General features: G+C 43.3%; 2 protein-coding genes across 2 annotated transcripts in view; both read right to left on the bottom strand.

Moving 5' to 3' along the window:
• Positions 1 to 11,575: 11,575 nt before the first annotated feature.
• Positions 11,576 to 31,570, bottom strand: NRIP3 (nuclear receptor interacting protein 3). The gene is made up of 7 exons (XM_012654223.1): positions 31,329 to 31,570; positions 16,344 to 16,505; positions 15,770 to 15,852; positions 13,534 to 13,673; positions 12,495 to 12,547; positions 12,287 to 12,381; positions 11,576 to 11,983 (listed from the first exon to the last, which is right to left on the bottom strand). Exons 1-7 carry the CDS (start codon positions 31,500 to 31,502, stop codon positions 11,968 to 11,970), a joined length of 723 nt encoding a protein of 240 aa, XP_012509677.1. The 5' UTR covers positions 31,503 to 31,570; the 3' UTR covers positions 11,576 to 11,967.
• A 15,647-nt stretch (positions 31,571 to 47,217) lies between these two features.
• SCUBE2 (signal peptide, CUB domain, EGF-like 2) overlaps positions 47,218 to 67,443 on the bottom strand; it is a 64,580-nt gene continuing 44,354 nt past the window's right edge. Inside the window, exons 17-23 of the mRNA XM_012654442.1 lie at positions 57,664 to 57,834; positions 57,277 to 57,444; positions 56,406 to 56,567; positions 53,974 to 54,171; positions 52,602 to 52,754; positions 48,217 to 48,296; positions 47,218 to 47,529 (exon numbers count right to left, since the gene is read on the bottom strand). Coding sequence (XP_012509896.1) covers positions 47,377 to 47,529; positions 48,217 to 48,296; positions 52,602 to 52,754; positions 53,974 to 54,171; positions 56,406 to 56,567; positions 57,277 to 57,444; positions 57,664 to 57,834 — 1,085 coding nt within the window. The 3' untranslated portion in view covers positions 47,218 to 47,376. The remainder of the gene's footprint in view (positions 47,530 to 48,216; positions 48,297 to 52,601; positions 52,755 to 53,973; positions 54,172 to 56,405; positions 56,568 to 57,276; positions 57,445 to 57,663; positions 57,835 to 67,443) is intronic.

Raw genomic sequence — 67,443 nt, 5'->3', positions numbered from 1 at the left:
AGACTACCTGTCTCCATTCACAATAACCTAATAAACATGGAGCTTGCATATCTCTGTTTAACCCCTCTGTTTAAATGATAAACTTACCTTAGAATTTAGAAACTAACCTTTGAAAGACTTTGTAACCGTTTGCTCACGTAAATAGAATTAGTTAAAGAATCTGTAGAACCCTTCTGTAAAAGCCTTTTGAAAATCTGTTAACCTGAGAGATACTACCTGTTGTTATGTAAATTTGTTACCCCTGACAATTGTTCACTATTTTCTATAAGTTACCATGTAAGACCTCATTCAGGGCTTTTTGAGACCAACGGAGAGGTCCGAGCCCCCTGAGCTCCCCGCTTTGCCTATAATCTTTATAAACTTATAAAACTATCTTTGTCTCAGTGTATTCTTTTATTTCTTCCATTTTCCATTTCTCTCTATTATTTTCTTATCCCTTGCAACTCTACCAAAGGGACCCGGTTTTTTGCAGGGAACACTGGCCACGTTCCCCGCAGTGGGGGATGGTTAGAAAAGGAAGACGAACCTTCTCTAAATTTAAGCGTGGAAGTCAGAAGGTTAGGAAGCAAGTGATAATTTATGTATCTGGGACAAATATATCTGGGACCAAGGCTTTACCAGCTCTGCAGGCCCCCATTTCCTCTCCCTTCCAGTGATCAAATTGCTCTCTAGAGGCCCCTTTCTTTCTTATTCCTCCGCCCCATACTTTCTGATCTATCCAGCGCTAGCCAAGGCCACACCAGTCCAGGAGAACAAACTGGAGTCATGCACAGCATTGATCGGGATGATTTTCTTGGATTGTGCTTCTGCTGGTTATGGCCAGGGATACACACACAGAATTCCTTCCAGTTATTTCTGAGCACATCCTGGAAATGTCTTATATGAGTGTTCTCCTTTATTGTGTGCTAGTATGCTCCCTTCTACTCAGCCCCCTTTATATTTTCTGCTTTTTGCTGCCTGTAAAGCCACCCAAGTGCACCGTGCCATCGCTTGCTGGTAACAACAATGTATGGGACCAAAATATTATCTGTTTCTCGAACTGCTGGTGCCACTACTGCTGACAAGTTACTAGGGTCTCTAAAATAACAAAACATGGTTGGTACAGTTTAGTTAGTACCAAAGTAGGGAGAATTTTTAGTTCCTTTTAGAGGTGTGATAAATTGGTATTGTTGGTTTCCCAGTATCTTACAATACTTAGTGAAAACAGTTCCTCTTCTATGACTACTTCAAATAAATGAAATACTACATCAATCATATTCATTTTTATTTCTATCAGTGTATTATATTTAAAAAATAAAATTGTATCACTAGGATTATTAATGAAAAACAGCAGACCCTGCCCCAGCCCTCTACACTCTCAATTTCTACTTCTCAGACACAATCTTTTTTTTTTTTTAAATCTCTTAGCTATCTCTTTTGGGATTTATCTCCATATTTCTAAATAGCTTGTTCTTAATTTTTCAGTTTGGGCTATTATTTACTTCCTGCTATTGGAAATAATACATATTTATACTCTAATGCCTCTTCATAAACACATGTATTATTTCTCCATCCCTCAATATATCTGTATCATACGTTATTCATTATATTATAAAGGTATACATATGATTCATAGTTTATCCAATTAGCATAATATGATCGTATTTCCTTTCTTTTAATTGAAGGTAACAATTGCCTCTTCATGCAAACTTTCTTAAGTACCTAGCATTTAAGTATCTATAATTAATTTATCCCAAATTCTCCCCAAACAGTCAAACACATCAAGTAGTCTATTTTTTACACAGGAGACACCCTCCAGGAGTCCATCGTCCTTCACTCTGTTCTCTTAAGTGGACTGCACTGCTTTTGCCTTGGGATAATTTTATTTTTTCTTTCCCATTTTCTAATTCTCTTTGTTTTTCTAAAATATTTCCATCTTCCAGCTCTTCTTTTAAATTTTAAAATGTTATTGTGTTTTAAATTTACTAGAGTACTTTCTTATCCACCATCCCTTTTTTAAAAATTATTTTTATTAAAAATTTTAAAATTTTATTGTAAATTGGCAAGTTATAATTGTATATATTTATGGGGTACAATGTGATATGATACATATATACAATGTGGAAAGATTAAATAAAGCCAATTAACCTATCCATCACCTCAAATATTTTTTTGTGATGAGAACATCTGAAATTTACTCTTAGCAATTTTGAAATATACACTATTATTAACCATGCTGTGCAATATATTTCAAAAAACTTATTCCTCCTGCCTAACCGTAACTTTGTACTCTTCAACCAACATCTACCCATTTCCCCTAACAGCCTTGCCCTCCTGCCCTCTGGTAACTACCATTCTACTCTCTGATTCTTTGAGTTTGATTGTTTTAGACTCCATATTTAAATGGCCTCATGTGGTATTTATCTTTCTGTGCTTGACTTATTTCACTTAGCATAATGTCCTCCAAGGTGGCACTTTCTTATCAATCCTCCACCCCCCCCCTTTTTTTTTTTTGAGACAAAGTCTCACTCTTTTGCCCGGGCTAGAGTGGCGTCAGCCTAGCTCACAGCAACCTCAAACTCCTGGGCTCAAGCAATCCTTCTGCCTCAGCCTCCTGAGTAGCTGGGACTACAGGCATACGCCACCATGCCTGGCTAATTTTTTCTATATATATTTTTAGTTGTCCGATTAATTTCTATTTTTAGTAGAGACGGGGTCTAGCTCTTGCTCAGGCTGGTTTTGAACTCCTGAGCTCAAACAATCCGCCTGCCTCGGCCTCCCAGAGTGCTAGGATTATAGGCGTGAGCCACCGCACCCGGTCCCCCACCCCCTTTTTAAATAGCATTGTTTCGTTTGGGGGATGCAATATCTTATTTCTCTGACAATATTTCTAATGTTTTCTTTTGCTTCTTGAATTGTCTCTGTTGAGTTTTTCAGTCTTTGTTTCTGTCTTTTGTGCTGGAAGTTTTTCTTAAATGTCTGGATGTCCATGGCTATCCATTCATATGTAGGAGTGAGGCATTAGAAAGCTGAAAGCTCTGTGTACACAGTCAGGGCTTATTGCGTTGGTGGTATAGTGGAGAGCATAGCTGCCTTCCATAGTCAGGGTTTGTCATTAGTAGGACATACTGCAGTATTTTTTCAAACTTCTGGTTGCAAGTCCATTAAGTGGTTTGTGAAATCAACCTAATCAGTTGAAACCCACATTTTTCCCCCAAATGACAAAACAAAATAGAAAGTACTGCATCAGAATACATCACACATAGAAAGGCGATTCTTTTCTGAAACTTGTTACACACACACACACGCACACACCATATATACATATTATGCATTGGGTTGATCCCACAAAATGGGAATTTCTTATTGTGTTTTTTCAAAGAAATTTGAAAAAGTACCACTTAGGATGACCAAGGAGATCTACAACTGTCAGGACAGTTAGGTCTTTTCTCTTAGAAAGGGAAGTAAGGGAAGTAATCTTTCTTTTCCTAGAGAAACTTCTACCTGCTGGTCTGATAGTACTCATTCATTCAAATATTTGTTGAGTACTTTCTATGTGTTAAATACTATTCTAGGTAGTGGCTATATATCAGTGAACAAAACAGACAGAACTCTCTGCCCTCCTAGAACTAGCAATCTAGGGAGGGAGACAGACAATGAGTAATACAGTATTTAGGTACTGTCCTATGGTAACAGTAACAGAGGGAAAGCTGAATATGTGCACACATGCTGCTAAGAGGGTAGATGCAGTCATGGGTGTGTTGGTTACTTCATGAATGAAGTAGAAAGCAAGGTTGTCGTTGGAGGGTGAGAATGTGGAAGGAGATGTTAGAGGCTTGAAGAGAAAAGGTGTGAAATAATTTAGGACACAGCACAGCAAACCATAGCAGCCAAAACCTGTTTTTGTACAGTCCACAAGCTAAGGATAATTTTTATACTTTTCAATGGTGGGGAAAAAAAATCAAAAATGCTATATCATGACATGTAAACATTTTATGAAATACAAATTTTATTAATTTACATATTGCCTATGGCTACTTTCATGCTATATATAGAGTTGAATAGTTGCAAAAGAGACGACGACCTGCAAAGCCAAAAATATTTATCTAGCCCTTTACAGAAAAAGTTGGCTGACCCCTGATTTAGAAGAATGGGAAGGTGAATGGACTAGGAGAATATGATTGTTGGGCAGGATTAAGGCCCTGAGGGTTATGGACATGAATTTAAAGTGAGACTAGTCAGCACGGTTGCTGCAGAGGTAAAGTAAAGGTACAGAGTAGGCAAAGAGTTGGCTCTAATGAAAGTTGTGGTTTTAAGATGTGAATTTGACCCAAAAAGGGGGGGTAAATTGAATTATAAGTATATGCAAGTGAATGATTATAATGATTGGCCCTGGAATTTAAGTTGATTATGAGGGGAGGAGAGGAACTCAGAGGTTAGGGACAATGAAAAGGTGGTAGTCAAAGGAGTGTTAGAGGCCGGGCGCGGTGGCTCACGCCTGTAATCCTAGCTCTCTGGGAGGCCGAGGCGGGCGGATTGTTTGAGCTCAGGAGTTCGAAACCAGCCTGAGCAAGATCGAGACCGTGTCTCTACTAAAAATAGAAAGAAATTAATTGGACAACTAAAAATACATAGAAAAAAATTAGCCGGACATGGTGGCGCATGCCTGTAATCCCAGCTACTCGGGAGGCTGAGGCAGAAGGATTGCTTGAGCCCAGGAGTTTGAGGTTGCTGTGAGCTAGGATGACGCCACGGCACTCTAGCCCGGGCAACACAGTGAGACTCTGTCTCAAAAAAAAAAAAAGGAGTGTTAGAGTTAAGTTACTAGGAGATGTCTGGAAGATAGCTGGTGGTGGTCAGAGAGTGAGATACATGAACCTGAAGTTATGGAGGGGTTGCAGGTTTTGGTAATAAATAACAAGATCTAAGGTATGACCATGAGAGTGAATGGATGAGAAAGGTAGAGGGTAAGATCAGTGGAAAACTGGTATTCAAGGAACCTGTATGTCATAGTGTTGAAAGGATTATCTTCATGGACGTAATCAAATTGCCAAGAATTAAGTCAGTAGTGCTGGGGGAAGTGAAATGAGCCAAGGGCTAAACTTACTGAGAAATGAGAGAGAATGACCCAGGGGTTGTAGATTTTGTAGATCGTAGCAGCAATGAAGGGAGGTAAGTGATATAATTTGATGGCATGAGACTCAAAGCTGGGGAGTTTTAAGGGAAGATAGGAGACAAGTCTGGAATCAGGAATGAGGAATAAGGAGAGCATCTACCCCATCTCTAGGGCCAGTAATAGGAGGACTGTGGAAGAAAAAACCACCTTGAGAGGACTGCAGTGAAAGCAGTGACCTAAGATAACAGCCAAGTTTCAGAGTTCTGGGATCCAAGCTGGGAAAAGAGGTTTCTGACTTTAGAAGGCTGAACTTTAAATCCTCATTTTCAGTAGGATGCCTCCCCTTCCCCTCAGCTCCCCATTGTTCTTGGTGGCTCTAACTAGTTATCTTCTCCAGGAGGTGAATGAATGAATAAATTAATAAGGAGTGAGGCTCTCGGATCTAACTTACTATAATAGTCTTTCAAGTAATTATCTTGTTTGTAGCCCTCTACCCACTACTTCTTGCTTTCCAGATAACTGATGCCTCCAATTCTTAAGCATTTTCTGGGGTTCTGTGTGTGGCACAAACGTGCTTGCTTATTGCTAGTGGCATCCACCACCCCCCACCCCAGGTTTCTGCTTTCTCAGGTCATTCAGTCAGTTGTTGCTTGTTTTTGCTTTCCAGATTCAAAGATTTTGTTGACATTGCCTGAATGCTGTTATCTATTCTCCCATTTTCTTTGTCCTCATGGGTTTATATCATTTAACATTCCTTTGCTGTCATTTTAGTGGGGTTTCAGGAGGAAGTTATGATTCCAGCCCACCATTTTTAACAAGAAGTTGTCCATAAGAATTTTGTTAAGGGGTCAGGCACATTTGACTGGCTCACTCTTCCCAGGATGCTTCTCAATCCCTCAAACACAGACTCCTGATTGGCCCACCCTGCAGGCTTCTGGTATATACAAGACAGATTTGAATCCCAGTGGTGGAAACAATTTAGGCTGATTCTGAGATTTTTCTTCCCTCTAATCCTGTCCTCCCTCTTGCCCCTTACCTGCTGATGCTGAACCTTACCATTTCTAAAATTCTACTCTCCATGGGGCATACATAGCTGGAGATTCGTCTCTAGCTGCCATTCTTCAGACCTTAGAATACGTCCTCTTCATACACTCGTATGCTCCAACTAATCTTTATGAAACCTATTCACTTTAATATATTTTTTATTCCCTAATTGTTCCTATATACCACAGAGAAACTATTAAGAGCTCAGATACGTGGAGGACAGTTTCTGCAGGACTTTAAAAACAGGGTAATTGCCTCCCCATATGGTCAGCTCTAGCATCAATCAAATTCTCATATCCTTACCTATTTCCAGATAGCAAAAGGAGAATCACTTATAACTCTAGTCCCCACTGTCCCCACCCCAGTACAAGGTCATCCAGTGTATCCAAGGAGTCTAGCATCTCATCACAGAATCCCCATATTAGTCTGCTTAATGATGAAAACAGAGTTAAATTCCTATCATCCAGGATCATAGTACAGAAGATTATATGTCCCCACTCCCTCTGCCCTCCAAGTCTCTCCCCTGGCAAATACGAGTACCTCTACTAAATCAATCATACTCCCACTTCTCCTATTCAAGGCAACTGGCAGGGTTTGAGTGTTGACATTGGAATATCTGGGTTCCCTGGAAAGTTAGTTTTCCTGTATTAATTACAAATTGGGAGGCTACTCTGGCTCCAGTAAAAGCAATGTCAGATTGAAATCCCCTCTCATTATTATGGTGGCTAAAATTTGCTGGAAGAGGCATAGGTCCAGGAAAGAATGTAAAAAAGGTGTTGGAAAGAATGAATGAGGCCTGTAGCCATCAGGCTGCTAGAACCTTTGGAAAAGTCACTATCTAAAAGCAGGTAAAGATCCCGCCTTAGTCTTTCAGAACATTCCACACCTTAAATAAAAAGCTCTCTGAGAAAACAGTTGTCACAATGTCCACATGCTTGACACTATGGGAGAAAAAGCCTCAAGTAGGTCATCTGCCAGACAGGTGAGTATAAAATAAGATAGCAGCATATTATAGCCCAGGATGCACCGATAAAGGAAGCAGCAGCTGACAGAGGAGTCAGCTATGACACACAGACTAGTTTGTCTCTGCTTTCTTATTTCTTGAGAACAGTAGCCTGTAAAGACAGTAACCCTTCAAAGCTAGGTAAAAAGCTCATAATTTCAGTCCAATTTAGTGAGTCTATGTTCATAGTGATGAGTCAATAAGAAGGTACATTTGACTCGCAATGCCATTTTTTAAAATCTGTTTTTTCAGAGACAGGGTCTCACTCTGTCACCCCCAGACTGGAGTGCAATGGTGTGATCATACCTCACTGCAGCCTCGAACTTCTGGGTTCAGGCAATCCTCCCACCTGTTTCCCGAGTAGCTGGGACTACAGGTGCATGCCACCACATCCAGCTAATTTTTCTCAAACTCCTGGCCTCAAGCAGTCATCCTGCCTTGGCCTCCCAAAGCTCTAGGATTATAGGCCCACAATGCCAAGTAATAAAGATATCCCAGAATAAATGTTTTGGCATTAGAAATTACCTCGGAGGTCTCCTTATCCAACTTGCCACTCAATACAGAAATCTCTTTCATAACATTGCCAGGAAATGATCATCCCACCTTTCGCTTCCAGTGAAAGAGAATTTAGAAACAACTCACTTAATTATGCTCAATAGTTGTATCTTGATACTCTTCTGAGCCTAAGCTTTCTCTTCTGCAAAACTATGAACGATACTACTTTCTTTGCAGGGGTTAGCATAGTCCCTAGGTCACAGAAGATGCCTTCCTCCAATTGAGTCCTATCTCTACCTATTGAAAATGCTTGCCTTCTGGCACCAGAAAGAGCACTTTCTGCATGACAGCTCTGAAGACAATAATCATGTTACCACTGCCTTTTCCTGGATGCTCCACCAATTATATACATGTCTTTGTCTTACAAATGACATCTCCTATACACAAAGTCCTTAATATTTCTACATATGATGTATAATCAACTAAAACATCATCTTCACATGAATTTCTGTTAATCCAAGTTTTCTCCCACTATGCAAGTGTAGTAAATTTTTTAAAAAACAAAAGTCATGATGTATATATTTTAACTCTGTTAAAACAATTTTGATGGTTTTATTCTTTTGAGATAATTACAAATATTGAGTTTGTTGCTCATTGCTTAAGGGCCAGGTTAGGTAAACCTTTGGACATTTTTTATTCTTAGAATAAATGGACAAAAATAAGACAAAATCATTTGAGGTGGAACATCAGTGTCTTCTGAATAGTAGAACCATAATTCTAGCTAGATGGCAATAACCACTGTCGCAGCTAAAACATGTTGCTTGTTGACTACTTAAACACACTGCAAAAATATTAACACTTAAAAGGTAAGTTTCCATCATCTGCAAAGCTCATTTATTTGGAATGCCATTTAGACAATGAATTTAACTATATATTAAGGTTCATTCAACCCTTTTCCTTCCCAAACCTCTCCTATTTGAACTAAATATTTCCCTTTCTAGAAGTAAATGTTCTCTCACATACTGCTGACTCACCCACCATAAAAGATTCTCATATGTAAAGCTTTGAGTGACTACCATATGCTAACCACTTTACATGAGTTACCTCATTTGACACTGTGAGGTAAGTACTATTCTTATTTTTGTCTTATGGTTTACAAAAATTACAAAACCAAGCTTAGTGAGGTTAATTAATTTTCCCAAGGACATACTACAGCCAGTAAGACAGAGCTGAAGGGTTAGTAGCAATGGAGGAAGTGAGGACCACAAAGCCTTGTGTTTAGAAGGCCCTAAGAGAGAAACATTGATTCAATTAGGCTGTGCCTGGGCTCCCCTATCTTCCAGGTTGGGACCCTGACACACAGACTTCGTCAGACAAGCACACAGAGGGGTAGATTTCACTTTATTGTTACATCAGTTTCACAAATAAACCCAACATAGCCAGAAACACTGAATAGATAAAGTGCCAATGCAGAGAGGCCTGGCAACAGAAGGAGCAAGGAATCCAGTTCCTCTTCTCCATGTTCCCAGCCTGGAAAGTTATTTCTATTACACAAGAGCGAGGGCAGCAGACATACCAGGCAATCCTTTCTATAGATACTTTGAGCTAAGAAATAGAAAATTGTACCAGGTAGGGTCTGTGTATGCAGGGTAAGGAAATAGAAAAGTCAGAAAACATTCATTTCTCAAATGATTCTGGCATAGAAATATCAAATGACAGAATATTTTTCAAACTCCCTATATTTGAGATGGACATCTAATAAGGAAGATTTAGTACTTCTTGCTACTACCTAAGAACTATGACTTGGGTAGACACCCTTTCTCCCACACCCTTAATCTGAGGTACCAGAATATTCTAGGATCTAGGAAAAACTGATCTCACTTTCTTACCTTGCCAGCCCCCAAAAAGTAGACCCAGTGGTCCCTCTTGAACATCAAGGAGATATAGTCTATCAGAGTAGTTAACTTGGCAGCACTTAAAGAAGGTTAATGAAACTCAAGACTTCCCATAATTGTCTTTAGACATTTTTAGGAGCCTCTATCAAGCCTGGGGTTTAAAACACAATTATTTGTTTAGAGAATTCGAATGATTTGACTGCATTGAGATTATGATATCCTAAGCTCAGTTTACCCCAAATATTTCTATTCCAAAACTGGAAAATCACTGACTGATTTTCAGAGGCCAGAAGGATCACTAAAGCCTATCTGATTATCCTCTGGGTCATATAATCCTCAACTCAAAGGGCAGTTGTGTCTTTCTAGAACCTGAGAGTTCCTGGCCTCACGTGGTCCACAGGGAATCCAAATAAGGATAAACCAGAAGGAACCTTCAGCATGCCTCACTGTGGCCAAGAGTTAAGGCTCAGAGTGGAACTTTTAAGTAGGGAAATAATGGGTGAAATATTTCAATTCAGTCCTGGATACGAAGCAGGCCAAAGTATTGCCATGATAGCTAGGGGAAGAGCATAGAGAGGCCTCAGTGGAAAGGTACAAGTCCCTCCTAGGTAAGAGAATGGGGTGATGTTGGAGTGGGTGCTGAAGGTTGGTAACCCTGGGATCACTCATGCTGAGCTTCAGAGGTAGCCTCTCAACCATGGCTGTGCTTAGTTTTCTATCTACCTTCCTTTGTAGAGACTGATAGGAAAGAGACCTAGGGAATGGCCCAGTGACAACTAACTGCAGTAATGCAACCTAGTTGTTCAAATAGGGGTCACCAAGTTCCTAGTCTTCAGGGAGCTTCTGTGAGGCCAAAATAATTCAGAGTTCCAAAGAGTTATTTGGTAAGGGCAGTTTGAACACCAGATACAAGACAGTTGGTGGTACTTGGCAAGGTTCAAAGTAGGATCCATTAAGCATTCTGAAAACTACTGTTATGAACCAAGGGCAGACTTGAGAATATCTTAAAGGAATGCCCACAGCCAGCTATTTTTCTGATTTCTTCAAGCACTTCTATGACTGAACTGAAGGGGAAATTCCATTACAGATACTTGTGTGTCTAAGCTGACACCCCAACAAACACCTAACCTTTTAAGAGGGGTCAGTTATAAAAGGTTGTCCTTAACACTATCAGCTCCTTCCCTGTGTACAGGACAGAGAAAAAGAGTTTCCCAACCCTCAATTCCCTGCCTGGAAGTTTCATTCCCTACTTCCATCCCAGAAAGGTTACCCCAGGTAGGCCTCCCCACCAATTGATTCAACCAAGTCTACTCCCTTCTATTCTGGCCATGCTCTGGGGTTTTTCATCTCCTTTCCATACCCTTGTTTGCACTTACTTGAGTCATTTGCAAACATATAACAGACTAGGCAGAAATACTGACTGAATCTTGGGAATAATCAATGTCTGATAATGATGCCCAGATTACTTACTGAAGCCTTCAATTCCATCTCAGAGAGGGATTAGTATTCCTCTTTCTGTGGTTCCTTTCCCTTCCTCTTCTCCAAGTAGTTCACAGTGAGAGACCATTTCATGCATCTTTGTACCCTCAGTTTTTAGGCACCGAGATGAGGGCCTAAATGTGACAGTTTGGGGCCAGAGAATTTTAGTGGGCTTGGCACACAGGAGGGAGGGCTACTCAGATCATTCTAGCATCCATTTCCAAAGCATATTCTTCCCCTACTCTGCCTTTTTTTTTTTTTTTTTTAACACACTCTCTCCTCTTTGCCCTCCTGTTAGGGCTTGAAGACAAATGAAGCAGCATGGGAGCCTTGGCTAAGAAGTCAGAGTTCTAGGTCCCTTCTGCCACTGACTTAATATATGAGCTTAGACAATTCACTTGCCTCTCTGGACATTTAAATGAAAGAGTTGGACTAGATGATATCTCTGGGATTAGGATCTTTCAGATCAATTCATACCTGATTGAGAAATCAATGAACAAATGAGAAGAAATTCTAATTCCAAGACATGGTATCCTGTACCTCTTTGAAACAGCTGAAAGGAGATAAAGGTCAGCTTCCTATTTATTATACATTTACCTATAGGAAAAGAAGCAAGTGTATGGAGAAAAAGAACCTGGCAGCTCCTCTACTTGACTAATAAAAGCAAATTCCTGGAAGAAGCAAAGAAATAGGCCACAAGTTAGACCTGGCAGTGTCAAAAAGGGTCTATAAATTAAGAAATTAAAGTAGTAAAAAACCAATGTCTATAACCAGACAAGATCTCTAAGCACAGACTATAGTCTAGAGAGGTCTGAGTGGGAAGGAGCCCCTGGAGCTTCTATTAAAGGGAAGGACTTGGTCCACAGCAAGTTGCTACTGCATTTGGTTCAAATCCAGTTTTCTCACTCTGTCAACCTGGTATATGTGCACACGTGCAGACATGCTGCAGGCTGTAGTTATGCTTCTGAAGTGCTGAAATGAGAAAGAAATATCAGAAGAAATGATACCAAATTCAAAGAAGTTAAGCTGAAGGCAAGTAAAATTTTGGTTTAAAAGCTACTTGGTTTTCCCCACCACTCTGTGTGGTATCATTGCTACTCATTCTGAAGTGTGAGTTACAGAGTTCTGTGGGATGGTGAACTCTGGGGGTGAGGAGGCATGAACTTGTGGTATGATTGAAAGCCAAAGGCAGGATTACAACCCCATATCCTGTCTGAGAACCCCCCAGCTCTTGACAAATAAATGGGACTTGACCTGACCCATTTGGACACTCACTTGTCTTCATTCAAAGAAAATGTCTCCACAAAAGGGATTTCTTCCTTGCCTGTCTTCCCCATGATCAGCTGGTGCTTATCCAAGTTTATGATGCACTGAAAATAGGAGAATCACTGGTCACTGTCAATGATCCCACTATGGGGTCTCCATGTAAGAGGATCCCTACCTCGAAGAGGAAGTATCAAGGGGAACATGGGGTCAATCCTACCTTCAAGGATCGGAGAGTCTGGAGGCCAAGAGACAAGTTTTTCTCATTGTCCTCTAATAGAAACAAAAAAAAAAGAACAAAATTAAGATTCAGCCATTTCCTTCCTTGCTCTAGAAGTCAGCCTGATCACCATTAGGTTCCATTCATCCATCCATCCATCCATCCAATAAGCATGTGTTGATCTATTAAACATCTGGTATATTAAATAATTTTTCCAGATCATTAAAGTTACAAGATTATAGAGCCAAGATTCAAACCCAGGTCTTTTGTTTTTTTTTTTTTTTGAGACAGACTCTTGCTCTGTTGCTCCAGCTAGAGTGCAGTGGCATCACCATAGCTCACTGCAACCTCAAACTCCTGGGCTCAAGCCATCCTCTTGCCTTAGCCTCCCAAGTAGCTATGATACAGGTAAGCACCATCATGCCCTGCTAATTTTTCTGTTTTTAGTAGAGACGGGGTCTCGCTCTTGCTCGGGCTGGTCTCAAACTCCTAAGCTGAAGCAATCCTCCCATCTTGGCCTGACAGAGCGCTAGGATTACAGGCGTGAGCCACCGTGTGCCCAGCCCAAACCCAGGTCTTCAATTCTAAAGGACAAAGGCCTTTAGACAAAAACCAGTAACTCTGTGCAGTCCAGAATAGAAACGTACGAGGACAAATGTGCGAGGTGGTGAAAAATTATCAAGGGATTCATGGCAAAGGAGTAAGAGGATCTTTCCTTCTGCCACCAACTAGTTCATGGAAAGCTCTCAGGGGACATTTTCACCTTCACACAAAAATGTTTGTTTCTTTGCTGCTTGAATTTTTTATCTGAGCTCTGTACTTCTTTTTATGATTGATTCTCAGCATGTCTTGAATGTAGCTCAGCACCCATCTGGTACTTTGGAGGGTAAAAATTGGGACAAGGCCTACTATAGTACAGGAAAATGGGAACCATTTTGAAAATTTAGTATTTACAGACATGAGACCTTATGAGGGTTCGGTCAGGGTAGGGAGAGGGTTTACATTAGGGTTCATAGGTCCAGTCGCCAATTCTACTCACCAACCACAGCTGCTGGGCAGTCCAGGTGGAGGGAACCCAGTGTGATCACAAGGTGCTCAATTTGGCCTACTACTTTGAGATGCCGGGGTAGAGAAAGCTTTTCTGCTTCATGCTTACGAGATCTGACATGCTCCTTGAGTCTGCACCAGAAAGAAAGGTACTAAAATTCCCTTAGAGGTTTCTTGTAGAATCTAGCAATGCCTACCTTCTGACCCACGATTGGAATTCTCCAGGGATTTCCTAGGATTAATTTACCTGAAAAATACTAGCCACCCTCTACTTGTTGTCTCAACACTTTGTCCTAAACATGCTAGGGGGATACAAAAACAATAAAGACTCATTTCCTGTTCTCAGAAAGCTTATGTCACTACCTGCATTGGTGAAAAGGGGGAGTTGACACATTGAGAGAATCCTGTTCTGTATCCTAACATCCCCATCTCTGTGTGAGGCAGTTTACTTAATATGTCCTTTTACCTATCCCTGGGTAACAGATAACAGAGAGGGCAGGTTAATCTTAATTTTAGAAGGTTCATGTCTAATTTTCTGTTTGTCCTTTCTATCTGAGTCTATCCTTATCAGTTTGTCTTAGGCTATAATGTTAGTGGGGGCAAGGACTTATTTGGTAAATGCATTGATATTGGTATCAGCAAGGAATATAATGGAAAAAGTCCTCATTAATTTAACTTGTATGTGCAGGGGAGGAAGGAAAGAAACAGTACCAAGGTTTGACACAGTTATGTAAGCTGATTGGAATAGCTAGTACCCGAGCTATTATGGGTTGGTGGATAAATACTTAATTATGGACTTTCTGTGCCAATACTTCTGCTTTCCTCCAATTCCTCTCTTTTGGTGTTATAGCCCATCCAAAAGAAAAATAATTGCAGTTTTACAGATGGTTATTAATTCCTCTGGAATCATAGCAGTCTGCTGCCTAATTATGCACCAGGACATTATTAGTCTTTCTGGAACCATCATGTTACACTGTACCTCATCTCTTCACCACATAAACACTCAGGATTCCTCCCATAAGAGCACTTAAGTCCTATACTTCCCCCACCATCCTAAATAGTAATGTACAACACCCTAGAGTCAACTTCAAAGTATCACAGTGGTGGTGAGGGGTGAGGTAAGGGTAATAGATCATATGGCAGGGGTCAATGATTATACAAATGAAGCCCTATGCAAACCCTTCCTAAGAATATGGATGTCTTGAATGTAGCTCAAAATGGACTATATCTATCTTAGTGGTTTCATTACAGAGATTTGGGATGAGGAATGATTTATTATATTTAGGGCTAGAGGTATAGAAAATAATATTGGGTTGATTTTACTGATTCCGAGCTAGACTTCAGGCCTATCTGGTCCTTTATAGGAAATAGTAGGAAGAAGGAAAGAAATAAAAGTAGAGGTTGAGTAAAAAGGAGGTAAGATACAAAATGGCTTTCTTTGACTAAAGAGGGCGAACCCAATTCTAGCTGCTAGAGAACTAAAGATATTCAATATACTGGGTGTCTGCCTCACACCCAATCCCTAGCAAGGGAAGCAGTAGGATCCAATTTTGCAAGTTTTTTTTTTTTAATTTCAAAATATTAAGGGATACAAATGTTTTTCGTTATATGGATTGCTTTTGTAATGCTTGAGTCATGGCTGTAAGTGTGCCCATCATGCAAATAGTGTTCATTGTACCCAGTTTTACAAGTTTTTTACAGAGAGGAAAGGCACTAAGAAACTATTGACTAATCATTCTTATGCTCCAGGCCCAGCAGCAATTGTAACCCTATTCTCAGTTATGACTGATGTTTCTTAAGGACAGGCAGTGTGTCCTCCAGAAGGACCCTAAGTAAGCTAAGCCTAACCACATCCCTGCTTTTACTCTTCTGGGGTACATCAGCAGGACAGCTCCTTCTAATTTGCTGTCTGGTGGAACAGGGCAGGACACATAATAAGCCATGGGTCTCATACTCTGTCATTCCAGAGCCCAGAAGTCTTTGCTCAAAACTTAACAGGTGAGAGTTAACAGAAAGCTGAAGGCTTCCCTGGCTCACTGATTGCTCCCAGCTGCCTGACAACCCACCATGCTTCCCCTCTACTAAGGACTCTGGTTTCAGCTGAGATCTGAGCTTTGCACAATTTTCTCTGAGCCTCTGTGAAGACCCTCACCATCTCTAACCTCAAAATAGATGAAGCAAAGAGTACATTCACATCTGACTTCCACCCAGCACAAGTAGCTACTTACCCTAATCTGTCCACACAGGCTGAAGAGATGAGATTATATTGACAGCCTGTGTCAACCAAGGCTTTCACATCCTTTCCAGCACACTGTGGGGAGGAAATACACTGTTCAACAGGAGCCAGAGAAGGAAAAGGGATGGGAGATGCGGAAAGTAAGCAGCAGATGCCATACGAAAGGCAGGGCTGCATCCTCCCAATTATGGGTTGGTAGTGTCCCATCTTTACCCACTAAGTCTGCCTTTGATTGATTGGCTCTTTTTCCTGATGAATCCAGGGCTGACAGAAAATCCCAAAGGACGTTGGGTGTTTCATTCCATATACCAAGTAGCTCTTAATCTTGTTTTAAAAATCACATACCACTTTGTAAATCGGATGAAAGCTGTAGTCCTTCCTCCCATAAGGATGCACATGCATGCAAAATATTGCATCCACTTTCCCCCTTTAAAACTCATTTATCAATTCCATAATAAGATCCACACTCTATAAAGTTTGGAAGAGAGGGCCCCACTATTGGGATCATATAAGGCCTGAAATCCTACTTTCCAGAGAAGTAGGATAAGCTATTCTAAGGACATTACCTGGCAAGAAACCAAAATCATGTCATCATCCTCAGACTTCTTTAGCCCCTCAGACTTAGCTTGATTAAGTTTGTTGGTCTTTGAGGCCCACGGGACACGACTGCTTCGGAGTTTAGACAGGTTGGTTTCCATGAGGCGCCTCTGCAGAATGTTATGAGGTTGCTTGAGGAATAGAAAACAGAGGCTTCTTAGTGAAAGGCCACATCCGCCTGTCCCATCGTCCCCCAGGTGCCACAGAAATAATGAAGGAGCCTCACATAACTGAGCTCTATCTTCGCTTCTTATTTATTCTTCTTTCAAGTGGGGACTTCACTGGTACTGTCAGAGCAGGTACTATAAACCAATTTGCAGTAGGCCACAGTGAATGAATGAAAGAGCAAAGTAGGACACTGGGAAATGTGGATGAGGTGAATGAATATTCTATGGCTCAAGAGAACTGAGGGACCCTTGTGATTTGGACTACCCTGGGCTTGCTGTCTTCCCCTCCCCTTACAAGGGCATTTAAAGGGAAAAGTGGTCTCAATCTAGAATAAGTTATCTTCTCTGTATCTTCCAGGTGACTGAAAATCAGTGCCTTAAAGAAAAGGCAGTTAATTCTCATAGGCTGAAGAAATTTAGCTAGCACTAGTAGTCAGAAGCTCTGGTAGTCAGAAGCTCTGCCTACTTCTGCATCAAGTCTCACTCCTTTATGGTCTTATCACTTAGACCCAGTCTGTGGATGCCTTGGTGGCCTGGCCCTCCCATGGGCTGAGTCACTCATGGGGTGGATAGGGTGGGAAAACAGGAATACACACCCGCTAGCAAACCTCTCAACAGACACACTTTGGAACCTAGCAGAACCCACAGGAATCATCATCACTGACAACTCATGGGCCTCCAACCACTGGCTCCTCCTTCCCTGTCTTGTCATCCATCCCCCTTTTCTTCAATGGCCCCAAAAGTGGGGGTATAAAAAGGGCAGACACCAACCAAGAAGCAGGAGACTTAATTAGAGCTTATATGTGGGCCAGGAAATCTAATGTTAGGAAGCAGAATGAGGAGTGTGAGTTCAAGTCTGCTCTTTCAGCTTAACAGGGAGTTTCTAGGACAGATATATTCATGCTCTAATGTTCCTACTCAAAGTGGCCTCCAGAAAGTTTAAGATATATCTTGAAGAGAAGTCATTTGACTTGGTAACTTTCTATACACAAACATCTTATGCCCAGTTTACAATAACATTTAAAATCCCTCAAAGGATAGAGTTTAACCCCAAGTTTCTATCTAACATATACCAGATGGCAATCTGATTCTAGGGGGAGGGGCATCACTCTTAGAGGCCCAGAGCCTAGAATCTTTCTGGGGAGGGGGTTAGCACTGGAGGTCTTCATTATCTGCCACCTTACAGATTTCTAAGGAAGAATGGAGTCGCTGCCATGACTCACTGTAACCCTGGTGAGACGAAGAAGTGGATTCCCAAAATACACTGATACTTGGCAAAGCAGGTTCTAAATTAGTATCCTTGGGAAAAGGGGAGGGAGAAGCAGTTATGAAGAAAATGAGAGCTTCTTAGCTTGATAAGGGTCTAGAGGAAGTGCTAACTTTGTCAGATTTTGTGATGCAACACTGGGAGAATGTTTTACTCCTCATAAGAAACAGAAATTCTTCTTTCTAATCGCTCTTACCAATTAACCTGGATTCCTAGCTCAAGCCCTACTAAAGCAGGGTGTTTGTTTCTGTTAAGTCCATGCTTGCCAGGACCAACAAAGATAAATTAGATTTATAGAACTTAAGATTGGAAGTGGCTTCAAAGGCCCTCTAATCAAGGCCCTTCTACCTAAAGGTTGGGGCTCTTCCTCTACATTGGTTTTGCCAAATACCACTTTATCTGGTTATTCTTAATAGGCAGAGGAGTCTAATCATCAAAGGACAGATGAGACAAATGAGGAAAATTCTGAAATAATTCTCCTTGAAGTCATCCCTCTTCTGTATTTGCTTCCCTTTCTACTGGATCCTTCCTCCATATGCTATAAAACATATTCAAAGTTTCTAGGTATTGGGGAGAAAACTTCCCCACAAAACCTCAGATCCTGCCTTCTCAACTCTACATTCTCCTCTAGTCATATCCTTGTCTGGAATGGTCTGGCTTTTTTTTTTTTTTAAAGCCTAAACCACTACGTCTATTTCCTGATATCCTACATTTTCCTTATGGAGATCATTTCTGATCCCACAACATCAATAATGATCTCCTAATTTCCAAATCCAGTAGACATTTTTCAGTCTTGATTTTACTTGCCTTAGCTGGTATACTCGGTCCTGCTGACTATTCCTTTATTTGTTCTTACCTTTAGTAACCAAAAAAAGGTTTAAACACATGCTCAAAATATTCAAATATCACTTAAGTATATAAAATTAAAAAAGCAAAAGCCTCCCCAACGTCTCAACCCTTTCTTAGTACTACTCCCTCTAAATAATGGCCATTAAATTTAGAAGTATATCATTTCAAAAATATTAATACATTTATAAACATACATAAAAGTAGGATATTATAAAACTTATGAAATTTTCTATTTTCGTTGAATATATGGAAGGCATTTTTCTATGTTAGTACGTATAATTCTCTTCACTCACTTTCATAACTAAAACATAGTCATAGGATAGTTCAGGAATAGAAAATTTACAGCCAACAAACCCATATGAACCTCAGAGATTATTTTCTTTGGTAATTTTATTATGCCTACATGTTTTAAGTGACAACATAGCTGCACATTGACCTCTGCTCCCAAAATTTCACTAAAATGACAGTAAAGGAATAAGAAAGGCCTAAATTCATCAGAACTGAAAGAACAGTAAAGGAAACTAGAAAAAAAAGATAGATGTTGACAAAATTCTAGAATCCAAACAGCAGACAGAAAAGCAGTAATGACCTAGACTAGAGAAAGTTAAGTGCTTCACACCATTTCATTTCACAGAATGCTGGAGTTTCAGAGACTGACAGTTGTTCATTAAAATCCTTGTTCTCCTCTTCTTCCTGGGCAGAAATCTAGACTATGTTTTCTAGACCTCCTTGCAGTTAGGTACGGCCATATGACTGAGTTCCAGAGAATGGAATGTGAGAAGCGACACACACCACTTGTAGACTTGGCCCATAAAAATCTCCTGAGCACACTTTTCCATATTCGTTTCCCCTTCTGACTGGCTGAAGTGGAGATGACCCACTTAAAGGCCGCATGTTGAAGACAGAAGAGCCACTGTCACCCTTTGGACTCTAAATGAGTATATGGAAGAGGGCTGTATTGCTGACTTTTCCGTAAGTACTGTTACTTAAGAAAAAAACTATTATGTTTGAGCTATTATTAATACATATATTGGTGTCTAGCTGTAAAAGTAGTTTTTCTACTCAAACTAAAACTCTGGAAAGGCTGAGGAGTTAGAGGTATCAGAACCTCTACAGAGGGAGAGTATTATTAGGTTTGGAAATAGATTAGTTCAAAGCCTACACAAGACTCCCAAATTGACCCACACAATTGGGAAGAATGCGAAAAGTTTATTCTTTTTGTAAGAGTAAATCAAAAGACTTTGATTAGTTGATACTTTGGCTAGGCTTTCAGATTTCTAGAACAGCTAAAGGTGAATGTGTGGTGCCATAATAAGCCAGAACTGAAGGACATAAGTTTAAAGATTGAAAACGCCCACATGGAGCCTAGCACAATGAAGGAAAAAAGATCCACATCAAGATTTCACATTACTGTGAAATTCTGGAATAGCATGGATGACAAAGATTCCAAAAATTTCCAAAGAGAAAAAGATGATCCAAATACAAAGGATTGGGAACCAGAATGGTATAGGACTACTCAACAGTAACCAACAGAAGCTAAAAGACAATAGAGTAATACTGACAGTATTATTCTGACAGTACATAATTTCTAAACCTAGCCAAGCTACCAATCAAGACACAAGAAAGTTGTCCCCCGTGCATCCTCAAGAAGCTACTGAAAGATGTGCTCCACCAAAGTGAAGGAGACAATAAAGAGAAAAGCATGGGATCCAAGAAATAAAAGATCCAATAGAGAAGCAAGGCAAAGGCAATTCTGAGAAGGTGTTGAAGGAAAAGTTCAGGATATAGGTTGTCTGTCAGGCCTTAAGAGCGACTAGTCCAAAATGAAATGAGAGGATAGGGGACCCTAGGAAGGATGTCCCCAAGAAAAAAAATGGACTGCTAGACCATCCATAGCTTTAAGTAACTGGAAGGAGACTTAAATTTTATATAGAAAATTAAGTAAAGAAAAAAAATGCCAAGGAAATTATTAATTTTGAGAAAAACAAATATTTGTATGAGAAAGGAAACATAATCATAGCACATTTGACTCAGCTGTGAATATGAACGTAGTCATAATAATGCAAGCAGTAAACAGTAATTTTATCCAAAACAGTTACTTTACAGAATATTAGTATACTAGGAGAGGGGATATGATGGCAAGGTATAAGAGAATTAAATCTTTATCCATTGTAATAGAAAATCAATCAATAATGTAAAATCAATAAATCAAAAAATAGCAGTATCACCATTTACTCAGAAATATGGAGATTCCTAACACGGCAACAGTTTTAAATTTTAAAAAGTTTTAAATTATAGGGACGGGCATGGTGTCTCACACCTGTAATACTAGCACTTGGGGAGGCGGGAGGACTGCTTGAGGTCAGCAGTTCAAGACCAGCCTGAGCAAGAGTGAGACCCTGTCTCTACCAAAAGTAGAAAAAAATTAGCCAGTGTGATGGGGGGCACCTATAGTCCCAGCTCCTTGGGAGGCTGAGGCAGGAGGATTGCTTGAGCCCAGGAGTTTGAGGTTACAACGAGCTACGATGATGCCATTGGACTCTACCCAGGGTGATGGAGTGAGACTCTGTCTCAAAAAAAAAAAGTTTTAAATTATACATATGTATTTTTTTATAAAAATAAAAGTTAAATAAAAAATATAGCAGGAAAGAGTTCAGCCAAAAGAAAAGCCAACTTACAGTGATTTAAATGGAGGTTTGTTTTTCTCACATAGCAAGAAGTCTGGAGATAGGCAGCTGCTAACATTAGCTCAGTAGCACAACTTCAGGGCTATCGTCCCTGTAATTCTCAGGGACATTCCCTTAGAGTCATAAAATGGGTGCCCCAGCTCCTGGCATTACATCCATATTGAAGAAATGAGGAAGGGGCTATGCTAATGCCATCCACCCTCTCTATCTTCCTGCGAAAACTTTTCCAGAGTTCCCTCTGAAGTTTTTTGCCTGTAACTTCTTGGTCAGAACTCACATGGCTACTCTTAGCTGCAAGGGACAGCAGGAGAGAATATAGCTTTTCTAACCTCAATAGAGGAGTCAGGCAGGTAGAAAAGGGCAGAAAATGGGTGATGATTTAGCCAACTAACAGTGTCTGCTAGATTATGCAAAAACTACATCATGTGCACACCACACACACATACAAACAGTATAACTTAGGCAGCTTATCTTACAAGCAGCTTAGCACTTATTAAAATAGCAGCACATCCTCTACATTTGAGTTTGTGTTATAAACATACCTCGATTTGACTAGTTAACTATTATACTAATGGACATTTAGAGTGTTTCCACATGTTTGCCATTAGAAACAATGCTGCAATAAACTCAATATTCCATTTTTCTTGAAACTTTCCTCCACTGGCTTCTAAAACTACCTTTCTGTTTATTCTGTATCTAGTTCCTTTGCCTCTGTTCATTTCTTAGATGTTATGTTCTTCATTGCTCTATCTTTGCTTCTTTTCTCTCTCTACATATCCTCCCAGGGCAATTTTATCTGCTTTCATTGCATAAATTACTATCTTATGATAATACTCTATCTCATGCCCAGATCTCACTCTTGAGTTTTAGACCCACAGATCTAACTGCCTTTTTGAAATTCTTTATTTAGACATTCCACGGTACTTCAAGCTTAACTTATGCCACTGATTTTTCCCATAAAACTTGCACATTCTCCCTTATTCCCTATCAGTGAGTGAAATTCTGCCTCCTTAAGATCTCTCATTTTCCTCTTCATTTCTAATGTTACTGCTAAGTCCAACAAATCTCTTAAAACATTACTTTCATGGTTCCCTTACCCTACAGTGGTTATCTTGCCAGCTGTATCCAACAAAAATCCCCAATGTAGCATTCAAAATCTTCCACTAACTACTACTCATCCTCCTTCCCAATCTCTTTTGAATTATTTATTATTCCTCGAAGGTGTCCTATTAATGCTTTTGGCAAATTACCACTTGTCACATATTATCTTGGGTAAATCACTAATCTTTGAGCATAATTTTTCTCTAAGCTTCACTTTCTTCATCAATAATAAAAGAGGTCTGAGCTCCAAAGTCTTGTTCAGTTTTAACATTCTAGGTTACTTCCTTTCTACCAACTTTGGTCAATGGCACCACCATATACCCATTCTTGATTCTTTTCTTTTCCTAACCTCCCAAGTACTATTTTTTTTTAATTTTTATTTTTTGAGACAGGGGGGTTCTTGCTATATCACCAAGGCTGGTCTTAAACTCCTGGGCTCAAGCAATCCTCCTGCATTAGCCTCCCAAGTAGCTGGGATATAGGCATGAGCCACCATGCCCATCACAAGTACTACTGTTGCTTCCTCCAAAACATATTGGACCACCATCACTTCTTATCTTAAAGTAGGTACCCCACCTCTTTAGTTACTAACAGCCTCCTAACTTGTCTTCTGCCTCTTCTTTTGCCCTTCTCCAATCTATTCTCTGCATAGCAACCAGAATAAGCTTTCAAAAATATAAGTCAGATAATATATTCTTTTACTCAAACCCTTCCATGGCTTCCCATTGTTTTTCAGAAAAAATTTGAACATTTTACCATGGTCTATAGGGCTCTGCACCATCTGGCCCTGGCTCTTCCCTCCAACTTCCATGTGCATACCACTCTCCCCTTTATTCATTCAGATTCAGCTCCATTCATACTCACTTCCTTGCTAAAAAGCCTTTTCCCATTCCAATGCCTTTGCACCTGCTGTTCCCTCTGCTTGAAATGTTCTTCCCCTAATATTTGAAATAATTAGCTCACTCCTTCAGATTTCAACTCAAATGTCACTTACTCAGAGACACTTTTCCTGACCATACTACTTAAAGCAGGTACCCCACCTCTTTAGTTACTAACATATCCCACTATTTCTTTCACAGTAATTATAAATGCAGAATTATTTTGATTATTTACTTGTTTATTATTTCATTCTCCCCTACTAGGATGTTAATTGCACAAGGGTAGGGACATTGACCATCTTGATCACAGCTATATCCCAGCTCTTGACACAGCACTGGAAAAACAAATCTCTAGTGCTTCTTTCTTCAAAAAGCCTTTCTTGATTAAAATCATCTAATTCTTTCAGATTCCCTTCATTCTAAATATAACAAATAGTTTGTACTACTTGTATCCCCATTCCTTGACTGTTGTTTTGTAAATATGCCTAAATGTTTTTCATCTGTGTTTACTGAAATACTGGCTTTCTAAGGGCTATCTCAAAGTCCTTCAAGATACACAATACTAATTAGGAAAATGGGTGCTGCAGGTACCCTGGCAGCCGTTTGGACATAATTTTCAAGTCATCTTCCTGACATGAATTCTGCTTTATGCTAAGCCTCAACAAGGCAGCTACTAACCTAAGCAGTTCCTGGTTCTCTACTGTTCCTGAAATGTGGCTGCTAGCAGCATCTACACCTGAACGAGGCAAGTTCAAATTTGCTGCCTCCATCACCATCAACAGCTTCTGAAGGAAATGGACCCTGTGGGCAGTGCTGTATTCTGGGTAGAAATAGCTGAGGTTCCTCGATCTGGCACCCACACTGCTTAAACATCTTTTCTAACTAGGCTGTAGAGTATGAAGAACAGTGAGGTGAGAGGAATCAGACTACAGTGCAGGATGCCACGGAATTATGATTTGAGCCCAAACTTCTAAAGCCACTTTCTCAATCCCTTTACCCATGCCACATTGAACCCAGACAGAAAGAATCTAATGAATTTATGTGCTCCACAAAATAAACCAGATTGGCAAACAGGGGAATTGACAGAGGTCTGCCTCTTTGTAGCATTTACTCCCAGGGGAGAAATCCAAGATTTCTAGCTAGCAATAGAACCACAACTAGAGCTACATAGAACAAGAGTCAGCAAATATGTCCCACATGCCAAATCCAGCCTGCTGTCTGTTTTATAAATAAAGTTTTGTTGGACACAACCAACCCCAGTCATTTTTCATCCATGCCTGCTTTTGCACTACAAGAGCAAAGTATAATAGCTGAGACAGAGATTATTTGGCCTGCAAAGCCAAAAATATCTACTGTCTAGTTCTTTATAGAAAAACTTTGTCAACCCCTGACTTGGAGTAGTGTTTAAAAGTATATGCTTTGAAATCAGAGCTGAGTTCAAGTTAGCAAGTACTTCACAGTGCTTTTTTGAAGATTAAATGAGAGAATCCATATAAAGCATTTAACATCATGTCAGATATAGAGTAAGCCCTCAAACGTTATAATAGTAAGTATATGCATGTGTATATAGCTGACTCTTAACATGGATTTGAATTACAATTATACCCAGGTTTTTTCAATGAAAGTTACACTGAGTATGCCTGCCTCTCCTGCCTCCCCTTCCGTCTCCTCTACCTCTTCTGCTTTTGCCACCCTGAGACAGCAAGACCAACCCCTCCTCTTCTTCTTCCTCTTCCTCCTCAATCTATGCAACGTGAATACAAGGATGAAGACCTCTAAGATGACCCACTCCCATTTAATGAACAGTAAATATATTTTCTTTTCCTTATGATTTTCTTAATAATATTTTCTTTTCTTTAGCTTACTTTATCCTAAGACTACAGTATACAATACATATAACATATAGGATATGTGTTAATCAACTGTTTATGTTACTGGTGAGGCTTCCAGTCAATAGTAGGCTATTAGTAATTAAGTTTTGGGGGAGTTAAAAGTAATATGTGAATTTCTGACTGCATAGGGGATCAGTGCCCCAATGCTCACATTGTTCAAGGGTCAACTGTATATGTATTTTAAATTCTCACATATAGCCTAAAAGTGAAGCTGGATATACTATTCTTCCCCCCAACCCCCGCAAAAGGCCTGAAATCATCCTACTCCATTTGAGTCCTCATACACAGCCTATAGATAAACATGGACTCCTGTCAAACCCAGTATACATGTCTCTATCTCTGACCTTGGAAATCTAAAAGGGCACTAATATCTGTTCCTTTTCTTCTCTGCTTACTAACTGAATATACTGCATGTGATCCATTCTACCCCAAGGGAACACAGACAGGTTGTCCTTGGGTTTGCAGTTGCTCAAAAACATATGGGAATCTATCTAAGGCAGCCTGTCACATTCCCCCAGGCCTTCTGTGTTTTGCTTCTTTGCCTTTGACCCAACAGACACATTATTTCAGAGAAAACAATTATTTCTGCCCATGGAGGCTGCATTTTTGTTAGAAAGGATTCACAATGGGCAAGGGAATTAGACTAGATAACCTGTAAAATTTTTCTTACTCTGAGGTTCTACAAAGCATACTCTGGAGGCAGCCTTCTCTCCTACCATCTCACAGTCAGCTAGCTCACAGGGAATGCTGAAGTTGTAATTGAGTATTGGTTTCCATCCTTACTATCACAGCAGGCCAGAATAATCACTTCTTCCACTGAACTCTTCTAGCACTTCTTTTTTTTTTGGAGACAGAGTCTGGCTCTGTTGTCCGGACTAGAGTGCCATGGCGTCAGCCTAGCTCACAGCAACCTCAAACTCCTGGGCTCAAGCAATCCTCCTGCCTCAGCCTCCCGAGTAGCTGGGACTACAGGCATGCGCCACCATGCATGGCTAATTTTTTCTCTATATATATATTTTTAGTTGTCGAGATCATTTCTTTCTATTTTTTAGTAGAGACGGGGTCTCGCTCTTGTTCAGGCTGGTCTCGAACTTCGGACCTTGAGCAATCCACCTACTTCGGCCTCCCAGAGTGCTAGGATTACAGGCGTGAGCCACCGCGCCCGGCCTTCTAGCACTTCTTGATTATAACATCTTGGCAACTAGCATAGGGTGCCTGGTGGTGGTGTTTATCTTCTTGTAGAACTGTCAATTCAACACCTTCATTTAAATAACTAATAGAGATCCCAAACTTAACTTGTTCAAAAATCAGACTCTTGATTCTTATTCTCTATCCCCAACCTGCTCTCCATGTAGTCTTACCCATTTCAGTAAGTGATAACTCTATTCTTCCAATTGCTAGGTCAAAAACTTTGAGGCCATCCTTGACCACTTTTTCTTTCAGACTCTTAATCCAATCAATCAACTAAATCTGTCAGCTCTGCCTTCAAAATCTATCCAGAAGATGATCTTTTCTTGTCTCCTTCACAGCTATCACACTGTTCTAAGACACCATTATCTCTCATCTGAATTACTGCATAACAGCCTCCTAATCAGTCTTTCTGCTTCAACTCTTACCCTCTGTAGTCTAAACCTGTGGTTCCCAACCCCCAGGCCGCAGACTGGTACTGGTCCACAGCCTGTTGGGAACCAGGCCACACAGCAGGAAATGAGCGGTGGGCGAGCAAACAAAGCTTCATCTGTACTTAACAGCTGCTACCCATCACTCACATCATTGTATAAGTTCCACCTCCTGTCAGATCAGCAGTGGCATTAGATTCTCATAGGAGCTCAAACCCTACTGTAAACTGCACATGCAAGGGATCCAAGTTATGTGCTCTTTATGAGAATCTAATGCCTGATCAACTGACGTGGAGCTGAGGCAGTGATGCTAGTGCTGGGGAGCAGCTGCAAACACAGATTATCATTGGCAGAAAGGTTTAACTGTACCATAAATGCAATGCACTTAAATCATCCCGAAACCATCTCCCCCATCCCTAGGTCTGTGGAAAAATTGTCTTCCATGAAACTGGTCTCTGGGGCCAAAAAGGTTGGGGACCACTGGTTTAAACCACATAGTAGACTAAGTAATCTTTTCATAAAATAAGTCATGTCATGTCACCCCTCTGCTCAAAATCTTCCATTGGTTTCCCATCTCAGATTAAAAGCCAAATGACTGCACAATAGCCTCCCACTATATCTCTGATATTATCTCCTATCACCCTCCCGTGGCCCACCCCTTGCTCATTTTGCTCTAGCCACGCTGGCCTTCTTACAGTTCTTCAATCATTTCAAGCACATTGATGCCTCAGGACTTCACATTTGCTGTTCCTTTTGCCTAGAACACTTGTCTCCAAGATACTCTGCGCCCTCATTTCTGATAGTATTTTGTCAAATGTAATCTTATCAGAGAGGCCTTCCCAGGCCACCCTGTATAAGAGAGCAAGGCTCTAGCCCACCCCATCCTGGCTACTGCCCTCCCTATTCCCCTTACTCTTATTTATGTTTCCCACAGCACTGATTGTTACCTAATATATTATATATTTACTTGATTTTATTTTCTGCCCACCTCCCCTTATAAGAATATGAGTTCCATGAATGCAGGAACTCTGTTTTGGTTCACTATTATTATCTCCAATGTCTAAATTACTGCCTGACATGTAGTAGGTGCTAAATAAATACCTGTGTAATATATTAACTAATCTGTCCTATCCTTCCCCCAGCCCATAAAGAGAATCTTTTTTATCTTCATCTTTGTGGTCCTACTCCGAGACTGTGTCCTGAACACAAGCACGTGTTCAAACAATGTTTGCTATAACTAGGATGCAATTACAGATCTGTAAATCTTCAGTTTGGGCTAGATCCTGGTGTTATACTGGTATTTCATGGTCCTCTTCTAAGGCTCCAAAATTGTCTAGCCCAAGACTGTGGCATTATGGATATCTTGTGGCATTATGAATGACTAATCTATAGGGTACCACCTAGGTCTGCTCTAATTGACAGATTCTAATCAGGTATTTTTTGGTAAATTTGCTTCATTGTGTTCTACCATCCTTCCCCTGGCCTTCATTCCTAATTCTAGTCAGTTCTGCAAAAGCATCTGGCTAAAAGTAGAATCAATCATAAGTAGAAAAGAAAAACTCTCTCTACTGCCAGACAAGTTAAGAATATGGCTTAATGCATATAGGTCAGTAATAGTATCATACAGAAAAGACAGCATATAATTACATAACATGACTATTTTTAAAAATTAAAAAATCCTTACCACAATGAGAAGAACTTTTATGAACCTGGTAGCTAAAACAAGAGAAATTACAATAGGCAAAACTCCAAGAATCGAGAGATATTTTTCTCTAGCTTTATCAAGTTTTTTAAAAAATAAATCATATATAATATTACCCACATCTCTGGTTTTAATTCTTAATCTAATACAGAATAAGTAATACGAGATGAAGGGATGAACAAGAAAAACAGACATAAGAAATATGATTAATTTCCACAGCAGACTTTGTAGTAGCCAACTCCACACACACAGGAATATGGCAAAGGCACTTTCCTGTGGCCAAGAGAACATGACCACCTTTGATTGCCTATGGGTGCCCTCTGACAATCCAAAAGGGGCTGGCAAGGTGGTATCAAACAGTGAACATTACAGAAACAGCATGGTAAAGTAGATAATTCAGATATCCCAGCAATATAATTCAAATATAGGTTACTAGTGTGAAGAAAAACTGCCCACAATCTTCGCACTGGCTTAAGCCCCAGAGTCAATTAAAATGAATTTGTCCTCTCCCCCCATCTCTCTCTGGTGCCATCCCCTCCCCTTTCTTGTCTCCCTTCTTTTGAGATTATATTATAAACTACTTCAAGTAAGAAAAATTCAGTTAATTTTAGCATCCTCCAAATTTCACTTATAGTGAGAGAAAATGGAGTCAACACTAGTCTATCCTACCAGATGTATTTATAAAGTAAAGTGATAAGAACATACTTCTTTTCTAAGATCATTTCTAAGATTGTACTGAGGCTGCAACATAAGTTCCAAGAGAGCTTAAGCATGCTGCCTCGCCCCAGCTCTGTAGCTCTCCTAACCTTACCTCAGTCTGCCTTGGTTTCTATGACCTGTTCTTGGTCTTCTGTGCAATCACTTGCAAAAGTATGAAAACAGTGAAAGAGGTAAATCAACTCCATGACAATGGGGTACAGAAAGTGCAAACCACGGTTCAGAGCTTCACAGTCAACCACTATGTGTCACACCCATGGCAATACACTGCTTCTTTCTCTTTGCAGCCTATGCTCTGTTGTCAGCTTTCCTGCCTCAACTGAGACAGACTGGAGTCAGAAAAGCAGATGGAATTCTTAAATAGCATGAAGTAGGATAAGGAATCCTAGGAAGAAGGATGCAGTAGTAGTTCTTCAGGACTAGGAAGCTCCCTGACAACCGAGGACAACCAAATGTCAATATATTAAATCCAGCATGAAAAAAATTCACATTTTAACTCTTCTTCTAATATTTATTGATTCCCGAGGCTTTCGCGAACTAGGATTATTTTGGCCTAAAGGACGGAAGACTTGGACTTGATTTACTAAATGAATCTAGACTGCTTTAAAGTGAAAGAAGTGAAGAGAGAGTTATCTCCTTTGTAGGAATACATTTATTGAAATGTATTCATCATTATTCTGGGTTAGCATGAAACAGATCGACTATCCTGCGGCTTGTGCAGAAAGAAAATCTTTTTAAAAACAGAACAAGATAAGTGGAGTAGACATCCCTTGCACATAAGTAACTAATGGCAGGGAGGGGGACTCTGGTATTAGTATCTATGTATTATTAGAGCTGTTTAAAAAAAAAAGAAAAAGGAAGTGAATGCAGAAGCTCTGCCCTCTGCCCTCCATTGCCCTCCTGGGGTCAGAAATGGCAATTTCAGTGAATCAAGAACTGCATTCAAAATTAGACATTCCAAAAGCTCAAAATAAAAAATACTAGAAAAATTATTCAGAGTACCTATTTCATTTGTAAAATACAGGTAATTTATATTTCAGAAATTATTACCCAAACAAATAAAGTGATTGTGAAATTTAAGAAAACAAAATACGAGAAAACTCCAGAAAAAAAACTACAACACTAAACATAAATTTGGCCCCACACCACTCCAGAGACTGACAAATGACAGTCAGATATTGTTCTTTACAATGGTGACCCTTAGCCATCCATTCCCATTCCATAGACAGGGCAGTATGGTCTTTGAACTCAGACCCCCAGTCCTGGGCTTCTCTTACTTTAATGCCAAGAACAATTGTCTTAGAAAAAAGACTGTGCCAACCCCAGCTCCAACTACACACATTAGCTGGTCAGTAAGCTGGAGCAGCCTGGCTTCCTCCCTCTACCCCTTGGGGGTGGGGCTGGAAGACAAGAAGAGATGACAACGATGAAGAGGTGTTTGAGGTTCAGGTAACCTTCACGTTCGACCCCTTCTCTTCTCTCCTTACTCAGGATGGAAGGTCAAAAGTAGATAAGAACAAAACCAAACGGAGAAGTAGATCTTGCATAGTGGGACAATGGATTCAGCAAAAGTCATCTGGATATGGCGACTAAGAAACCCCCTTTTCATTTCTTTCTTTCCTTCTCACACACCCACTAGGAGTCACCTCTGTCTGGGTCACAGGACCGGCCACGCAGCCTGTGAGGCTATGGGGGCTGCCCTCGCTGCGAGCTCAAGCTCCATGAAACAAATTCGGTATTAAGAATAAAGTGACAGAAAGGAGACCTGAGGGCAAGACGGGGCAGGCAGGGTGTCTCCTTTCTACTGGACAGGAGAGACACACGCAGGGAGGGCAGAGACGAAGGGAGCGCTAGCTAGAAAAGCTACAACAGGATCCCTAGAGAAACCCGAGCAGGGGGATGCCGGGTGGAGAGGAATCCCTGACAGACAACAGCGAGACAGCGGACAGTGACTCAGTGAAAGCAGCAAGGGTCGGGCCCCGGGAGACCTCACGGCGCGAAGGTGGCGGGTCCCCGAGGGCCGGGGCAGGAGCGGCGGCGGGGGTCCAGCGGCAGGCGCAGCCGCAGGGGCTCACCGTGTCCTTGGACGAGCCCAGCTTCTTGAGGCCGTCCAGGGGCAGCAGGTCGGCGGAGTCCTTGTGGATGAACTGCACCGCCTGCTTCATCCGGCGCTGCTGTCGCAGCGACGCTGCCTCCCGCATGTCGGTCTCCTTGCGGCCGCCCTCGGTGAGGAGCCCTGAGTAAAACATCGCTGAGGCGCCCGCGACCCAGCGGCCCGGGCGCTCGCCGAATCCCAACTCCCTCAGCCTCGAGCAGCCCCAGCAAGGTCTGCGCACCGCGCCTTTTATAGCCGAGCGTGACGTCACGGGGAGCAGCCGGTGCGCGCGCGGGGCCGGCACAGCGCCCCCACCCGGCGCGCGGCTGCCCAGCGTCCCGCGTGCACTGCCCACGCCAGGGAGGCACAGACGGCGCAGGCAGTACTGACCCGGAGGGCCAAGGGGCCACCATGGTCGCTTAACCCAACCGTCCCTCTCCTGTGTGGGTGTCCCGCATCCCCTGGACCGGGATGGGCTGTGGAGCCCAATGCCGGAGCAGCCTCTCACACCCCAGCCGTCGGCTGCCCCATCCCCCCAATTCCGACTCACCTGTCCAGGCTGTGGCGGACCCGGGGATCACTGACAGCTGGGCCATGCCTCGAGTCCCGCCGCCGGCGCCGCTGCTCGGCTTCGCAGATTCGCACCTCCGGGGCCGCGCCCGCAGCCCGCGCCCACAGCCCGGGCACGGGAGGGCGGGCAGCGCACTCTGAAGTTGGGAGAGCTCGGGATTTCTCCAACTTCAGGTTGGTCCCCACCCACTGGGCCACGTGATTGGGGAGAGGGCAGCGGGTGCAGGCGAGCTGGAGACGGCCTTCCGGGGACCCTCCTCCTCCAAGCACCCTCTGCCCAGGCTACGGGAGCCGGCACCCGCGCTCCCGAGCAGGGGAAGCAGATCCGGTAGGAAGCCCACGGGTCGGCCCGGGGTTGGGGAGTGGCGAGGGTCCCCGCCTCTGGGGGAACGCACACGACTGCGAGCCCTACACCTCCTCTTTGGAACACCGACAGAAAAATACCCGTTTTTCTCAGCAAATGCTAGGGCTTACCGTCGAGAGGGTCTTTCGCCAGTCTTTCCAGCATCCTTGTTGGAGCATTTGGAACCCGTTTTTCTTCGTGAATCATCATACTTTCAAGCCATTCTGATACGGCCTTCAGGCACCCTAGGTTCTGGTTTCGATGTTGTAACTTGGTACAAACTAGGTTTCTACCCTGGAAACCACCAAAACTACCCTCCCCACCCCATCTCACAAGAGCAGGCATGAATCTGAAAGATCTGCACCCTCAGGAGAACCAACAATAAAAGCAGCAATAACGACACTTACTGAGCCTTTACTATGTGCTAGGTACTGGAATAAACACTTAAAATGCAGTATCTCGTTGAATCCTGGCAACAGCTTATGAGATGATATTATCATTATCCCCATTTTACGCAAATACCTGATACTTTCTAACCAGCCTCCTGAATGCTCCCCTGGTTCCCTTCCAACCCATTGTTCTCTGCTGCCAGAGTAATCCTCTCAAGCTACAGGTGTGATCATCTCACTTCCCTGCTGAGAGCACCTCAAGAGGCTATTGCTCTTAAGGAAAGACACACTGTTCTTGCACGGTCTGCCCACCCTCCCTCTTTATTCTATACTTCAGCCTCATGAGCCTTCTTCCTGTTCCTTGGAGCTGTTCTTGCCACATGGCCTGCCTTTGAATCTCCCAATCCCTCTGTATGCAGTGCCCCTCCTACCCTCTTCAGGAAACCATATTCTTTCAGACCTCAGCTCTATTATCATTTGTTTGGGAAAGCCTACTCTGACCTTGCAGAGAGGGTGAATTTTCCCTAATTGTATACTGCGTATCTCTCCTGGACATTTCACTTTGTATGTGTGTGGAGGCGGGGAGGATACTGGTCGTTTCATTAATATTTGTCTGCCCTACTGATTGTAAACTCCAAGAAGGTGACTGAGTCCATTTTTTGCTTACCATCGAATCCCTGATACATAGAGGGCTCTCAATAAATAATACTAGCATAAGTATGGCAAAAAGTTAAGGTCATGCCCAAGGAAAGCAAGTGGTAGAGCTGGGATCTGCCCCTAGAACCTGTCTTGGACCTCTCAGACATGGATGGACTGGGTTTTACCTCATGAACCTGCTTCTTTCCCTCTGTTTTGCCTTTAACACTTGCCCCAGTTTCAGAGAGCACAGACTGCTTGTGGAAAACAAATCCAGCAGGCTGCTTACCTGGCTTCAAGGAAACTCCAGGGCTGGATTCTTCCCTGATTGCCCGCCCCCGTTTCCCCCCTACACACACACACACACACACACACACACACACACACACACACACACACACAGAGGGCAGGGGATCTAGGGGGCAGGTGGGATTGCTGCTCACCTTCCGGTCCCTTGGCAACTTCCAGCAGTGAACAACATTAGCTGCCCTGGCCCCTTCTGTCCCATCACTTGGATCCCTGCCTGGTCACTCCTCCAGGTGCGGGTCACCCAGGAAACGGTGAAAGACAGCTTCGCCTTGTCTCTCTAGGACAGGTGCCTCTGAGTTTGGCAAAGCATCAGGACAGGTCCAACAGTGAGGGCCTCTGGGGCTTGGGCTGGGACAGCTGCTTTCCTTAGGGAGGAAGCCAGGTAAGTAGAAGCTCTGGGGGAGGAGTTGGAAACCCCACTCCCCAGGCAACTAGACTCAGTCCTGCAGCCTTTTTTGCTGAGGATGTCTCCATAGAAGAGAGGGGCTCCTTTCACAGCTAGATCCCCCCTGGGAACTCCAGGAAGCTGACTCTCTCAGTTTGAACTGGAATTTGGCCATATCAAATGTTGCTGAAAAAGAAATGGGGCCTGGCTGGAACTGGGAATCTTTTTGTGAATTCAGAGCTCTCTTTGCTGTAGTGGGATGTGTGTTCTGCAACTGGATCTGTGGCCACAATACCTGTTGGTCCCCTCACCTGTCAGAGACCTTCCTTGGCCAGACTGATACCATCACTGCCCTTAAGCATGGGTCAATGTGGTGAGGCCAGCTCCTCCCCACCCTACACACACACTGTGAGTATCTGCAGACTACAGACTGGCTGCTTTCAGACTACAGACTGGGTTACCTCTGCGTGGTTTATCAAGTTTTCCCAAATGACTTTTTAAAATTTCTTTTTCTTTTTGAAGCCCAATGAACTCCTGAGTCCCAGTAACTTTGAACAAGTCACTTCCTACCTCGAGCCTCAGTTTTCGTATCTGTAAAATGGATATAGTGAGATTGCATATACAATTGTGCTTTGTAAACTCTTAAGAATTATACCAATAGAAAAGATTATTATTAATTCTCCATATAGCCAACCTCCCTGCTCCAGTGACCCATATTGGAGGAAGTATAATACAGTAGAAGTTGTTAAAAGTACAGGTTTTGGAATCCAATAGCCTAGGTTTGAATCCCTTGGTCTGCTGCTTACTAGCTATGTGACGAGTAAGTTACTTCACCACTGTGAGCTTTCAGGTCTTCATCTAGAAAATGGTGCCAGGTGTACCCCCATAATATGCTGAAATAAAAAAAAAAAAAAGAAAGAAAATGGTGCCAGGATCTCTATCTCTCAGGGCTGCTGTGAGAATTAAATGAAATAATACATAGTGCATTGTCTGGCTTGTAGCATAAGCTCAGCACAAGGTAGCTACTATCGTTACCTGGGACAGCCTCAGGAAAACCTGGAGGTCGCAGCACCCTCAGGTTTGGGCCTGGCCTCAGCTTCCTCCAGGCCTCCTTACAGAGTTTCAGGCATGGAACTCAGTCCTGAGCATCTTACCCCCTTCCTGCAGTGGAGTTCTCCTGAGGCAGGGGGCTGGCCAGCTCTTCTCGTCTCTTCAATGTCTTCAGATTCTGGATTTTCCATGTCGCGTGATTCCATTCTAAAATTCTCTGCATCCCACCTTGGCTGTTGTAGAGGATCTGTACTCAAAAGTCATACTAGAAAAGCCAGTGCTGTCGCAGCTAGGATTTCATTCATGTTATTCTTCTTATCAAGTGACAGAAACCCAATTGAAAATTTCTTATGTAAAAATGCAAATGTTTTCTTTTTTTGAGAAAGAGTTTTGCTGTTTTGCCTGGGCTAGAGTTCAGTGGTGTCATCATAGCTCATTGCAACTTCAGACTCCTGGGCTCAAGCAATCCTCCTGCCTCAGCCTCCCATGTAACTGGAATTACAGGTGCACATCATCACACCCAGCTAATTTTTTAAAAAAATTTTTTGTAGGGACAGGGTCTCACCATTGCTCAGACTGGTCTCGAATTCCTGGCCTCAAGCGATCCTCCCGCCTTGGCCTCCAAAAGTGCTGAGACTACAGGCATGAGCTACCATGCCTGGGAAAAATGTGAGTTTTTGTTTTGCCCTTAATTTAAAGCAGGGGCTTCAGGCATGGCTGGATCCAAGGGCTGAGGTGACATTATCATTGTGTTTCAGCTCTGCTTTCCTTTGAGCTGACTGCCCCTGTAAGCACATTCTTCCTGTTTGATGGTCGTATGCTTACAACCTGTTCTCCCAGCAACCCTCCTTTTGGTCTTCAGCTAACAGGGAGGCCTTTGAGAGTGGGGTGCAGGATGAGTGCCAAGGCTGGGAGGCCAGAAAAGTGGAGGAGAAGAGCAGAGGATAAAGGGGAGAATGCCAAGAAATTTTCATCCTCTTTCCCTTCTCATCCATGCATATTGCCCTTGGCCATACCCTGGAAGTTAGAATAGCCACCCCAACCCGTCTTCACTCACCAACCCCATCCTTACAGCCACAGAACCCCCTTTCTCCTCCAGCATCCTCACCACTACCTCAACTCCCTTCAGCAGGAAGTTTCTTCACACAGTTGTGCAGCTGTCAGAATGTCTGGCTCTAAGAGCGCCCACGACCTGGCATCTAGCGCTAAAGACTGTGTCTACTTCGGCAGGTGAAAGCAAAGATAAGAGATATTCCCATCTTCTTCCTTCGGAGTGATTCCCAACATCACCATGGCCTCAAAACACAGAGCTGATGGCAGCCCCGCGGGTATTTTCCAACATTAGCTGGCTCTTTTGGATCCATTCCTGTCAGCAATGATTTGGTTTCATTTCCTGGGATGAGGACAGGCTTTGACCTCAAATCAGACAGCAAAAGAGGAGAAAGTAAATACAGAAAGCAAATCTCAGTATCTGAAGCCTGAGTGTCTGGTAGAAGTCAGGGAGGGAGGAGTCTAGGCTTAGCTTTGAATCTGGCTCCGCCCCTTGCTTGCTGTTGCACCTTGGCCACCTTACTGAAGCTCTTTGAACCTCAGTTTACCCATCTTTCAGGGCTCCATGTGGTTTAAATAACATATAAAGCACAGAGCCTGGCACAAAGTGGGCCCTCAGTAAATATGAGAGCCATTCTCTTTCCTTCTCTCCAACACAGGTAGAGAACCCGCAGAAAGAGTGGCCCTCCTGAGGCCAGCGGAGAACTCGTCAGTATGGAAATGAGACCCGTGAAGATGGCAAGCCTCTCAGAACACACCAAAGCCTGGGCCTGGCCTACCGCTCCCTATCTCTTTATGTCAGCATCAGCCCGAGGAGACAAACCCTGCCCGGCAGCTCACACTGGTAACCACTGTCTAACCTCAGGAGCACCAAGGGCTCCACCTCACTCCCCCAGAGTAACTACTAGTGCTGCTTAGGTATGACAGTGAGAGGTCAGTGGCCCTTGCTGGGCAAGCCACAGGGCCTGGGGGCAAATGGCAGCAGAGAAGTGAAGCGTTCAATGGAAATGTGTTGACTCCCAGGCATGCAAACATATCCACACACTCACATTCACCCTTACAGCATTCACTGTGACCTATTTTCACACAGCTCTACACTGCCCAGAGAGAGATGCATGATTATTTTAGAAGTTTTTATTTGGAAAATTTTTCAAATTCACAAAAAGTTGCAAACACAAAAATAGTACAAAGAACACCTGTATATCCTTTATCCAGATTACTTGTTATTAACATATTACTCCATTTGCTGTATCATCTGCTTTCCCATAACACACATACACACCCACAGAGACACACATTTCTTTCTTCTGAAGCATCTGAGGATAAGTTATATATATTATGACCCTTTACCACTAATTCTTACTTGTATGTATTTCCTAAAAATAGGCATTTTCTCTTGTATAACCATAGTGCACATATAAACTTGATAAATTTACATTGATAACAATACTTTTATCTAAACTACTATTCCTGTTCCAATTATGTCAGTTGATCCAATAATGTCCTTTATAATTGTGGTCCCCAACCCCCAGGCCGTGGACTGGTACCAGTCTGTGGCCTGTTAGGAACTGGGCTGCACAGCAGAAAGTGAGCAGCGGGTGAGCCAGTGAAGCTTCGTCTGTATTTACAGCCCCTCCCCATCGCTTACCATCTCCCCCTGCCCCTGGTCCATGGAAAAATTGTCTTCCATAAAACTGGTCCCTGGTGCCAAAAAGATTGGGGACTGCTGCTTTACAACATATTCCTCCAGTACAGGATCCAGGCTAGGGGCAGGTATTGTATTTGGTTGTCAGGTCTCTTCAGCCTCCTTTAGTCTGGAACATTTTCACAGCTTTCTTTGTCCTTTAAGACACTGACATTTTTGAAGAATACACTCTCCCCTCCCCACTTTAATAAGTCTTTTATTACAATATAATTCACATACCATACAATTCAACCACTTAAAATGTACAAGTCAATGATTTTTAATATATTCACAGAGCTGTGCAACCATCACCACAATCAGTTTTAGAACATTTTCGTCATCTCCAAAGAAACTCCATATCCATTAGCAGTCACTCCCCATTTCCTTCCAAATTCTCTAGCCTTAGACAACCTGTAATCTACTCTCCATCCCTGGTTTCTTTCACTTAGCATAATATTTTCAAAGTTCGTCCATATCGTAGCATGCGTAAGTACTTCATTATGGCCAAATAATATTCAATTATCTGGATGTACCACATTTTGTTTAGCCATTCATCAGTTCAAACACATGTGAGTTGTTTCCACCTTTTAGCTATTATGACCAATGTTACTATGAGATTTTGTGCACATGTGTTTTCATTTCTCTTGGAGTAGAACTGCTGGGCCACATGGTAGCTCTATATTCAACCCTTTGAGGAATTAACAGACTGCTCTCCAAAGCAGCTGCTACCATTCTACATCTCTACCAGCAGTTTATAAGGTTCCAATTTCTCCGCATCCTCACCAACACTTGTTGTTATCTGTCTTTTTGATTATAGCCATCCTAGTGGGGGTGAAAGGGTATCTCATTGTGGTTTTGATTTGCATTTCCTTGATGGCTAATGATGTTGAGCATCTTTTCAGGTGCTTATTGGCCATTTGTTTATCTTCTTTGGAGAAATACCCATTCAAATCCTTTGCCCATTTTTAAATTATTTGTCTTTTTATTATTGAATTGTAAGAGTTCTTTATATATTCCAGCTACAAGTCCCTTGTCAGATAGATGATTTGCAAAAATTCTACCCCATTCTGTGTGTTGCCTTTTCACTTTCTTGATGGTATCCTTTGAAGCACAAAAGCTTTAAATTTCATTGATGTGCAAGATACTTGTTTTTCAACTCCCCTCATCCTTTTTAAATAGGGCATTCCTCAGTTTATGTTTGTTTGACTTTTCTTTGTATTTAGATTGAGCTTATGGATTCTTGGCCTGAGTACCGTATAGGTGATGTTATGTTCTTCTCAGGGTAGCTCTTCTGGAGGCACGTGATATCCATCTGTCCTTTTTGGAGATGCTAATTTTGATCATCTGGTCAAGATATTGCCTGATTTCTCCACTGTATTATTACTGGCTTTTTTTCTCTCCCATGCATGATTTTTAAAAAGATGAAATTCTCTCTTCTCAGGCTGTCTATACTCCATCAGCACATTTCACTGTGAGTTCTGTTTCTCCCAGGTACGTGCTTCACAGTGGTCAGACCCACTTTGGCAAGGCCTATGTCCTCATATCTCAAAAAGGGGCTTTGTCCTATTAACCACAGGGCGTCATGCAAATTTCTCACATCCTGCTCCAGTGAGTGTCTTCATTGACTTTACTTTCCTATAGCCCTAAGCACTGTCTTCCTGGAGTTAAGCTGGACTTTGCCATGCCAGAAGCATCAAACTTGAAATAGGCAGTTCTGGAGAATGTGTGATTCTGGGCTCAGCAAGGAGATGTATCACCATCCTCACGTACCAGGGGCTAAGGAAAGGTGAAGGATTGACAGGTCAATCTGTGTGTGCACTTGTGTGTGTGTGTGTGTGTGTGTGTGTGTGTGTGTGTGTGCCGTTCCTGACCTGAGAGAGCTGTCTTAGGAGACTGGAAGAGTTCATGTCACCTTCCTGGCTCAGGAGGATAGGGGTTTTCAGAAGGTCTTATGTGAGAAACCAAATCAGGCATGTGGCCTTTCATTCCTGCTTCAAGCTCTAACTCTTCTGCCACCAGAACACATCCCACTAAAAAACCCGTAACTAAAGAACTTTCTGTTTCAGTGAAATGGGAGAAACCAGAAGAGTATGAACCCCTTTAAAGAATGTATCTTGGGGCCAGGCGGGGTGGCTTACACCTATAATGCTTGCACTCTGGGAGGCTGAGGCAGGAAGATTGCTTGAGGCCAGGAGTTCAAGACCGGCCTGAGCAAGATCAAGACCCTGTCTCTACAAAAAAATAGAAAAATTAGCCGGGCATGGTGGTGTGTGCCTGTAGTCCCAGCTACTCAGGAGGCTGAGGGAGGAGGATCGCTTGAGCCCAAGAGTTTGAGGTTGTAGTGAGCTATGAATGACACCACTGCACTCTAGCCTGGGTGACTGAGGGAAACTCTGTCTCAAAAAAAAAAAAATAACAATGTATCTTGCCTTTAGCTTCTCAAGTGTCAAAAAGTGGAAGGTGATAATGATGATAATAATAATTAACATTTCTTGAGCCCTTACTACAGGCCAAGCAGTGTTTTAAGAGTGTTCCATGTAGGCTGGTCCGAAGGTAGTGAGTTATCTCACTTGATTGTTCACAGTCAGTTACAGATTGAACTCCTTGTTCTACTACTTTTCCCCCTCCTCACTACTGTACTTGACTAGTCTGAAAAAAAAAATTAAAATTAAAAAATTAAAAAGAGGAAAAAAAGAGTGTTCCATGTATAAACTCATTTAATTCTCACTGCAGCTCTATCTGGTAGATACTATCATTATCTATATTTACCATATGAGGAAACTGAGGCACAGAGCAGTTAAGTAACTTCTACACAATCACATAGCTAATAAGCGGCAGAACTGGGATACAGATCCAGGTACTGCAGAGGACATAAGGGGAGTCTTGGAGAATATGAGCATCATGAAACATAAGTCTTAGAGAAGGTGCCTGTCACTGTAATAAATGGAGAGAATGCATTGTCAGAAAAATGCATTAGTAATACTGGGGCTGGGGGGAGTGATGCTGCTTGAGTCACTCCAGCTCCTCATGGGAAGCCCTGAGTGAAGGTTTACTAAGCCTCTTATGCTTGTACCTGCATTACTCAAAATTCCAGTTTAGGCACCTGATGTGGCTGCTAAAAGCAGCTGCCTTCTTCAAGCCAAATCTCCTGGAACTAATATCAAGGTTCCAGTGTGCTGCACTGTCCACAGTTTTATACCATGACCAGGCATCATATACATGCAGCTGCAATGGCACTGTGCACCAATGACCAATTTGTGGTCACACATGGTGGGATGCCCACAAGGCTGCAGAGGGCTAAGTGCAGCTGCCTGGCCAGGGGTCACCACAGCTCATGCTCTTTACCTCCAAGGTCTTCTGCTGCGCATGGTGTGCCACACCTTACCGGGCTCTGTCTTCCCTGGGGCATCGGTTCCAGTTTCTGCTCAGCAGCTATTAATTTTTTTCCACTTCAACACATGTAATAAGGCAAAGCTGGTACCAAAACTCAAATTTGAGGTAGGTTTGTATCTCCATGTTTTACATTTTATAGGAAAAGACAAAAAACTCCAAACTATGGATCAAAGCAATCCTTCAGTCCTAGGATAGAATGTAGGATCAGAGAACAATCCAAGTCAGGGGGCGTGGTAGCTCCTGAAACTACAAGTGGTGAAACTATACAAGATTACAATTTGGGGGGGGGTTTCCCCTCATTCTTTCAACTCCTTTTTCTTCCTAACTTGGCAATATATATCCATCCTATCCTGGTGCCTGGACTATAAAAATGTATGAGTGAGTGAATATGCTCTGTGTATGTGTGTGTGTGTGTGTGTGTGTGTGTGTGTGTGTGAGAGAGAGAGAGAGAAAGAGAGAGAGAGAGATTCAGAGCAATATTGATAGTTTGAAATGACCTAAATTAATGGCTTCCCACTTGGTCATTAGTTTTTCTCTGCCAGGGAGAGAAAGGGTAAAGACCTAAACAGAGTAAAGATATACTCCGAGGGCTGTATCAAACAGCATGCAATCAGTCCGTTGTTAAACCACAGCCCTGGTCTCCAACGCCCCGTGGGTAACATTTTGTCTTGAATTATGGGCATTTAAGTGACAAGGCAGTGGCAGTGGAACGGGAGACTGAAACACAGGTCGACTCCACTTTGCAACCACTAGGTGGCACCTGTTCTAGAAGTTGCAAAATGGCTCATTCACAGCTTGGCACATTGGTCAGCCTTGCATGACATGAAATGCCAAGTTCTTGCTGAGCGGGTAAAGGAGCTTGCTGGGGCCAGTGCTGCCAGGTGTGGTTTGAGGAGCCAGTGCCCTGGGAGGGGCCTGGAGTGATGACACTGGTGATGAGCCCATACTATCTAAGATAGCAGTCCCTCCCACCACCTCCTGGATCTCTGTCCTTTAGCCCTTCTTTATTTTCTTTATAACACTCGTTACTACTTGACTTTACACTACATGTTCATTTGTGTATAGTCTGTCTGCCCCCATTGGAATCTAAATTCCACAAGGGCAGGGACTTTATTTTGCTCACTGCAGTATCCCTCGCTCCTACAATGTCTAGCACTTAGTAGGCCCTCGATAAATATATGTTGCATAAATGAATGAGCAAATACATAATAAAGAATTATTAGTAACTAAGGTCTGTAGTCACATTCCCTTTATGAGATGCTCCGAAAACCAAGCAATACCGAGTTACTGTCATTGTTTTCAGCAGGTGCGTTTAATTTGTATCCCTTTTATTCAACTAAAGCAACCTGCCTGTGAATTAGAGTAGTTTCATCTTGTAAATGTATTTTGATCCTACTGTGTTCTCTGGAAAGTGATCCCTGCTGAGTAGTTATGTCTTTGTGGCTGTGTCACTGACATAGATCATAGGAGCAGCCTTGCTGGGTTCATGGGCCCCTGAGGATGGTCCCTGCAGGCTGATCAGGAGTGCCTGAAAGGAGATGGAGGCAGGGCACCACAAATATTAGGACGCCCCTGAGCTGGGCTCACAAGCCCCTGGAGTAGAAGATGGTCACAGAAAGGAAGCTTCACCAAGGCCTCTAAATTCCTGTGGATGGGCCCCTCCTGGCCACTCCCAGAACCTGGAATCTGAGGCAGCCGATGGCTTGCCTAGCAGGTGGGCGGTATGTAGCAAAGCTCCCTCAGCTTGATGAGGAACCACTTTACTCCAGCCGCAGCTAGTCCATCTGCCTCCCAAATGCTGGCTAGAAGTAGTGTAGACTTGGGTAAGGCTCTCAGGACCCATCGTGCTGTGTGAGAAGCAGCAGAGATGCTGACAGTCTTAATAAGAGGCATCTCTTCTGGGTTGACAAGATTGCAGGTGGGCCTGGCATGGGACCCCTGGGTTTCCCAGCACACAGGCCCACCAGCTGCAGCAGGCAACAGCCCTGGTGCATCTTCCTGAAAGATCTGCTCAAGGGCAAATGAGTCCTTGCTTTGTGCTATGCAGCCACTGCCTTTCCCAAGTTACCACGTGACATTTTAAAATCACTTGCAAACTTAAATCCGGTGAGTGCCTACAGACAACACGCTTAACAGCTCAGAGAATGATTCAGAGGAAGCAATTTTCCCAAGGGAAGATAATCATCTGTTAGTGTGAAAAGGCAAACACTCTTTCATTAGCATTGGAAACTAAAGGGAAATGTTGCTAAATCCACATATGTAGCACTTTAGTAAATGGCTAAAAAACAGTATCTACAGCTAGAAGGAAGGACATGTACAGATTTCACTCCCACTCAGAGTTCACCCACAGAACTAGCTCTCTGGGAGGGAAGGTGGAAGCTCAGCTCTGACCTTGTCCTGTTTACTTAGTGAACAGCTCCTCAAAGTCCTGGTTCCTATGCCCAGAGAGGAAATCCAAGAATTAAGAGCTCCCTGCTCTTCTTTTATCTGCATACTTTTCCCAGGTGACCTTAACCTGGGATAAGTCTCATGTCTTTATTCTGTGGCATTAAAATTTATATTCCAGCCCTGACCTCTCCTGGGGCTTCATATAACCAATTGCCTATTTGAACTCTCTGCTTGGACATCTAACAGGCATCTTGAACCTAGAATGGCCAAGACAGAACTCTCAATCTTCTTCCCTTTTCCAGTGTCATATTGCTGTATAAGAAATAGCTTCAAACCCTAGGAACTTACAACAACAATAATCATTGATTTTGCTCACAACTCTGTAATTTTTGTATGACTGAACAGGGACTGCTCCATGAAGCATCAGCTGGGCAGCTGGAGAATCTGTTTCCAAGATGGCTCACTCATAGTTTTGCTGGCTGTTGCCTGGGAGCTGAGCCCGGCCTGTGGGCGGAGGGACTGCGGTTCCTCTCCATATGGCCTCCCCATAGGCTGCTGTGTGGCTTCCTCAAGGCATGGTGACTGCGCCAAGCGTGAATAATCTAAGGAGAGGAAGTGGAAACTGCTGGTGACTTAAGGCCCGGGCCCGGAAGCTGGGAAAGAATTACTGCTACCATATAATACTGCAAGCAGTCACAGAGCCCAGGTTCAAGGGCAGGGGACAAAGACCCCAACTTTCCGTGAAAGGAACATCAAAGAATTTGCAAACATGTTTTAAAACTGCCACAGGCCAGGCACGGTGGCTCACATCTGTAATCCTAGCACTCTGAGAGGCTGAGGTGGGAGGATCGCTTGAGGCCAGGAGTTTGAGACCAGCCTGAGCAAGAGTGAGACCCCACCTCTACAAAAAATAGAAAAATTAGCCAGGCGTTGGTGGTACGCGCCTGTCGTCCCAGCTACTTGGGAGGCTAAGGCAGGAAGATGGCTGGAGCCCAGCAGTTTGAGGTTGCAGTGAGCTATGATGATGCCACTGCACTCTAGCTTGGGAGACAGAGCAAGACCCTATCTCAAAAAACAAAACAAAACAAAAACAAAAATAACTGCCACATGTCCCAAACGTCCTCTAGTCTTCTCCATCTACTGGTTGCCTAGGCAACTAGGAGTCATCTTTGACTGCTGTCTTTCCCTCACCCCTTTCATCCAAGCCCTATCAGCAAATTCTGTTGATTCTCCTGAAACATGTCCAGAATCCTTCTATGTCTCTCATCTCCACCACTGCCACCCTAACCCGGACAACACCCTCATCTCCCACCTGGATGACTGCTTTTGTTCTGTTGCAATAGCCTGTTAACTGCTCTGCCTCTATGCCTGCTTCCTAAAATCCATTCGTACAGTAGCCAGAACTATCCTTTAAAAATATAAATCAGATCATCTCATTCCTCTGCTTAAATCCATTCGAAAGTGTCACAGCATATTCAGAACTAAACCCAAACCCTTCAATCTGATTCCAAAGCCCAATGTGATCTGGCCCCCATCTGTTTCTCTGGCCTCATCTGGTGCTACTTGCCTTCTCGGTAGACTGCAGTACACACATGTGCTTGCTGTTGCCTGACAGCCTTTGCACTTGGTTTTCCTCTATCTGGAAAGCTCTTCCCCTGATTTTCTCAAGGCTGGTTCCTTCTTGCCATTTAGTTTTCAGTTGAAATATCATTACCCAATAGAGGCCATCTATAATCCCCAAACCTAAAGTAGCCACACAGTCCTCTGTTACATTAACATATTTTAATTTTTAGCATAGTACTTACCACTAGCTGATACTTTTCATGTTAATTTATTTGTTCATTGTCTCTTCCCTCTAAAATGCAAGCTCCATGAGGGCAGGGACCTTGTCTGTCTTATCACCATGTATGCCTAGGGCCTAAAACAGTGCACAGAGCAGATGTTTGCTAAATATTTATTGATTTAGCAGGTAGCAACAGCAGCTCCAAAGAGCCAGCCACCAACAGTGGACAGGAGTAGAGAGGAAGCTCCAGGAAGGTCTCAGAGGCTCGTGCTTGTACCAGCAGCACAGCTCTGGTGCACGGGGCTGCTTCACGGTGACCAGGTTTATGCAGCCTCCTTCCAACCCCCAGAGCATTTCCATCCCTAGCCTTCTTGTGAAATCAGCAAGACAGAATTGCACTGTCATGCGCGTAAGGTTACTAACGCGCTTGGACAGAATGATGCACTCAGCTCACCTCCACATCAGTCCGGTCACTGACTCGGGTTATGTTACATTTGAATTTTCATCTTACAGTTAGACTCAGAAATATAGGTCAAGTTCCAGTGTAACAAATTCCAAGTGCTTGTGTTAATAATATTTTTAAAAATGAAGATGTTCAAACTTTTGAAGAGAAATATGGAAATGGGTATTTAGGACCCATCCAAATAAAGAAGAAAAGTTTAGTTAAGGCTTTAAAAAATTTTGTGTTATTAATAGGTTAAAAAAAAAAACACTGAGGTGAAAAGCATGCTCAATGATAATGAAATAGTCTTTTCTTTTCTTCAAAAATACTTGTTAAACATTTTTTAGTACTTTGGTATAGAGAACTGACTGTATACTGAATTGTTATTGAAATAACAAAATACTATGGTTTTGTGTTCATTCATCAGGGAAATGGCAGCTCGTTTGATAGGATTCTTTTTTATTCACTGTAGTGAGATTTTTGTTTGGGAATTTAAATGTTTAAAAGTTCAATAATATTGAAAATTCAACTTCGAGAAAATGATTGTGGGGCCCCGCTGCGCTGACCCAAAGTGAATGATTGGGTGGCACTTAGAGGCTGGGATTTGTGTAGCTGCTTCGGATGGTGGTGTTAGCATTAGACACCACCCCTAGCGGAAGGCCAACATGGCAAGGTGGGCCTCACCACAGCCCGCCTGGACCGCAGACCCTCTGTGGTGGGAAGCCCACTGGTGGAAGTACAACCCTTGGCAGTACTGACCCAGGGTTGGTGAAACCTCCTTTCATGACAATAGTTGACTCTCATCTACCGAGAAAATCCGATTTGACCTGAATTCTCCAGGCCCTAAGGCATTGCCCAGCAGGGTGTCCAAGGGCCTGCCGGAAGGTGCTAAAAAGGCACTGTGCATTTGCTACAGGGTGGAAGCTGGCAATAAATGTACATGTTTATGTCTCCAGAAGTGCTTAGTTTTTATCTTTTTATTTCTAATTCTTTCTGCTTTAAGTATTTTTTAATGATCACTGCTTAGAACTCAAGCCCCTGGGATCAAACTTATATCACACAGGCTGGTGAAGGCTGTGGAGAAATGGAGTCCTCCCAGGTCTCAGGGTGGGTGGAGGGCACCTGCAGGGCTCCTCCGCAACCCCTTGCCTGTTCTGCCTGATCAGAGCCTGCATGTGCGTGCAGAGGGCTCCCTTAGGGAGGGCCAGAATGGAGGAAGCTGAAGTTTCAGACCAAGCAGCCCCTTCTGTGGCCTCCTTTGCACCACAGAGTCCTTGAGGAGGAGCGAGACGCAAGAAGGGCAGGTGAGTCACCTCGACTGACTAAAGTCCAGCTAAGCCAGCCTTTGCCATATCCAAGACATCAGCCACGGCAATGAGAAGTGGGTGCCACTCAAAGCCATTCTCAGTCTACATCCACAATGCTGGGAAAGAAAAACCAAGTTCAATTTACCAAAATATCTGTATTATCTATAAAAATTGAACTCCAATGAGTCACTGATATGGAGGCAGTGATAACTGACTGTGTGCCAACATGCAGAAGGCAGACAGCTCCGTCCCACCACGCCCACAGCAGAACATTTACACCGAGCAGCATGTGAGCAGAGTCATTTGTAAGGCCTCAAAAACCTGGACACTTTGGAACGTAGCAATCGGATGAAAGATCTTGGAAACATCTCTCGGGACTCCTGGGCTGTGTACTTGAAATAGTTCTGGGGGTGGGCCAGGACATCAAACAGAGCCTTGATCAGTTTCTTATCCTAAAAAGAACAGAATTTTTGTTACTGGGCTGAAATATTTAAGTATTCTGACATTTTGTAACGGAACTATTAATATAATGACCCAATATTAGGCAGTAGGTTGATTAGCTGAAAAACACTTTGTGAAAATTGTTTCCTGTGATTTTTATCTTCTTTCCAGTTTTCATTTTTCCTAATTATCTACAATAAATATGTATTACTTTTATAACTAAAAAGTTAATATGTAAAAAACCATTTTGTTTTCTTCAACCAGATGAATGAAACACTGGGATTTGGGAATATTTATAGGATTAGTGATATAGCATGTGTTTATTGCTAATTACTTATAAGTAGCTAAACTTTGGTGAACTTTAGGCTTGAAGTCTGATAAATAAGCAGCCAATGATTCACAATTATTTGGAATTAATATGAAAACATTATTTGTTACTGGCTTGGATTTGTAAGTAAATTTCCTCCTGCCCCTCCACAAATTTCCAAATTAAAAAATATAACTTCACTTGACACAATAAAGACAGAAATCTGATTCTTTAAAAAACATTAAGTCTGGTGAAGGTATAAAACTGACCTCGGCCCAGGGCAGGCTCGGTGTCTGAAAGGCGGCAATACGGAGCAGGAGGGGAACCTTCTCCCTTAGTGCTTGGGGAGCTCTGTGGGTAACCGTCACGTCCACCTGAGGCACACACTCACCTTAAGTATTTCCTGATGGTTCTCAGAGGCGTAGAGCCTGCCATCTCGAACTATGTCTTCAATGAGTTCCTGGTAGTCCTCTGTTGGAATAAAGGACATATTTTGCATTCCTATGGTTTAGCTATTTCCAAACTCACTTTTTGCTAAGGTCCTGAGAAATGCCCCTTTTGTAGCTGCTATCAGAACACTTACCATTCTGATACTGAGAAGGCAACTGAGAGAACCTCCACAGACTCCCTGACCACCTCCACTCACCCACCAGCATCTACACTAATCTTCCCTGTTCCCACTTCCCTCAGATAAGCCCTCTGTGCATCCAGTCAAGGCCCATTCCTCCACTTGGCACAACCGATCCACTTTCTCTCACCAAAGCAAGGGCATTGGTCCAAGTAATTCTGCTCTTTCTTTCCTACATGATAAAATTTTCTTTCTCTACTGGTCTCTCCCATCAGCATGCAAACATGCTGTTATGTCTCTAATCTTAAAAAATCCCTCCCTTAACCTCATTTTTCCCTCCAGTTTCCATCCCATTTCTCTGATCTTCATTGCAGCAAAAATCCTTGAATTGTCAATACCCACTGTCTCTGATTCTTTTCCTTTCTTTCCTAAAGGCCCCCCCCCCGACCCGGACTCCTCCACAACTGCTTGTTTTTGTTTTTAAGAGATGGGGTCTTGCTCAGTTGCCAAGGCTGGAGTACAGTGGTGTGATAATATCTCACTGTAGCCTCAAACTCCTGGGCTCAAGTGATCTCCTTTCTCAGCCTCCGGAGTAGCTGGGATTGCAGGTGCATGCCACCACACCCAGCTCCCCAAACTGCTTGTTAAGATCAGCAATGACCTTCATGTTGGCAAATCCCAATGGTCAACTTTTGGTCTTCATCTTTCTTGATGCATCAGTAGCATTTGACCTGGCTGATCACCCCTTGTCCTTGATCTAGTTCTTCACTCAGCTTCTTGGAAACCATGCTCTTTGGTTTCCCTCCTACTTTACCCTCTGAGGTTTCTTTGCTTTTCCTTCTCTTTGTGGCTTTCTACTGTAGGAGCATCCCAGGGATGCTTGTCCTCCTCTCTTTGAGAGCACATCCAGGCTTTCCTTTCCCTCTCCCTTCCCTCCAGCTTTTGCTCTCTATCCTTGTATTATGTAAAGCAATCAAGCTTCTTACCCACCAAGCAACACTCTTCTCTCCTTTGTTTGAATGGGACTGCGGGGTGGAGAATGTGGCTGGTTGGGGAGGAAGAAAGCTATGTTTGCTTTCTTATTAATATGTTTTTTGTCCTGACATACACATTAAATGCAGGACATACTGTAATCCTCCTCCAGACATAAATCCTCTCCCCTTTAAAATCTAGCTTATTTCCTACAGTCATAATTCAAATCAAGCATATGCAAAGCACAATCTTTTCCAAATTCCAGACACAGAAAAAAATGCCTCTTTGTATGCATATCATGTGCAAGAAGGCCAAACAGATTGTAAGAACAGCATTGAAACTGTGTAGGAGGAGCTCTTGAAAAGTTTCAGTTAAGAGATGGTAAATGGAAATGAATAGTTTAATAGTCACAATAACTAATTTGATACATTTACAATATCATTGGTATTTTTCTTTAGTCTGGTATCTTTCTTCATACTCTTTTATTTTAGTGGATATAAAATATAAGAAGAGTACAACTTATTTTTGTCTTGAATCCTTCCGCTGCAGCGTCTCTGACTCAGAGAATCAGCTCCTTTTGATAATGGGATGAAGATGTCAGTTGCTGCACTGCATTCTGGTGTAATAGAAAACTGGACAGCTGTTTGCCCCTATTCCAAATGCTTCCAGACTGTTGTCTTTAAAAAAATATTTCCTCTGCTTTTAACAACTACTGTGTCTCCTCACTTGTTCCGACTCACTAGAAATGCAGTAAAGCGTCATAGGTAAGAATCCAGGCTGGAGTCCCAAAACCTGAGTGAATCCCAGCTTTGCAACTTTGTCACAATGTGACCTTAGGCCAGACACTTAAATCTCTAAGCCTGAGTGGCTTCATCTGTAAAATCAGAAAGTAATCGTGTCTATTTCACGGGGTGATTGTGAGGAACGTACCATGTAAAGGCACTTTGGCACATACCCGGTGGTCAGCAATGCTTGATGCACGTCAGTCATGACCACGATTCTCACCATTCTCCAGAAGTCAGGGCGCTAGTCTGTAGCAGCCTCTCATATACCTTCTAAATGTGATTTCTATTCTTCTGGATTGAAAAGCAAACATCAAACTTGTTTCAAAAAAATAGACTTTGAGTGAAGACCTAAGGAGCTTCAGTATGGCCAAAGTAGCAGTTTTCAACTATTTTCTGCTGTGACACATGCAAGACACACTTCTATGGGCCTAACCAGTGTTACGTGTAATTTCCCTCAGTTCAAGCAACAACTCTTTTATTTTATTTATTTATTTTTTTTGAGACAGAGTCTCACTCTGTTGCCCAGGCTAGAGTGCCGTGGCGTCAGCCTAGCTCGCAGCAACCTCAAACTCCTGAGCTCAAGCGATCCTCCTGCCTCAGCCTCCCAGGTAGCTGGGACTACAGGCATGCACCACCATGCCTGGCTAATTTTTTCTATATATTTTTAGCTGTCGTAGAGACGGGGTCTCGCTCTTCCTCAGGCTGGTTTCGAACTCCTGAGCTCAAACAATCCGCCGGCCTCGGCCTCCCAGCATGCTAGGATTACAGGCGTGAGCCACCGCGCCCGGCCGCAACAACTCTTTTAATTAAAAAAAAAAAATTAAGACATTTTCACATGTCACAAAGGCAGAATTGAAAGTGTGGAGCTTTGGTGACATTTATTCTGGAGTCTCAGTGTCTTTTTTTGCTTCCTGCCTCATTCCAGATAGGAGAGGTTGCTGGTTGGTTGCTTTCAGGTCAGTGAGGCTCTCTGTCTCTCTCAGCAGGGCCACGTGGGAGGCATCTGTGTCTACTCCAAGAGGAAGATACTAAGATCCCTGGTCTTAGGAGTTTGACATTATTTCGGGCAACCGTAGGACAAGGGTGACAATCCTAGTTTTTGTTACATGTTAGAAATAACCTGTGTGAAGGGTTTTTAGGAAAGCCTAACACTTTAAAGTGTTTTAGGAAAGGATACTAACATGAAGGATATTATCTTTCCAAACATCTAATTTTGGCACTTGTCTGCCTAAAAAACTTCAAGGCTCCCCATAAAGTTAGGTCTACCCTCCTGGGCTTGGCCCTCAAGGCTCTTCCCAGCATAAACCCACACCTTCTAGTCTCCTCTCTTACTGCCAAGCCCCCTGCACCCCTACCCACAGGCCAAATCAGACTGTTCCTCAGTCCCCATACATGCCAGTTCCTCCATCCTTTGGCTTATGTCATTGACTCTTTCTGAATGTTTTACTTCCCCCAAAACTTACATGTTTTTTTAAGACCCAAATCTCTTGAGACTTTGCTCTATTCCTTCTAAAAGCCCATGCAAAATTAACTGCTGGTCCTTCTTCTGTGCTCACACAGTGCTTTGTACATGTACTATTATAGCATCTATGACAATATATACATATTTGTGTTTCTGTCATTAACCAGGTTGTTAGTGACAATGCCTGGCATAGTAGATGCTCATTAAATAGTTGTTGGATGAATAAATGAATAACTTCATAAACGAACAGATGCCTCTTCCCCCACAAGACTGTGAGGTCTTCTAGGACAAGGTCCAGTTCATGTTATGCTCTTAGTAACCAAGTCTCAGAGCTGAGTAGGGCCCCAGGGCTCAGATGGGCCACCTCTTCATTTGACAGGAAGAAATGAAACCAGAAGTCATCTGATTTGCCCAAGATCACATAGCAAGTCAGTGGCAAAGTCAGGACCATAAAAGTTATGGTCTCTTCTCTTACTGCCTCTGAGGGAGGGTCCTTTTCCCTCCCTCAGAATTCTATATAATAAAAGCCACAATCATAAGATGTTAATATTTACTGAGCAATTACTATTAATATATGCTGGGCACTGCATCAAGGCCTTCAGGAACTCTCATTGAACTTGCACGTGAAGTCTAATGATCATCTTCATTTACACGTTAAGAACACAAGGCTTAGGAATGGTAAATAACATACACAAAATCATGGAAGAGATTACAGCCAGGCCATCTGATTCCAGTGCCCATGTTCTTATCCACCAAGCTACGCTCACTTTTAGTATATTTTCTAAAACGTCTTTTCATCCTAGTCAGTGTCCCCAAATGCCTGTTTAAAATTTGGCACTCGTGAGTCAGCAATGTCCTTTCCCCTCATCCTGCCTGCCTTTCTGAGCATGTGTGCTTGTCAGCAATCTGCCAGCTGGCTCAGAAGTTGCTTCTGTTCAAAGCAGAGAAGCTCCTTCCACTTGCCGCAGGCTAAGCTTCACAGCGCTTACCATCATATGTCACGTATGGGACCTGGAACCCTCTGGCACTGTTCCCTTCATTGGACTTAAACTGAATCCACAGCTTCTTTGACCTGGAGGTGAAGGCGATGGGGCGTTCGTAGGTCTGACAGGTTTCATATGTCGTCACAGAATTGGACGAAGCTGCCAAGGGAAGTTGGGAGGGGGTGGGGTTCAAGACTCATCACTAATCAGACAATGAACGTGTATCTTTCTAAACACTCAAACCTTAAACAAGCTACACTCAAGAGCTCCTCAGGCCCAGCTGAGCCATCGTAACAGTCCAAAGTCCAGGAGAGAGAGTAGATTCAGCTGGTGATTGTGGGCCCCCAGGGAAGGCTAAGCCTGGAAGGCCCCTGGAGAGGCAAACAGCAGCAGCCCAAGCTATGGCATTCACTTAGGAGCTGAGGAGAGGGCCTCAAATTCCAGAGCTGACCTGCTGTTATCTAATAATAATTAGAAAAGCCATTTACTACATGCTTCCTAAGACCAGACATGTGCTAAGCATTTCATGGGCTTTATCTCATTTAATTCTCTGAAAATCACAAGAAGTTGGTGCAATTGTCACCTCTTCTATAGAGAGATTAAGTACTTGCCCAGGATCGCACAGCCAGTATGTGGTGAAGTCAGGATTTAAACCTACACCTGACGTCAGACATTTTAACTATTAATAAGAATAGCAAACATTTATATAACGGCTCCATGCGTCATTATTATTCTAACTGTTTTTACAAATATGAACTCCTTTAGCCCTCACAATGACCCTATGAGGTAGCAACTTTTATTATTCCCATTTTAACAGATGAGGAGACTGAAGTGCAGAAAGATCCAGAATGTATGCCCGAGATCACAGAGCCAACAGGGGTGGAGCTGGGATTGAGGTCCAGGCAGTCTGGCTGCGGAACCCACTCATCACACTGACCCTACGCTGCGTTAACAGCAGCGTCCCTTTGTGGACACTGGGCCATGAGTCAGGATAGAGGACAGGTCCCCTCCTGGCTGGGCCATGCCCTTGGCCTTTGTCAGCCCTCAAGCCATGAGTTGCTACCCAGGGTGAGGTCAGCGCTCCATGATCCTCATTGGCTTTCTGTGTCCTTATGAAAGAGGGTCCAGCACACCCAGGGAGCACAGAGGGGAAGACTGACTTGCAGGGTCACTACCTCTGGGGCTCAACGAGAGGACTCAGTGTGTGGTTTTAGTCTAAGTTTTGTTTCTCAGCAAACTCTGTAAACTCACGTCCCATCTCTGTTCTAACATGGAAGTGACGTGCTAGGCCTGCTCCTCACATTTAAAGCCTGAGGAGCGGGTCATCAGTCTTCCCAGCTGGCCTTAGCAGGGGAGGGAAGCAGAGAGTGAGACGCACAGGTTTTCCGCATCACCAGGTAGTCTCCACAGTCGTCCTCTATGGGCAGGAAGATCTCGGGGACCACGATCAAGATGCGGCGCTTAGGGGGTGGGTTGATGGTCCACGTACACTCGGTGTTGGCTGGGTAATTGCCTGGGTAGTTTGGGGATTCGATGTATCCAGTGAAATCTCCCAGCTCCCCTCCACATCTTCTGTCTGGAAAAGGAAATGGCATGAGTTACGAAGGCACAACGCTGTTGTCTCTCTGTCACGGCCGCCACTAGCTTGGCTGAGAACCGCAGCATCCCTGTTGCCATTGAGGAGCGGGGCATAGAAGTGACGCCATCTGGGAATGAGTCTGTCCTACAATGCCCAGGGCCCCCTTCGGGAGCCAAACCATGAACCCCCCATGAGGAGTCCACCCCTGAGTGCCTGAGGCACTATTTTCTCATTAGCCTGAAGGCGCTCACGGTCAGGGGCAGGCGTTTGTGAACAAAAGGATAAATCTAGCTTTCAGTATTTTGTCTACAAAGTCCGAGTGCCAGGGGAACCCACGACGCAGAACTTCCAGGTCCATTGAAATAGGAGAACAGAGCTTATTGCTCAGTGAAGAGTATTTGACATTTTCTTAGAGAATTTTGATGAAGATAAGACAGACATCTTTTCACTTTTCTCTCTGGTTAAGAACAATATTTTAATTTTAAGGGAGTAAGAAATTCCAGTTACCTATCTGTGGGTACGGGGCACGCTGGACACTCGCCTCTGGCGCCAAAGGCAAAGACTGCACGCGCATGCTCACGTGCGGGCACGCCCTCTCCGACCCCACCTCGCCATTCATCGCAGCCCCACGCACCCCAGAAATGTTACCCAGAGCTCTGGGGGCTCAGAAGCGAGAGAGACACAGTCCTGGCTCTCAGGGAGCTTATTATTTAATACTCTCAGGTAAACCTGTGCAAGGGAAGATGCGGAAGGGATTGCTTTTTTCCTCTTTAATTATAACTGGGATTTATTACTACTAGCAGAAAAAAATAAAGAGGTTTTTCTTCTTGAACGAAAAGAGGGGAAGGGAGAACTGTGGAGTGGAGAACTGCCTTCAAGCCTGAAGGGCTACCCTAGGATCTCGGCCATGTGGCTCCTAAGGGCCACCCAAGGGCCAGGTGGTGAGAAGACAAGGAAGCACATTCATCTTGGTATGAGGAAGAATTTTCTCTCTTATTTATTTATTCATTTTTATTTCCGCATATTATGGGGGTACAAATGTTTAGGTTACGTTGCCCTTGCCCTCCCTCCCCCCCTAGTCAGAGCTTCAAGCATGTCCATCCCCCAGATGGTGCGCATCGCACTCATTATGTATGTATATACCCGTCCCCTCCTCCACCCCATCTGCCCGACGCCCGATAAATGTTAGGAAGAATTTTCTAACACCGTGAACTTCCCCAAAGTCTCATTTACCAACAGACTAGGAGATGAGAGGTAGTGAGCTTCTTGTCACTGCAGGTATTCAAGAAGAGACTACATGGCTACTTATAAAGATATTGTTAAAAGGACTTCATTGGGATAGAGAGAAAACTAGATAACCTTCCAATCATAATATTTAAATGGTTCAGTGTCTCCCTCAATCCCAAGCATCTCCAGTTTGGGGAGGCCTCCTTGCCCCTCAGGATTGCTGTCTTAAAGACACTGAATTAGCTGTTTACTTTTGGCCTTTACTAACAAATTTTGATTATAATTTTGGTTATAAATAATGGTTTAAAAAAACCCAAACAGCGAGTCCTTAAATGTTATTTTCTTCTCCCTTCCTGAAAAACACAGATGAATCTCCTTAGTATGGCATTCGAGGCTTCCCCTCCTGGTCTGCCTGAGACTCCCTTCAGCACATTCTTTGCTGAGGTCCAGGGGCCTCTTCCCCAAAGGTCTTTTGCTTTCCTGAGTCTGTGCTCCCCCCGGCTGCTCTCTCAGGCATAAAGCTCTTTCTCCTGCTCTTCCTCCACCCTCTCCATCAAAACTTTCTCACACCCATCAGAAGCCTTTCCCCGTCTCTCCAGACTGAGTCAATTGCTCCTTCCTCTGCAATCCCACAGTCAGCGATGCTGACTTATCCTGCTTGGCATCAACCGAGTTCCCAGCAGAGTGCCTGGCACATAACAAGTCCTCAAACAATGCACGCTGAGCAAAGCTGGACTGAAATTATGTACCAGGGAGGAAATCAAGGCAAGTACAGCTTGTGAATGAGCCCTGAGAAGTATCCAGGATCAACATAACGGTGAGTAGCTCTGTAGGATCAAGCCGGGCTCTCCCTCCATGCTGATCTGCATGGCTGTGAGCTAGGCTAATGCCTATGGGGTTCTGAATGAACCTGGGATCCCTGCCCCCCTACCCCCTGCCCTGAGTTGGACCCAGACACTTGCCCTCTTAATTAAGACTGTGAGAAGCCTTAGAGGGAGACCTACTTTTACACTGGGTTATGTTTGTGGAGCCGTCAAAGTCAGTTGTAGTATTTCCTGGGCAGGAAACACAATTATTTTTTCCAAATTCTGGCTGGTATGTCCCCGCTGGGCAACGAATGCATCGGTGAGTGGTGGTGTTGTAGAAATGTCCAGGTGAACACTGAACTGTGGGGTCAGGGGAGGGTGAAAAGAACGGAAAAAAAAATTGTGTCAAATGCAGCACAAATGGTTTCAAAATTTGTGAAATAAACTATGCCCAAATGAGGTAGGGCTTTCCTACCAATCTGGGGCTAATCAACACTTAATACCCTAAATAGCCTGTTTGAGTGGGACTCGTGACACTGAGAAAAATAAAAAGGAACAAGATATGCGTTTATCTTCGAAGAGTTTATAGTTCACACAGAGTCAGGCATCAACGATCACAACTCAAGTCTTCATGCAGGGCACGTTCGTGAGTATTGAGTGGGTACAGAACCGAGGTTGGGTGTCGAGTTGGGCTCCCCGGGAAGAGGCAGGGAGTGTGGTCTGGAGAAGAGGTATAGGAGGGGGAAGCTCTAGGTCAGGGCACTGAGACGGAGGAGGGCTGGAGGGAAGGAGCGAGGGAGCCTCTGTACACAACTGGCTCATTAGTGCCTGATCACCCCTTGTCAGTCCTGTTTGAAGGGGCCGAGGCAGCTGGAGGAGACCTTGTCCAGGGATTCCGGTGCTCCCTGCACATCCTGCAGGGGTGGATGGAGCTGGGGACCTAAACCCCAGCCACTGGGCCCCCACATAGTGCACCTCTGGGCTGGGCTTGATTAGAGCTTCACTAGACTCCCGTGGTACTTAAAAGGGAAATTTAGTTCCAGAGAAAGGCAAGCTGCCAAGGGCTCACCTCTGGTTTCACAGTCCTGGAAGGAAGTAGCTCCCTGATGTTTGGTGGGGAGGCTTCCTCCACAGGGGAAGCAGGAAGTTCGGCCAGGTTCGGGCTGGAATGTGCCCAGGGCACAGAGCTGGCAAGGTGCAAAGCCATCTGCTGAATATTCACCAGGTTGGCACAGACCTGGGGGGACAATGGCCCTAGGTGAGCAAGGCCCCCCAGGCAGATCCTTTCCCACCACTCTCCAGATGAGAGCCAACGATGAACCCAACACGGTCTCTGCTCATAGGAAGCCCAAGTGAGTATGCATCCTCCGGGGCCCTTGAGATGTCACTTGTGCCTGCTGTCTAAACAATGACATCGGAGATGGGAGAAGTAGGAAGGGACAGAGAGCATCCTTACCTCCACATTCAGACACATTCCAAGCTTCTGGGGTCTTCAGGGTCCCAGGATTTTCTGGTCTTGGGCATGGTTCACAAGTGATTTGTCCTTCCTCGTTTTGGAAGGTTCCGTTTGGACAAAAAATGCAGCGTTCTTGTGCTCCATCGTAATACGTCCCAGCCCTGCAACTGACTAGCCAAAGGGGAAAATGATCTGGTCAGTGTGGGGACAGAGGCTGAGGAAGGATGATGTGAGTTCTAGAGATGAAGGTAAACGATGGCATTGACCACACTCTCCCCCATGCAGACTCCCTGAATACAAAGTGTGCACACTTCTGCACGCCATGATCCCTATCGCCTCTGTTGGACGTGTTTACAGGTCTGCCACTCCTTAGCCCACGAGCTCCTTGGGGGAAGGGATCATAGGCATCCTAATTATTTTTCTAGCTCAAGTACCTGATGGTTGAAGAGATATAAAAAATCCTGGCTCTCCCTACTTCACAGGGCTGTCAGAAGGATTATAACAGTGAAGATCATTCATTGAACATAGGTCTAGTGCTGGAAGCAATGAGAGGAGAGTGCTATTAATTCTGCCTGGTGGCAATCCATAAGGCTTCCAAGAGGATCTCACATTTGTGTCAAGCCTTGAAGGATGAATAGGATCTCCCGAGGTGGGAAAGGAGGCAGGTTGTAAAGATTCATACATGAAATATGGAAGGAGAGAGAAGAAAGAAAGGTTGGGGATAGACTGAAAAAGTTCTTGAGTGCCAGGCATTTGGATTTATTCTGCAGGTAAAGGATCCATCAAAAGGAGAGGAGCCAGGCGCAGTGGCGCATGCCTGTAGTCCCAGCAAATCGGGAGGCTGAGGTGGAAGGACTGCTTGAGCCCAGGAGTTCGAGGGCAGCCTGGGCAATACAGTGAGACCCTGTATCTAAAAAGAGAGAGAGAAAGAGAGAAAGGAGGGCAATATGACCAGAAGCTGTGCTTTGAAAAGCTGTCTCTGGTGGCTGGGTGGGGTGACTGGTGATCTCAAGAGTCTTACAAAATAGCACACTTCACATTTGTAATAAAATTAAAATGACAAAGAATAAACCCTGGTAAATGTCTCCTGAAAGATAAATAATAAAGAAATTCATAAACTGTGTGTGCTTCTGATTATATTTCTGGTGTTGTTAGTTAAATGTGGATTTATACCTTATTTTAGGGTATGAATAGGAAGTAAATGTATATTCAAACCTCATCTTCATAGCCACCAAAGTAGCCTTTCTAATTATAACTACTAACATTTGTTGAGTAGTTATAATACACTAGGCACCATGCCACAAACTTCACATACATTATTTCATTTATTTCTCAATATGACCCTAAGGATCTCTAGCTGTTATTAATAGCTCCATTTTCAGAAACAGAGACTTACAGAGGTTAATAATTTGGCCAAGTTCCCACAGCTAATTTGTGAAATACACCTGTGGTAAAATCAAGAACTTTTAGTTTAAGAAGGAAAAAGATTACTTAATAGAAGTGCAGACTTAAGCATAACTCAAGACTTTGCCAAGGATTCTCTATGGGGCTAGGAGAGTTTGATTGGAAAAAACACATTCTCTTTTATACTTAAGTTGCCAAGAAATAGAAAAAAAAAAATCACACAATAAAGTTAACTATTGTATATCTCAAATGTCTGTAAGGGGGCGAAATCTGTTTTCATTCCATTCTGTTATAGAAATGCAATTTGCATATATAATTCTTAGGGTTAAACATGGCAAAGTTTTCTGTCACTAGCAATAAAAATGTCTTTCCATTATCCATTCCATAATCCAAAAAAAAAAAAAATGAGGCTTTTGGATCATAGTAAGCCAAGATATGATACATTTCAAATATTATTTCTACAATTAAATGTAACCAGCCAAGAAAGTCTACCCTAATATCTTTTCTTTTTTTTGGTAGAAAAAGGATCTCACTATATTGCTCAGGCTGGTCTCGAACTCCTGAACACAAGCAATCCTCCCACCTCAGCCTCCCAAAATGCTAGGATTACAGGCATGAGCCACCACGCCTGGCCAAATATCTAAATCTTAATACTTTTTTATATTGTTTGGATTTTCTTTTATAATATTCGTGTATCATTTTAATACAATTTTAGATTTAAAAAAATTTAAAAATTAAAAGTGAACCAACTCTTGCTTTCTTGGCAAACATTATAATGAGTATGATACATAAATTTGTGGCAAACAGTCTATAATTCCAGACATTTTCCTCTAAATGCAGCCCTACTGGATAATGGTTTCCATAATCACTCTGGTTCCAGCCCATCTCCCAGCAAAAGCTGGGCTGAATTAGGTACTAGTAGTTCACCACGTTTTTATTTTACTCTGTGTCCCATCTGACTATCCCAGTGTCTATAGCAGGCCAGTAAATAAGAGAATAATTCTTCGTGGCTCCAACAAGCTGACCTGTCATGAAGACTGGCAGAAAGTAAATAAAACCAAGGCTGCCCACAGCCCCCTCTGCTCAAGCTGTTTCCATTTTGGGAAGAGTTGCTTTTATAACACTCATTCACCTATAGGGAGAGTGCCCATATGGTGACAATGATTCCAACAGCCCCATTAATCGTAACAGAGTCAGATCAGCACCGTCTGTGGCAGAAGACGGATCCCCTGTGCGTGTGGACAAAACCAGACCTGGTTCTCAGTGAACCGAGTAACTGGATGGGCTCCTGCTGCTGTCTGGGTGTCAACTCCTCCTTAGAACTATTTAACCCCCAAAGCCTTTTCAAGGTTACATTTTGAGAGGCCTTACAATATCCCACATCTGTTGCGATTTCTTAACTGATCAAAGGGCTGAGAAATGCCCCTCGGGCTGCCCTGTGGAAAAGAGGGCACCAGTTCTTTTTCCTGCCAGTGAAAGGCCCGCTTCACATAAACACACTCACATTGTCAGTCACAATTTCCATTTTCCTTCCGGAGAGAAAGACCTACAGAAATAATTCATGCCAAGCACCTTCCAAATAGATTTGTTTCTTTCACAAGGTGAAAATGAGCTAAACACTAAACAGTGACTGAAATGTCAAGAAGGAATGCTTGAAAGCAGCTCTTTGCAAATGCGCTGAAGATCTGGCCTGCAGAGACCCCAATCACACGTTCCAGTTGCTTCTCTCTTCTTGAGCAACCAGCTTGTTTTGCTACCCCAGACAAAGGAGTCAATTGCCCCCAAAACACTTGACTATCACAGCGAAGCTTTTGTGTGTCTTCAGTGACCATTAAAATCCCATTCTCAAATCCCACACAGCTGTTTTCTCTCCCTCTTAAGAAAAAAATACGAGAAAGCTTTTCTGATGCAAAAGGGAGAGACCAGCAGGATGAGGATTAATGGCGACAAGAGGCCTCAAGGCCCGGCCTCTTTTCAGCACTGTGGCCTTTGAGCATTTCAGGCTATGGACAAACACTATGGTCTCTCTGTGGCTAAGATGGTGAACCTAATAAAAGGGGTCACTCTCTAGCATTTCACTGCTTTCTTAAGGATCACGCCTTGACTTCTGAAGAAGAGCCACAAGCAGCCCACGCGGATTCCCAGGGTGTCCCGGGTCGCTGTTTTGTCCCAGCTCAGAGGCGATGGCACCCCAGGCAGTGCTGTGGCTTCAGGATCCTGGTTTGAACTCCCTTTATATGAGTGCCCCAGGATAACGGGGCAGGGCCTCCTTGGGCTGAGAGATTGATTTTTCTTTGGCCAGGTTTTTGGTGTGTGCTCAGGTTTGCTACTTGAAAACATTCGTATAGTTGGGGCAGAGAAATGAGCCCAGCTTGTTGCCTTCCTTGTTGGGTTCCCAAATGCACGCTATGTTCTTTTCATGCCTAGTTAACTGGAGCTGAAATTTCACTTCCTTTAGACTGTTTCTTTTGCTCTCAATTTAAATTTTTCCCCAAAGATTTTCCCTTTGCCCTCTTTTCTCATAATGTTATCAACTATCCTTGGGATTTCATCTGTTGTCCCATGAAGATGTATTTACTTATTCATTCAATAAATGCTTATTGAACACTGATTATGTGTTAAGTACTGTTCTAGGAGCTAGAGATATAGCAGAGAAGACGACAGAAATGGTGAACAGAACTAATGCGGTTCTCATTCTAGCAGAGAATATGGATAATAAATGAGCAAAGGAATAAATATATAACAGAATGCCAAGCAGTGGTATGATAAAGAAAAGGAAAACAGGGTAAGGGGTCAAAGAGGGTAGGGGTGGGGTGTGTATGTATGCTATTTTAGAAGTGTGGTCACGAAAGGCCTCCCTGAACAGAGACCAGAATAAAATGAGGGAAATAGCCTCACAATGGGATTGCCTAATAGTAAGAAGGCCAGTGTAGTAGGAAAGTAGCGAAAGCAGTAAGAGATGAATTTTAAAAAGCAAACAAGGCCCAGATTGTGTGGGTGCTGGAAAGCCATGGTAAGGAAACCAGGCCTTACTCAAAGTGTGTTGGGAGTTTTGAATGAGGGCAGTTTTAAATGGGGCAGTAGCACAATATGATTTATGTTTATATTAATAAAACAGGCCAGGCACAGTGGCTCATGCCTGTAATCCCTGCACCTTGGGAGGCCGAGGTGGGAGGATCACTTGAGCCCAGGAGTTTGAGGCTGCAGTGAGCTATGATGACACCACTGCACACCAGCCTGGGTGGCAGAGTGAGACCCTATTAAGAAGAGAAGGAAGGGAAGGGAAAGATGTTCTGGCTGCCATGTGGAGAACAAACTGAGGGCGGGCAAGGCTAAGGAGAACAATTCAGAGCCTATCACAATAGACTGAGCAGGAGATGCTGGTGGTTTGGAGCAGAGCAGTAATAATGGAGGGAGAGAAAAGTGGTTGGATTCAGGAAATAATCTGAAGGCAGAGCTGACAGGAGTTGCTCATGGACTAGATGAGGAGCGTGACCCAGAGAGAGAGGTCAACATGACTCTGAGGTTTTTGACTTGAGCAATTGGGTAAATAGAGGGGCCATTTACTGAGGTTTGAGTTGGGAGGGAGGGAGGAGGATAAAAGCTTTGGAAACGCGGAGCTGAGATGCATGTTGGCCATGCAAGCATTGACACTGAGAAGACACTGGTTACCTAGTGGCCTCTGAGGTAGAATACTACACCTCAGGGGTTTACAAGACAATCCAGGGAGTGTGGGAAGAACATTTTCATATCTATGTACATTAATTTTCACCTAAAAAAATAAGAAACAAAGCTCTACTGGTTTAGTGTATGGTGGAAGAGCAGCCCCTCCGCCGGTCCACATCTCCGTGAGTCACAGGACACATGCGGAGACGCAAGGTCACCAAGAGAGGAGAGTCGCGGCTTCCCACAGCTCTGGAGGTGCGGAGACACTGACTGATTCACTTCTGTCACTGTATTGAGAAGAATTACAGTTTAACTGTGCCTGGTTAAACAGATTCCCTGATTACATTATCTAGTTTTAACTAAACTAACCATCACAAAATAGAAAGCAGCTTTGAACGACTCCTGTGAAGAATACCTGGACTAAAGGTTGTATCCATGATGCAAGCACATGTGCGGAACAGGAAAGTGTCAGGGTGGACACATCTTCTACTCCTCGAATAGTGCTATCTGCGGGGGATGTGGTCCAAGGCCCCTGATGGAGGCCTGAAACCTCAGATAATACCAAACCCTATATGTACTGTGTTTTTTCCTATACATACATACCCATGATAAAATTTAATTTGAAAATTAGGCACAGTAAGAGATTAACAACAGTAACTAATAATGAAATGGAACAATTATAATCATACTCAGTAATAAAATTTATGTGAACGTGGCTCTGTCTCTCTCTCTCAAAATATCTCATTACACTGTACTCACCCTTCTTCTTGTGATCTGTCAATCTGATAACCAAGATGACTGCTAAGTGACTAACAGGTGGTAGTGTATGCAGCATGGATACACTGGAAAAAGGGATTGTTCACATCTGGGCGGGACAGAGTGAAATGGTGCAAGATTTCATTATGCTACTTAGAACGTCGCACAATTTAAAACTTATGAATTGTTTATATCTGGAATTTTTCATTTAAAATTTTTGGAATACAGGTGACTGAAAGTAACTGAAGCCATGGGAAAGCAAAACTGCAGATAAGGAGGGACTACTATACGAGCTCTTTGTCAGACCACATCATGAGACAGAAACAGTAATGATTTATTCAGATCTGATAAGGGTTCACCTAAAGCACTACCATTGAACAAAAAGACTATTTGAAAAATGAATTTACCACTATTATTGGTATAATAATACCACTATTATTAACAATGAACCTCACCAAATTGCAAAGATTCTACCTTAAGATGCTAACCAGTTATTTAAAAATTGTTTATTTAATCTTTATCTTGTTCTATCTTTTATGATGCATATATTAGCCAATAGTACAAGTATATAATTTGTAAGTAAACATTCATCAATTCAAATGTATTTTACTTTAAAAGAGAGAGAGTGTGTACATGTGATCTTAAACATTCAACATCCCTGGCATAGAGAAGTCCATAACTCAAACTAGAGGCAGAGCTGGAGAGGGCAGTTTGGGAGTCACCAGCATGTGGTGGTATTGAAGGCTACGGCCCTGGATGAGGTCACTGAGGAGAGTGTGAAGAGAGAGGAGGGGGGCAGGCTGAGCCCTGGGACACCTGATGTTTGGAGATCAGAAAGTAGGGGAGGAAGCAGCATTGAAAATGGAAAGGGCCTGGGCACGGTGGCTCATTCCTGTAATCCCAGTGCTTTGGAAGGCTGAGGCAAGAGGATCGCTTGAGCCCAGGAGTTCAAGGTCACAGTGAGCTATGATCACACCACTGGACTCCAGCCAGAGCAACAGAGTGAGACTCTATCTCTAAAAAAAAAAAAAAGAAAGAAAGAAGAAAGAAAAGAAAGAAAAAAAGGGAGAAAGGGAGGGAAGGAAGGAAGAAAAAGAAAGAAAAGAAAAGAAAAGAAAATATAAAGGGAGTAGCCAGCAAAGCAGGACAACCAGAACTGTGGTGTCCGAAACCCACGAGAAGAAAGGGATTCCAGGGGAGGGAAAGATGTATGCTGTGGGGGAGGATGCCTGCAAGGAGGAGCGGGAGTAGGCAACTGGAGTTGGAGGTCATTAGAAATCTTGGGAAAAGCAGTTTCGGTGGAAAGGTCAGGCATGAAAACCAGATTGAGGAGAAGATGGGCAGTACGGAGGCAAAGACAGCACAACTCCTTCACAGAGTTTTGTTCTACAGGAGACAAAGGAATGAGGCAGTATCTGGAGAGGAGCATGAAGGCAATGGAGGGTTTGTTTGGTTTTTAAGGTAGGAGGTGTGTGCTGTTGGAAACGATCTAGCAGAGAAGGAGCATTCTGAGAGGGGGAGCGGTCAGTGGGACAACAGCGGGAGCAGCATCCTTAAGAGGTCGAGAGGGAATGGGCTCCAGTGGGAGTGGAAGGCTTGGCTGGGCAGTGTGGGCTGTCCGTCCATTTTAACAGGAGGTGAGTCTGACATGTGTGGACAGACGCAGGACAGGAGAGCTGGTCTGGACATGGAGAGATGAAGTCTTTTCGCTAGACTCCCAGACGCCCACAGATACCTGTTTCTGGAAACTTCGTTGCAATTCAAATTCACCTTGTTCAAGGGGTGGGCTTTTCTCTCCCCTCTCTGGCTTTACTTTCTTTTTTCTTTGTCATTTTTTTTTTTTTTTTTTGGAGACAGGGTCTTGCTGTGTCACCCTGGCTAGAGTGCAGTAGTATCATCATAGCTCACTGCAACCTCCAACTTCCAGGCTCAAGTGATCCTCCTGCCTCAGCCTCCCGAGTAGCTGGAACTACAGGTATGAGCCACCGCACCTGCCTAATTTTTCTATTTTTTGTATAGATGGGGTCTCACTATGTTGCCCAGGCTGGTCTTGAAGTTCTGGTCTCAAGTGATCCTCCCACCTTAGCCACCGAAAGTGCTGGGATTACCTGTGGGAGCCACTGCACCCAATCAGGCTTTATTCTTTATAGATGGCACCTCCACACTCCCAGCCACCAAGGCTCCAAACCACAGCCGCCCTGGCCTCTCTCCTCACTGCCCCACCCTCAGCTGCAGCATCCTACAGTTGTGTCCCTTCTCTTATTCTTCATCCCCCTGACACTTACATCCCTTGGATCCTCGCCATCTCTTATTTGGATTACTGCAATAACCTTCCACGATTTCCCCCTCTGTTCCTCCCTGCCTCAGCTCTTTCTATCCAACCACCAAATTCACCTTTCCAAAGTGTTTCTCTTCACTCCCAGCACATCTCTCACTTTCTTTGACTCGATATCAGTCTTTAGCCTCCTTTGCTATATCTGAGTTTCATCCTTTCTCATGCTCTCTCAAGAGCCTATTTTTTCCCTGCTTCTCCTATAAATCTCTTCTGACTATTTCTTCCCCAATGATCCCATTCATCTAACTGTTCAACCGATGCCCCGGCGTTTTCTCAGTGCCTCCTGCATATGAAACAGGGCTGGTGAGATGAGGGACATATGGGAAGCAGGGGCCAGGATCAGAAACCTCCGAGCCCACCCCAACGCTTCCCTCTTCTCAGTCCCCAATCTGTGTCATCCCCAAATGCTGTTCCTCTGTCCTCCTAAATGTCTCTTTAACCCATTGCTTCTTCTCTAGCCACTAGTGCCTTCATGTTCTCAATACTGCATGTGACACATTTAAAAGCCCCCAAATTGATATTCCTGCCTCCTCCAATATAACCAGAGAAATCCTCCTATTATAGAATGTATGTATGACCTAGACGCTTCCTGATTAATTCCTCTAATGGCACCATGTGACCTAGAGATAAAGTTGAGGCTCCTTAGCAACATATTTGAGGTCTCCCACAACTTGGTTGTGCCTTCCCACTAGCCTAGTTACCCACCACATCTTACTTACTTACCAGGGAATACTGATATGCCCATGATGCCCTGTGCACCCTCTGTTCTTCCTCATTTCCCAATGTGATTCCTCCACCTGCATAGTCTTCCCTACATATATTTTGGTTATCAAATTTACAAAAATTAAAAGGATCAATGATAAATAATCCATTTAGTAAGGATGTGGGCAATAAATGCTCAAATACAACGTTGGAAGGAGTATACATTATTATGGTCTTTTTGGAGGGTAACTTGGCAATATCTATCGAAGCTTTAAATATGCATGTTCTTTGACCTGGCCATCATACCTGCACAATCTATCCTTCAGAAATATTGGCCATGTGCACAAAGAAGGATATTTATTATAGCACTGTTTGTAATTTAAAAATTTGGAATAACTTCAATGTCCACCAATAGCAGTAGAGCTAATAAATACTTGTGTCTTAAAACAAATACAGACTATGAAGCTGTAAAAGAAATTACGTTGCTCTCCGATTAGCATGGAAAGATGTCCTTGATCTACTCCATAGTTAAAAACAGCACATAGCACTATTCAAATTGTATTGATATATTTTTAAATATGCATCCTCTGTGCAGCCTTTGAAACTCAGCTCAGGCTTCCTCTCTTTGGGGAAGGCTTCTCTGACCCTTCCCTGGGAGGGCCAGATGCAACTTGAGGGATGGTGTCTTATTTATCCTGGGCTCCCCAGCACCCCCACAGAGCTGGCCCATGGAGGGTTCCCCATATGGGTGCAGTATAAGTAAGATGACCACAGGGCACAGGCTGTACCCAGGAGAGCTGAGTATTCAAATTGAGAGAGTTAAGAACATAGCCTCTTGAGTCAGATCTGGATTTGAATCCTGCCTCTGCCAGTTACTTGCTGGGTGACATTGGGGAAAATGCTTATCTCCCTATGCC

This window comes from Propithecus coquereli, unplaced genomic scaffold (genome assembly GCF_000956105.1).
Source record: "Propithecus coquereli isolate 6110/MARCELLA unplaced genomic scaffold, Pcoq_1.0 Scaffold44, whole genome shotgun sequence".
Taxonomy (NCBI): Eukaryota; Metazoa; Chordata; class Mammalia; order Primates; family Indriidae; genus Propithecus; species Propithecus coquereli.
This window is presented reverse-complemented; position numbering and strand designations above follow the sequence as displayed.

Bases quoted from the DNA above. Each gene is read 5' to 3' on its own strand.
- NRIP3 (XM_012654223.1), bottom strand. From the start codon at position 31,502: ATGTTTTACTCAGGGCTCCTCACCGAGGGCGGCCGCAAGGAGACCGAC. The intron at 15,853-16,343 runs GTAATGTCCTTA...TCCTCCCCACAG, and splicing joins TGATTTTGGTTTCTTGCCAG to TGTGCTGGAAAGGATGTGAA. The intron at 12,548-13,533 runs GTGAGTAGAATT...TGTTTCTATTAG, and splicing joins CTGCCCAGCAGCTGTGGTTG to AGGACAATGAGAAAAACTTG.